This window comes from Opisthorchis viverrini, assembly GCF_000715545.1.
Source record: "Opisthorchis viverrini unplaced genomic scaffold opera_v5_552, whole genome shotgun sequence".
NCBI classification, from domain to species: domain Eukaryota; kingdom Metazoa; phylum Platyhelminthes; class Trematoda; order Opisthorchiida; family Opisthorchiidae; genus Opisthorchis; species Opisthorchis viverrini.
This window is the reverse complement of record NW_008752218.1, coordinates 144,243-196,571: the sequence shown is the minus strand read 5'-3', so window position 1 is coordinate 196,571 and position 52,329 is coordinate 144,243. Positions and strand designations below refer to the sequence as shown.

The 52,329-nt window shown below is 45.0% G+C and overlaps 1 protein-coding gene across 1 annotated transcript; it reads left to right on the top strand.

Annotated features, from left to right (window-relative positions):
- Positions 1-17,258: 17,258 nt before the first annotated feature.
- Positions 17,259-42,223, top strand: T265_11716 (hypothetical protein; the record flags this gene model as incomplete). The annotated part of the gene is made up of 7 exons (XM_009178446.1): positions 17,259-17,407; positions 22,372-22,948; positions 26,716-26,818; positions 31,112-31,453; positions 34,587-35,367; positions 38,779-39,036; positions 41,593-42,223. 7 exons carry the CDS (start codon positions 17,299-17,301, stop codon positions 41,796-41,798), a joined length of 2,376 nt encoding a protein of 791 aa, XP_009176710.1.
- Positions 42,224-52,329: the final 10,106 nt, after the last annotated feature.

The window sequence follows — 52,329 nt, the reverse complement described above, 5'->3', positions numbered from 1 at the left end:
GGGTTGGTTTTGTTTCACTCTATCCTCCCAACCAGCACCTCCAACTGTGGCCGACCCAGCCACCACGCTTATGCTGCTGCCAGGCTTCCTAGGTCCCAAGTTTCGCAGCACTAATTTGTCATTCACATAGCCCTCAAACCGAACTTAGGGTTATTTTTGACATTGTATAGACACGAGCGCCCTGAGTTGGTTCTCCTGGCTCCCGGCTAACCCAATGAACACCGGCTATAGTGATGCAGTGGCGACATATCCCCTGTATACTTCATCTGATGGCACGTCAACAGCCATTTTCTTCATGCGCACGTCCATGACCCTCACACTCAAAGTTCTCCATCCGCAAGTAGAAACAATTTGTTAACGTTGATTCGACCACCATCAACTGGAGTTCTTGGTCATGGTACGCTGAGCCTAACACAAGCACCTGGACAATTTGAAAATTCGATACACTTTTACCCGCTTTGTCCCGGAATTCAGTGGGCTTCCTCGTGGTGTACATTGGAAGCATTCGATTCGAAAAAATCCTTCAAGCTTTGTGTAGTTTCACTCCACATTTTCTGGTCGGAGTACGATTATTTTCCCCTAGTGCACACACTACACAGACATCCCACCTACGTTTTCCATGACTACGTCTACTGATCCGATTATTTAAACCGATGAATTTAAGCACCTGCTATATGCTTTGCTTCATGTTGGTCTATCTCTGGTCAATAAGCTACGCTTACTATTCCTCCCCGTTACTTTTGCTCGCTGCCAACGACATCAAATTAGTTTAGTAAGTCCGATAGACGCACGCTCGGGTAGCAAACCGGAAACCCACGACCTGGCAACGGCGGTGATTGCCTCATCCCGCAGATTAGGGGGTGAACATTTGAAAGCAACAGGGAGAACTCTCACTGGCTGTGTGACATATTGTGTAAGGGTATTATTAAGATACAATGCATAATGGGCATGAGCACGCCTCATGTCTGAGAGCATTTGTATCTGGAGGGAGATAAACATGGTTTGGCTGGAGACTGTTTAGTTTACAGTTGGGCAGAGATTGCATTCATCTCGCTGGAACTGTGTGCTTGGATGACGCGCAGATACGTGCTATTGTGTGTGTAGGATTGGGTTCTTTGGTGTAGATGAACGATTTCTCTAACACTAGTAATAATATTGCTATTTTGTGGGAAGCATTTCAAGAGGTGATTGACACTTTACTTTGTGGAGTGACAATGTAGGTTAATGACTGTCGATGCATAGGACTGGTTCCATAACAGTGATACAACTGAGTGGAAGCCACTTACGTAGCACCTAGTATGTCATTTGTGAACGAATTTGGGGTTGTGAACAAGCAGGTTGGTGTTGTGTATGCATGAAGACGTGAGAGGATGCAACGTCATTGAAGAGGGTAAATGTGGATAAGACAGCTCCTTAATCGGCATGATTTGAAAAAGTTTTTAAAGCTGGTTAGCTTCCCTTCGTAGAGCTAACAACTGGTGGTTACAGAAGTTCCGGCAGCTCTATATGGGACAGTCACATTTGTCGTCTGTCTTGCCCAAGGCAGGACATCTCATCTGGCCGCGGTGCTCCGACAAAGGTAAAATAGTTCAGGGCAAGCTAAATCAGATCGATGGACGGGGAGGGCGGCGGATTGGTTAAACCACTTTCATAGATTTCAGAAGACAGCACATATGGAACACATAGGCAAAAGCACAAGGTTTGTAAACAATCAGGCGTATAGGTGCCGCTGATGTTGTAAGGGAGGAGTGAGGGTGCGGTCGCATCAAACCTCGGAGCTTTTGACTGATGAAATAGCTGGCAAACCACGTGACACGTTGCGCGTCACTGATGGAAAGATTTGAAATTTTTAAGGAACAGCTTGATTGAGGTACAACGTTTTTGAGTCACCTGCACAAGCAGCGCTGAGGAACTAAATGACAGATTAGAGGGAGTTGATCTGATGTAAATAATTAAAGAGAGAATTTCCTACGACAGATGTATGTGAAAGTATACAGAAAACGACAAATAGAGTTGGAATCATTCTTTGGACCTAAACCCGAAGCATTCGATTGCTACGGAAGGCTTGTAACCGTCGTTAGGCCGGACAGCCAGCGCCTAAGACGCCCTTGATCCTAGTAGCCACACCAAGTGAGATTCTGTCAAAAGCTAAGAATAGGTCAAAGAAAGTACGGCAAACGATCGATTTGGACTTGGCAGCATTAGTGGGCTCGTTGAGCGGGGGTTTGATGAGCCAGGCAATGGCGGGATGGAACGTGTTGATAGGAGCATGTGGTTTTTCGGGAGGATGCGAGAAGGAATCACCCAGTGAACTATTTTCCCCCACAAGCCTGTGAGTTATAAGGCCGGGCGGATTTTGCGGTAATTAAGAATGATAATAATAATGGTTATTCCCAATTAGGGGCTCACATGCCATCAGACGTGATCATAATGTTACATTCGGAATAAAATCATGACCGGGAGGATTGACATTCTGCTCCTGGTTTGACGTGAAACGCGTGGCAGTTACGACTAGCTGAACGGGTTTCGTCAGGATAATACGAACGAAGGGCAGTGCTCCCTGATGATCTTTAAACCGTACGTCGTCGGATCCCGGGGATTTATTCCGGGTGTAAGGGGAGACTGAACGTTGAGTTCCGTTATCCGGCGCTTAAGTAATGAAACGACACATACACTGTTTTCGTTGGCGTGGCGGAGCCTTGTTTTTAGTTAGCATGTCGAATAAAACAGAATAAAAGAATGGCATGATGTTTGCCCGTAAGCCTACTATATGTTTGATAATGCTCTAACGTAAGCAGTTTAGCAGAAATTTTGTGTTGTGTACATCTTTACGCCGTAATGAGCTTCGGTTCGCGTGGTGCCGGCCTGGAAACAAACAGGAAACTTCTTCACTAATCCATACCACTTGGTTACGACTGGATCCAATTTTAGGGCAAGTTTGTACACTCGTGAAAGCATGTGTGGGATAGCAGCCTCGATATTGGCAGCTTAGCTCAGGTTTAGGGGAAATAGCATCCGTAAATGTAGGTCAGTTCAGCTTGGTAGCTGATTGGGTTGCTCAATGTGGCACCTTATATCCGCCAACGGCCTAGTGGGTATGCTGTAAAACAATTAGCACTTCACTGTGCAGAGTTTGTATTCGGTATATCAAAATCTAGTATCCATCTCCCTTCAAGCATACAACTTGTGGGTGGAGTTCAATTGTAAGAAGAAGCTTTTGATCAGACTATGAAAGGTACCCTCATTTTACAGAACCGAATTCATTTCATGAGACCTCCTCAACTGTCCCATTCCCGAAAAAATCATTAAAACAAAATATCTGAACAGCCGTCATATTTGCTGTAGCTTTTACAAAATAGTTCATAAATTGGATCAGAAATCTCAGTCTCGAGCTGTGAGAAATTTATCTGCCCGTGTCATATAAGGCCGGGCGGATTTTGCGGTAATTAAGAATGATAATAATAATGGTTATTCCCAATTAGGGGCTCACATGCCATCAGACGTGATCATAATGTTACATTCGGAATAAAATCATGACCGGGAGGATTGACATTCTGCTCCTGGTTTGACGTGAAACGCGTGGCAGTTACGACTAGCTGAACGGGTTTCGTCAGGATAATACGAACGAAGGGCAGTGCTCCCTGATGATCTTTAAACCGTACGTCGTCGGATCCCGGGGATTTATTCCGGGTGTAAGGGGAGACTGAACGTTGAGTTCCGTTATCCGGCGCTTAAGTAATGAAACGACACATACACTGTTTTCGTTGGCGTGGCGGAGCCTTGTTTTTAGTTAGCATGTCGAATAAAACAGAATAAAAGAATGGCATGATGTTTGCCCGTAAGCCTACTATATGTTTGATAATGCTCTAACGTAAGCAGTTTAGCAGAAATTTTGTGTTGTGTACATCTTTACGCCGTAATGAGCTTCGGTTCGCGTGGTGCCGGCCTGGAAACAAACAGGAAACTTCTTCACTAATCCATACCACTTGGTTACGACTGGATCCAATTTTAGGGCAAGTTTGTACACTCGTGAAAGCATGTGTGGGATAGCAGCCTCGATATTGGCAGCTTAGCTCAGGTTTAGGGGAAATAGCATCCGTAAATGTAGGTCAGTTCAGCTTGGTAGCTGATTGGGTTGCTCAATGTGGCATCTTATATCCGCCAACGGCCTAGTGGGTATGCTGTAAAACAATTAGCACTTTACTGTGCAGCGTTTGTATTCGGTATATCGAAATCTAGTATCCACCTCCCTTCAAGCGTACAACTTGTGAGTGGAGTTTAATTGTAAAAAGAAACTTTTGATCAGACTATGAAAGGTACCCTCATTTTACAGAACCGAATTCATTTCATGAGACCTCCTCAACTGTCCCATTCCCGAAAAAATCATTAAAACAAAATATCTGAACAGCCGTCATATTTGCTGTAGCTTTTACAAAATAGTTCATAAATTGGACCAGAAATCTCAGTCTCGAGCTGTGAGAAATTTATCTGCCCGTGTCATATTGCTAGGCTAAGAACGTCTGCTTGACGAATTCTCTAATGCCGTCGACATACTTAGCCAGGCATGTAGTAAAGGGAGAGGCCCTAACCCAAACCTTTGAAGGCGTCATGTTAACAAAGACAAGACGCGTCGCCAGTTTGTGCATCGCGCCAGAACTCAACTACTGATTGCATGTACACCCCCTGGCAAATCATGTACCGGCGTTCCACTGTCTGTGTGCCAGCTTGGGCCCCCTCAAAACATTAGGCCTCTCAACAGACAAGCATCAAGATAGCTTTCAGTTTGACTAGACTCAAAATATATATTGACTCACCACCATATACTAGACTGCATCCTACAACAAACCAGGTCCCAGTGGACGGAGTCAGGGCAGAATTCGAGGTAACCTCAAAAGTTGGAAAAACAGCGCCTCTTACAAAGATTTTACTAGGCCATCAAGAGTCAACTTACAAGATAAATGTAAAACATCATCTCAAGCTAGTGAAAACCAGCTCCAAGTGTCCCGCACCATACCTTAAACAAGTTAAACCTGAATCGATGCCCTCATGACCTGGGCCTAAGAACGGCTAATCCGTCGTCTCGTTAGTACATAAAAAGAAATCCCAATTCCAAAATTACTCAACGGAGCGCAAAAGATTATAAATTCGGAGCTTGTAAGTGACGATTTCAAACTTCATGGCATCCATGTCCGTCATTTCCGGAGAAACGGCTTCAAAGAACTTGCTGATCTGACTTCAGAAAAATCCCCGTAGAACACGCCGCACCCCACTGCAGCTTCTCCTCCTGAGTGCGTGCTCAAGGACAGAATCCAACTGAGTTTCGGTTGCGTTGCGAAAGTAATTACTATATTAGCCGCAAGCATTCACCTAGCCATGGATCCGAGTTGCTTGATGATTGCAATCCCCTAAAATGTAATTACTATCGTTACTACCCTGGCACCAAGGCCTAGCGCTGGACTGTTAGCACGGAGCTGCGTTCATAGTGGGAGAAATACGGTTCTACTTTTGAACGAAGACCTCAATACGTTGGCTTCCATTCGACCTCTTAAAATTACAGGCAGCTATGTCTAGTCAATGAAGCTAACGGAGGTCTTTATCTGGCTGTGAACTATTGGCAAATAGAGAGCTCAGCGTCTTCAGAGCGGCCAAAATATTAGGTACCTAACGTCATCTATTGGTTGGGCTGTTTTAATGAAGTGTATTTTCGGTGCTGCCTACCACTGTGATGAAGTAAGATTTCTGGTGCTGAAACCATCAGTTCGAGATAATAGTTCGGGGGCGAATACCACAAAAACTCGAACGATGGAAGTCACTGCTCTCCAGCCAAGTATTTGCATGATAAATTTTCCGTGGATTAGATAGCATAGGTATCCATGTGGCTAAGAGTGAGCGGAATGACTGTGAAGAAACGTCGACTTCACCGAGTATGGTGAAGAACGGTGCACAATGTCAGTGAATAATATTAATTTTCAACCTCAACCGGTTACCGACATACTGTCCGGCATGATAATAATAGTACAGCCAGACCCGAGAAACAACAAATGTCAGTTGCATGTGCTTAAACTTATTGGGAGTGGCGCAGTCGCATAAAATGGACAATGGCAACACAAAAGGCGTCCTGCCAACAGCGGCATGATGTGAACGAAACGAACCTCGGGGAGACTAGAAATAGGTCGGTTTTGGAGCAGTAGTGTTAATTTAGGAATAAGAAAAACTGGATTTCGGAATAATCAAAACGGCACTGCTATATAGTTTAAAACTTGCCAGTTTTGAACTTAAGTCGTAACAGTTACAAAGATAGGATCACCTCGGACTGTTGGGCTGTTAGCCCGATCCACAGGAAGCCAAATTGTGATGTCAAACTACGCTTTGATTACGAAGAAAAAAGAGAGGTGTCCTACTAAGGGAATTCGGACAAACTTGAAAACGGTTAAACTCATTGATCCTGAAAAATGTTGAAGTCATAGAGTGAATCACTCTCAAATCCAAGCAACCTAATGCTACCAGAGATCTTCTGGTGTAGACAGGTGCCTGTGTTGAGAGTGTATAAATTGTACCTTAGTGAATGTGCTTTCTTGTGGGATCCGTCTTCTGCACCCGCCTCTTCGGACTGTTAAGTAACTGCTGCCACAGAACCCCACAACTTATGTCACGCGGCTCGGCTAAAATGACGGTCCCCGGTGCATATTCCGTAACCCTTTTGCCGTGCTTTGAGTAAGGTTATTAAGTAAATGGCTAAAGTTGTATTTCTCCGTACGGCCTCGTTTCCAATCCGGGTCATTGGGATGCAGCATTTACCAATACACTTCATTTTTTGCCAAGCAGTCTGTCTCCGGTGTCTTCTCCAAAATCAAAAGGTCTCTGAATCTTTCAATTTTTACTCACCTGACTAGTAATAAACCCTCTACCACCATCATCAACGAACTGGGTATCTGTTAAGTCCACGTGGTGACTTCAACATGGAGACCATCAACAAACGTGATTTATTTCAAAGTCGACGCTTTCTCAGACCAATAAATGCTGTCCCTGAAACACTCACGCCAACCGCGAGCATAGCGAAGCAGATCAGCACTGGGAGTGTCAGAAAAATAGTACGATTTGTTGTGGACGGGTAAGCACTGTCAAATACTGTCACGATCAAACGCTACCTTCCAGTAACGCATCATGTCCGAACCTCCGGGTAGTCAAAACAAATTCGCAGCTGGGTTTTCTATGCTTTATTAATAGTATAAGACAAATTCTCAGTTTACAGACCACGGCCCATATTTCGACCAATCACTGCATCCCCTTGCAGTCTGTAGCCAGCTAGCGACAACCATATCTAATCGGCTTGGCGTGTGGTCAGTAAGAGCGACTCGGACCCGGCAACCCTGTTTGAAATTTCCGACCTCAGAACGGTTGAGCAATGTTATCGCCATGCTCTACATTTTGTGGATATCTTGCTTGTCCAATGCTGCATGCAACGGAGCTGTGTTAGATGGCCGGAATCCGTTAAATGGAGTTGGTTTGCTTGGTGCGATGTGTTTCGTACCGTACAGTCCAAGCAATATTCGACTTGGTGTTCACTCGTTTGGAGCTCACAGTGTTCTCGAATGTGCACCTGTTCTCCGTCCGGGTGCTGTGCACTTCTGTTAATCCCTCTTCTGTGACATTCTTGGATGTCAGCAGACTGTTCTGCTTCTTCACAGGGTTGGAGAAAAATGGTGGAGGTTACAGGAACTGTCTTTCAGGCTGTCCACTAGGCTCGTCTAAATGGAATAAAGTGAGGGGTTAAGGGCGTGAGGCTCCGATCAGAGCAATCTTCTTCGACTCTCGGAGCAACATCCCAACGCCTTCGGAGAGTCGAAGAAGATTGCTCTGATCGGAGCCCGCACAGATGAGGAGGCAGGCCCTTAATGAATTCCATGGAGGAGTTCCACTTCGCGGCCGCCTCAAGACTTCCGGCAGGCGCATTATTAAAAGTGCATATCTTGTGAATCGAAGGTGGGCTTCAAAACACTCCTAGGTTTGTTTTGGAATACCCTCTGAAAATTCCGAACGTGGTCCGTGTACCATTAATACACTGTGGCGAATTTATGTCGTACGTTCACTGCGTCCTAGATGCACCGGTTGCAGCCCCGAGTGCCTTCTTCAAAACACCGTTTGCATGAGCTCCAAAAGTTGTTTCTGCAACATTTTTCTGCCAGCCCTCTGGAGTGCAGTTACAGCGCATGCGGCTCTTATAGATATAGTGAATTCAAAATTGGTGTTTCCACCAAAGCAAAAGGCTTCCGGCGATTTATTGGGACCCGTATGCTGTTTTTTGCTCTTTGCACCTCACTTTGTACAGTAAGCTAGGATGAGAGGGCCAGGAACCTCACATTAGTGGTCCATCAACCTTCACACTGCTAAGATGTCGGTATTCGTTTGTAAGTTCCTGATACTCCTGAAGCCCTGATTCTGTTCGCTGTGATTAAGCAGCCCGGTTCGCATAGCCGCACCGCTTGCCAATAAGTAACGAAAATCAGTAACGAGATCAGTAACAGAAATCAGATACTCTGTTTGATCCTCATTTACGGTACTGAGGCCGAAAAACCGGCGTTATTTGTTGGTCATGCCGGTGTACGTCATGAACTCTTCAGCATTCCTCATGGTATTCTTGAGACGCTTATAGCGAGTACCAAATCAAAAAATTTTCTAGCCTAATGTTTGAATCAGAATATTGGTGGCATCTGCGAAGCTAGGTCACGAGGGAGTTTTGCGAGTGTGAAATTTTCAGACCGATTATGCTCACCTTCCATGTAGCATTAGATAAAGCAAATTTGATTTAAAATATATCTTCACTTTCCTGGACAAAGTTATGAGACTTTGTCCGAATTGAATCGAATGTCAAGCCGGAAGCAACATCTGTGGAATAGGATGGCGTCCCGAGGATTTTCTCATATTCACCTTGTATGGGCATTTTCAAAAGCTTTCCGCCGCTATTTTAAAATAAGCTAGATTCTTTGCTGCCGTGAGTTAAGTTTGTCACCGGGCATGAGTTCTACAGGTGGTAACACAACCTCTATGCCGGCACTTGGTTCGCGGCTCCACCAACTATAACAGGAGTATTTACATGGACGGAAGTTTTCACGAGATAACGCTAGAATCCTGATGAAGCGCTGAGCTAAGCAGGCTCGACACTGATTGGCTTGTGTTCGGTCATACCGACACATGCTTTGTATGGTCCGTAGCCGGTGCTCGACGCATCTGACCCACCGACGTGATGTTCGGTTATTGGGGGCGAACTAAAGGATGAGGCCTGCCCTTTCCCATTTCACTCTCTGCGTATCAGTTGTGCCAAATGCGACCACTTATGGAATTTGTGGCGTGCACTGAGCTCGAGCTCAGGCCGGCTCTGACCAGAGCCGAACGTGCATCGCTGGATTGGATTCTCCTGAACAGTCGTCTTTGCGCTTTCCAGTGAAACTCAACTAAACTCAGTGTTACTTGACATGGTATATATCCCAACAAATTGTAGTTTAAACGTTCAAAGAGTACTTCCAATCGATATCTTTTCCAGGCTCATTCGTTTAACAAGAAGCAAGGGCGTCATCTTCTTAGCGATATGGCAACTGTGGTGTCCCATTTCATGTCTTTGGAATCACATCTGCTTATGTGACTGGTCGATTTGGTGTTGATGTTCGGTACAACTTCTCGAGGAGTGGTTCTCCGTTGTCGAGCAAACCTGGATCCAGGTGTGTTCTGACCATCGACTGTTTCTGGCCCGCACGAATTTCCAACACAAACCGTCGTACCGCGTAGCGTGGTAGACAACAAGAAGAAGCCAACCATGACCCAGCTGCCACACCGGACAAACAGAACCATTTCGTGTCAATGAACTGATTGGGTCATCATCTTCATTGCGTGGCCCTGATTCCCATCATTTTCCTTATCCTCAGTGAAAGAGGCGGTAACAGTTAGAATCTGCACTTTGGTACGCAGTTTTTAGCTGAAAAAAACAACGGGAATGCAACCGCAAAGTGGCAGTTGGCCGCGGAAACTGTTGCTAAAAAAGCTCTACCCATTGGTTGAGGCGTCCTTTGTTGAAAATAGTCCCGCCAGTTTTATCCTTGATGGCTTCGCTCATGGCCAGTTGTAATAGGATGCTGTCGTCATCCTTCGCTTCCATTTTCTTAGCCTTCCGTGTATACCCAAGCATAGGGCGCCCAGGCCTAGACAACATGTCAAACAGAGCCCTCAACCAAAACCTTTGGCTAAAAGGCCCAACCGAAAAGCAGCATTGATTGAAGCTAAAGTGTGAAGTCATTCGGTTTCTACACAGCAAGCTGGCACACACTTCCAGCTCCACAGACTAAAGAACCAGTTCGCCTTTGTGCAACACTTTCAGTTGGAAAATATTATAAACGGATAGTTCAGTTGAGTCTCGCGTAAAGACCCAGCTGATGTGCAACTAATTGTTTTGTTGCAACCCGTTAGATGTGTTTATTACTTTCGTCATCCACAGCTCATCATAGTTCAAAGTTGATGCCTCGCTTCCGTGCAACTTAATATGTTTGAAAGCCCCATTTTGGAGAAAAGAATTGGAGTAGATGAGAAAGGTAATTAATACTGACCTACTATAATAATAATTCCAGTGTTCCAATACCTCTAGACACTCATTCGGACAATCTGGACCATTGAAGTCGATTAGCAGCCAAATTTTGCAGCGTCTCTCCAACCGTGTACAGGAGGAACCATGCGGACCCCATCCTAAAATACGATTGGCATTGACTGCTCAGACATTTTTTTAATTGATTTCGCTTCCCCGTGCGATGTCACTCGGAAATGGTTAAGAAAAACAGCACTCCCCGGCAAATGATTATTTGGCACGCAATACATGGCCCAACCACTGCAACTTTTGGTGCTGGGTACATTCGTCAGTAGCTCAGTAGTTAAGGCGGAAAGTCCGGGTTTGAATCCAATCTGTGTATGTCGACTGCTCCTGTCTAGGATCGGGCAACCGGGCATTATCCCAGCCTCCGTGCTTCCTTCTGTTGGCATCGCGAACAGATATCAAAAGGGCGTTACATCTGATCGATTATTCATCCATTCGTATTACGATCGTTGATTGGAGGATCTGTTGCATAGCTTTCTTGTTACGGAGTAACCTTTACGAGATGACTCAAGTGGATGGCGCGCGAATTTACTGACTGGAAAATCCGTGTTTCGAACCCGACCTCTGCCCCTCGACTTCCCCTGTCTAGGCTTGGTCAACCTGGCAATATCCCAGCCTTTGCGCTTCCTTCGGGTAGCATGGAAGCTAGGCATGGGAAGGGTGTTACAACTGAGCGATTTATTATTAATATTTCAACTTGCACCAACGAATGGTTATGAGAAACGGTCATCGAATACATGAAGACATTTCTGTTCCGCTGATCGAAGAGGCAAGGTCTCACATCCACACAACAAAACAGTCAATACTTTAGTCTGACACACTGAGATTCAGGGACATGCTGTTTTGCTACCATAAGAACCGCATAAAAGCAAACATAAACCGAGCTTCAGAGTTTCGTGCCCTAATTTCATCGGTCGCACCACAGTAGGAACCAATGCAGCTTCCAAGATGAGCAAAACGCTCCACAACTTCGAGTGCCTCTCTTTGCATTGTTAACGCCTTGTTATTTTACTACATGTCCGGAAGCAGAACGTTACACTTGGTGGGTGCAAAACGCATACCAAAGAACGGGATGACTTTGGTCAGTTTGTCAAAAACACCTGCGTCTTATTTGAACGTGGGGACGATGTCATCTGCATATTCCAGGTGAACCAGGATTCCGTTAGCACGTATTTGACAATCAGAGTTTCGAAGATTTTCTAGCAGCCGTCTCTCCATCTTGTCGATCACAAATTTTTATAGGAACGGAGAGGCTGGGCGTGCTCGTCGGACAATGCCCTGTGTATCATGTATCATGTATCATACTTGCAAACCTCTGGAGCACTTCTTGCCGAGCGATTCTGAAGGAGAACAACTCAGTCTAATGGTCCCTGGGATGCCGAAATTATGGGTCACTCATATTTATGGGGTTGTTATAGCAACTAAAGGAGCTTGAAGATTTAGCCAGTGGAATCCACTCCAACTTGGAGGAGAATAGATCATTCGAGCGCTAACTAAGGACTTTACTCTCATCCTCGAACAATGTGAGAGGTTATTCTGACCAGGAGCTCAGTGACGCTCCAGGGAACCTATGCAGTCAAAAACCTCCGAATCAGCATGGAGTCTCAAGTTCACCGTTCAGGGTTCTATTGCAGTTCCAGTACCCAATGGAATCGTGGTAGGTGGCAACGGGAATTATTGTTTCGAGTGATCGATCCAGCGTTCGAGGTGTCGTTCTTGACTAAAAATGCTCGTGCTACTTTGATCCTTGGTCGTCTGGCTCACTGGTGCTTCCCGGAACTCCATCGCATTGATCTTGGCTTTCTGGGCCTCTTCTGTTTCTTTAGACTTGCGTGTCCAGCAGGCTTCACGGTCGGTGCTTACTACAAGGTTCATTTATTGTCTGATAATTAGTTGGGCTAAGCTATGTTTGCGACCGGTGGGAACATTTCTCAGAGATCCACCTCTTTTCTTCCTTTTATCCGATGCGCTCTATGATCTGGCCTAAAATGGGCGTTCTCTCTAGGGCGGTTGTTGGGGGATGAAAAACTAGATGAAGAAAGATGAAATGTCAATATTGGAATGTTTTCTTACCAGCAGCGAGTAGGATAACTCGGCCGATGACATCACACAGAGGCCGGTGTGGTATGACATTATTTTTAGTAGTTTGAATCAGGTTTTCTCGTTGACGGTGATACTCCCAGGTCGCCCAAATTAACAGCACTGATTCAAGCCAGGTTGACTTTCCGACAACAGACGGCTGTGATGGCGCGCTCAGATCCTTGGAAAACCTAATTATGAAGGGCCTAGAGATTGACAGAGAGCGCTGATTGATCTCCAACTCCAGGAATATCAAGGATTTCTTTTCATGTTCACTGGACGGATGTGTCACGCAGAGCCTTGACTGATCAGAATGTCATCCATTCAGACTCGAGCATCTACAGCTCGACCTCGCTCGCTCCCTCGCAAAGATTCCGGAGTCTTTCTGGAACTTACAGATGACCCTGTAAATACAGTCGTAATAATCCTCCATAAAGGGCTCTCTCATGCTATCGCGCCTTTTGATATACCTTAGCGGGGGGAGCAGGAAGCAAAAGATCGACCTCTCAGCGAGACAAAACACTTTGAAAAGGACGGAACTTAAGTCCATTCACAAAGGCGTAATCCTGACTTTTTGGAAGAACAGTCCTGCTGGGCTTCATCAGCTGACCTGGAAGGATTTCCGGAACCCTAGTGATCTGTTTGCGTCAGTCCACCATCGTTGACGGAAGTCCAGTGTGCAGTTTCATTGCTCCGGCAGAAAAAGGCACCCAGTTGAAACAGTTTGCACTCTGCACTCTTAAAAATGGTGATACTGTCTTGTTTAACCTTATGGACCTGCCGCAAAATATCTGGAATCAGCAAAAAGTCCAAGGGGATGAAGCGCCTCGACGGTGATTATCCTATTCAAAAAAAGTGCGAGTACATCGTGCAAAAACCACCGGGTTATCGGCTTTGTAGACCTAGCAAAGTTTGATCCGTAATCGTCCTAGCCAGAATCGGAATAATCAAGCCGGGTTTCGTCCTGACCTGATTTGCACTGATCATATCACCACTTTCTGACAAGTGTTGAAGTTGCGCCACTCCTTCCGACGACCAGAAACGGTAGCTCTTCTCGTAACTTGCACTCTTCGCCATGCCCGACAAAGTGAACCATTCGATGAAAATGCACAGATCGGGTCATCGTCTTCAAGGTGTGACCCTCATTCCCTTTTCTTCCTTCTCGGCGAACGAAGCTGTAACAGCCGGAAACACTGCGCTTCGATGCACAGCTTGTGAGCCGACTGATTGACTGTTTCTTCCTTCTTGGGTGAGCAATGTTGACGCCTCTTGAGGATCTTGATTGCTTCTGGATGAATATCTGTTTTCAACGTATACATTTTAGCCATGAGCGATAAATGGATATGAATAATCGGGTCTCCTGCAGCATTTTCAGGATAGAGAAGTCTTAAGGTCTGCAAATAGCGTTGCGGCAATCTAAGACAACCACTACGCGGGAAACCAACCGCTCCTTTCTCCTGGTTGCTGCTACACACAATGTGGTTAAATGATGGTGAACGATTACCTTTTTCATTCTTCCAGTCAGTAAGTTCACGCTCTAACTATGGAGCTATCTCGAGCTTTTAGTCGCCCTTTGACGGAAGGGCGTTGACTTCTGTATAGAAGCAGGGTTTACTTATTCCTATATTTCAAGAAGGACGTCGTTCAATTCTAATTGGCTTCTGTGAATAACCCTTTTCCTGGGTTACCAATGGTCCTGAAATCCATAGTCGCCGATGAACTAACTAACTGTGAGGTGAAGTGACCTCGTCACGTGCCCGCGTTTCTGCCTTAGATCCCGTACTGTCAATAATGATGACAGATGCGAGCCTTGGGGTTAACTTTTGACTTCTCGAAAGTGCCAGGCACGGTTGGCCGCTGCACTTCACTGCAAAGTCCGCAGCGGTAGGAAGTTCGCTGAGAACTTTCAACCATGAGTACCTCCAGCACCGGCACGCGATCATCCGGATGGGTGATTTTTCCTCAAACATACACTATGGAGTCCTACAAGGTTCATCCTAGAGCCCTTACCTCTTGCTGATAATCATCGTCAGCCCAGCAATTACAGCAGAATCACAAGCGGTTTTTTGTTGATCTCAAAATCTAGCTACTAATTTAGAAGAAGTTAGACCCGTAACACTGCTGGAGGTGTAAATCTCTTACTCTCAGGATTGAGTAAATTTGAGGCCATTTCAATGCGACAATCCCATCACAACTCGTTTGCATATGTGTTTCTTATCCACTTTGGCTGCATATCTCCTCCTTACAAAGAATAACCATGCGCAGTGGGGCTGGTGTGATTTTTCCGTCACTGTCGTGACATTCTAGACATTTCCCTTCTATCCATTGACGCAAGTGCTACAATCTTCGATGCATGTTCTCATGAACCTGACCTTCATTCTTCTGAGTGGTATCAAAGCTGTGCATCCGCAGTGTTACGGCTGAGGATTGGCATTATGGGTTTGTGGAATTGTATTAGTGTTTGTACGTCTTGTTCAATCTTTTCAAGGTCTAAATGCTTCGGCACCTAACCCATTGGTCTGTCGCTAGCAGTTTGCAGCAGTCGTGATACAGACCGCTCACCTCAAAGAGTGTCCCCTGAGATTTTTTTTCAGGAAATTTGTACATTCCATTTCGATCGGTTCGGTTACTTTGCTACTTCGTCACCCGGAATACCACCATTTGCCTTCAATGTTAGCAGCTGAACCCACTAATTAAATAATGGTGTTTAAACTTTGTGATCTAGGCTCAGACAAAAAATCAATCAGTTGTTCAGCGGTAGTACCCTCTCGGTGCTTGATTGCCATACCGAAAGAAGGAGGCATTGAGGCTGAGATACTGACTGGTTGCCCAAGCCCAGACGCCGAAGGCAATGTGTTAGCCGGGAGAACCGCGCCAAATTTTAACGTACTGGAGAGGTGGCCGTATTTTTCATAGGTGAATACTCTCCCAGTTGTGATCGATGTCATGGTGTCATGGGGACTCCTGCTGGATTTCGAGAAACACTATAGGTGAATACTCTCCCAGTTGTGATCGAATTGAAGAACCATGTGACTGTGCTAGTGGTGTCATGGGAACTCCTGCTGTATTTCGAGAAACATCGGATAGTTGCATGTAACTGATCCGTAATCCGGCTCCCAGTATGTCAGCAGTTAACACATCGGTCTATCAAGGATTTGAGTTGCTGTCTGTCAGGCAGATGAAGGATAGAGGAGAACAAGCTAGCTGCAATGGTTTTGTGAACTACCAGCACGAAGGAGGTACGAAATCGTAATGCTACCAGGTTGATGAACCTGGACCAAAAATTATCTAAACTTCAGGATGGGTGCAAATCACAGATCACTTTGTCAGTAGCTTAAGGCTTAACGGTAGCTGCGCCAGGCCGAAATTATCGTATGTAATTCTCTCCACGTAGGAATCTTCCGACGGGAAACGCTTCCATCGAGTAGACAATTTCCTCGACAGATTAGCTTTTCTGTTGCATTCAGTCCTCTGAAAAAATACAATGAGAGGGCAGTTCTTCGTTTTCCACACGTTTTGTTTGCCTTCCAAAAGGGAACTACAAAAATACTATGAGCCATTCGTCCAGATTTTTCAGTCGAAAAATTGCGTTTAAAGATATCGCGAACACTGCCCAACACTGTAGTGTCTGTGGTCTCTTTTTTGACTTGGTTTAGCTCGATCTGACCCGGATGATAATACAGCTCAGGATCGTTCAGCTGTAGCACCCTTTCGGTGCCTAACTGCCATGCCACCCAAAGGTTGCACGAGGGCTGGGATACTGCCAGGTTGCCCAAGCCTAGACAGGGGAAGTCGAGTGGTAGAGGTCGGGTTCGAACCACGGACCCTCCGGCCAGTCTATTCGCGCTCTAACCACAGCCCAGGATACAAGCGTAGCACCATTCTGCGGAACATGTCTCCAACGTAATTGTTAGTGAAGTTAACCAGGGTGGATGACAGAACGAAACGGCACGTGATTACCATATGGCTACCTTGTTCCCATTGCTTTCGCTGTCAAATGAGGATAATTACCGTGATAATCTTGTCCTTTGCTTTAGGCAAGTGGTGCGGAAACTTCAGCTCTTATTAATTCAAACGAGACAATGACCACTTTGTTGGTTTTCACCACGCCGCAAGGGAATGTATATCAGGCGAGAAATATTCTAGTGAGGGCAACCGCAAATACTTGTATGCACGTGAACTTTCATCGTGGTAGTGCATAATGCGCCTCACGCTGTTCAAATTAGTCATCCCTCTCAAGAGAAAATCAGTTGAGAGGAATTTCCGCCATCTGTATAATATTTTCTGGAGATAATGAAAAACGTACTAGTTTCTAAGACTCCCACTGTCAACATATAGGCTTTCGTCTAGTGAGATTAGGCAACAACTAACTCAATCGCAACGGTAATAAGAATACAGATAGAGACCTTACAGCAAACAAAGATGTAGTGTCAAAAATTCAAACAAACGATTTGACGATAGCGCTATTGATCTGTCCATGCCTGCTGACCTCTTTATCCCCTGCCCCCTTACGTGTTATTCACTTTTCTCTGCACATTTTTAGCTGGACGCACTTCATTAAGTCGTATTGCTATAAACGTTTGATGGAATTGATTGAAGGGAGCCTGAAAGAACAAGTTGATCGTGTCTTGTCAGCTCGTTTCAGTTCTTCACACTCTGAATCCAGTGAAAACTTGTTGATCTGGTCGGCCGGTAAGTATTATTTTTCAGAGCTTGCATTGGCATTTGTGGATAACTTGCTGACGAAATCGCAGGTTAGAAGCTAGCCTTGGTTTTGGAATTTCCTGTGTGAGAGGCAGTGGTCGTTTGAAGAACTCTAACCGGAAGACGCAGCAAAACTTGGGGTGGGCATCAGTCCATTTCGTATTCGCTCTAGCCCTTAGTCATTCGTTTACTGCGTTTGTCAATTAGCCGAATAATACGCGTATTCTATTCACCGCCAATTACTTGCCAAGGGGAAATTATTCACCTACGTGGTGTATGTGAATATTCTGGACTTTTACTTCAAGCGTTATATAGTCCTTGTTTCGCTCATAACAACTCAGCACTCTGGGGTAGGGAAACTATGGATGTATCACTCCGGTGCAACTACGAATTGATGGTGTGTAGCATGAACGGTGCAACTACGAATTGATGGTGTTTAGCATGAAGCATCAATGTTTCACAATCCGTCCTGATGACAGTAAGGTTAAAAATCAAGTGGACTCCAAAGACAGTCGCACAAGCATCATATTCTGACCGTACAGCACCAAGAAATGACACAGTGGTTTGCTTCTCAATGATTTCTGATGCTTGTTTGATGGGGGAAAAGAGTTTGTTGGCCTTTCGGAGGGATTCGGTATCGCGCTTCTATTAATGATCTTTATACAGTAGTTCTGTAGCAGTACGCCATCCTCCCAAGAACTCATTTTTTTGGCCTGTTTATTTCCATTGAAATTTTACTCGTAGTTTATAGAAACCGAATATCCCAGCTCGATCCATTTTTAGCGTGTTTTGCGTTGCTCTTTGTTACTGCGTGGTCCGAATAGTTAAGCATCCTATGGAATCTTCCATCACACAATGGCCTCAACTCCTAAGTTTTATATCTGGTCGAATTATACCGGTCCTGCGATCATTTTTTACTGTTAGATTGTACGAGGTTCATTAGTTGGCCCGTCTTGCGTCGTCGTTGTCTCACATTTCGTATCGGGCGCTCACTTTATTGATTCCTGTGAATCAACGACCAACAGCGGTTATCTTCCCTATTTGTTTGGCTACTCATGAGTAGCGTCATTTACCCCTGTTTACCATCCATGTCGGTCTCTTGTCGCTTAAGGTTTGCTTACCCTCTAGTTACTAATGTCCAGGTTTGTCGCCTGTCTGCTCGCGCCCAAATTTTATGCCAGCTACACCTACTTTCGAATGCACGCTCTGACGGAATCGGGTCACCCGAGACTGAACATGGATCTTGCAGGACGGTTGGAGCTATCGGACAATACGCAGTTGGTGTTGAGTAGGTACCCAGCAGTATGAATGCTTTAGGTACCGTATTGGCAACTGGTTCAATGAACAGATGGGCAAACAAACCTTATGAAGTAGAATAAACAATTAACAGTGGCGCGGTCAGTAGGAGCAGAAAAAGGGATATTGGAGTTGCAGGGCTTTCTAATAGCAATTACCAGTAAGTGCCAAATGATACAAAAAAACGGATACGGTCATGTAGACAATGTAAATAGGCAGCATACATGGATAACGGCGCGGAGGGCAGTCAGTGTACTCGGGATGTACTTCCAAGTGTTTGGGAGCACACATCTCAATCTGATGTCCCGGTGAGTAGCATGCTCTAGACACAAGTCCAACCGCTTTTCGAAATACGGCATCCACCAGACAGCAGCGCTACTGCACAACGCAATAAGAAGTATCATGTTAGTGGGGAATCCTATTTACACTTAATCCAGTGTGTCGATCGCCCGCTCGATGTTTTCGCAGTAAAAAGCTATTGTTTTTCGTATCCTCTCCATCACTCTGATTTCGTGACCAACCACAAGATGAATGAAACCCAACTGGCACAGTTTTCTCGAAATGGCGATGCGCTTGGTTGTTGAATAAGATGTGATGTGCATTCGCAGTGGCATTCACAATGGTCACAACATCCACTTTTGATGTGGACCTTAATCCATTGTTGTGGCTGATGATAGTCACTGATGAATAATCGGATAAGAACGAGTTCTTCGAGCATTCGAATTCACAACGCCTGAGCGTAACAGCACACTTCCATGCACACTCGTCCAACCCAATTGAGATGTTGACAAACTTCCAGGGAATGCCATATTTGTGGTTTCTGCTACATTGCTTGTCCAAGTAGTAACGTGCCATCGGTTTCTTGATCATGTGTTCCGAGAAGTGATCAGTCATCAATGAGCTGAATGGAGGCCACAAGCGACAGTACCATAGCTGCAGGGGCTCATTAGATTACGAGGTAGACTTTTCGGAAAGCGGAGCACCGATAGCTAAATTAGGGACCCAAAGAGTTACTTATGGACCAATAGAAAATCAACGTCGACTGTTACTGACGGCGCATGACCAAGCAAACCTCGGCTGTTACAACATATATGGTGTACCGAGGAGGCGTAGATTTTAGCCGTGGCTGTCTATGATTGTTGTCATTGACAAGGGGACTTAAAAGCAGAGTCCCAGGTACCACCGACGCAGTTGGTCACAACTGACCATTGGTTACAAGCATAGAAAGTGACTGTGTTTGGTCCGAGAGGAAAAGACCTCATTGTAGTCATCATGGATCAATTCACGCGATGAACCGAGGCGATCATGGCTACTCAAACTGCTATAATGGTGACATCTGTTTCCATGAAAAGGGTCATCGCGCACTTTGGCACACCTGAAAATGGGACCAGCAATCAGGGTCGACGTTTTAACTTTGGTGGATCTCAAGAGATGCTGAAAAGTAGACACGCTTCCCTAGCATCCTTAGACCAACGGACCAACGTAGATGTTAAGTCACGCAAAAATCAAACCTGTGGTCACAATCTTATATGAAAAGAAAAGCTATCAGACGTACTTTTCAGTCACCGACTAACGTACAAAATCCATCCAGATTCCAACGTTTAGCCTGGCCTATGAGCGAGTTGTAAGAAATGCGTCCAACCGAAGCCGCTAAGAAGTTTCCCGAAAAACAAAGCAGGCGGTTAAGAAAAACCTTCGTAGCAAGCTTAGGGAAGTCGCACCAATGGAACAAAACCTTACAGGGCATCTAAACATAAGGGTGACTGGATTTCGTAGAAAGCTTGTGACGTGTTGATCGAAGATTACAGGAGAACTAAGACGAGGAAGTTCCGCAAGCAATGGGCGAATTTATCTACGGCACTAGTTATAGGGGACGGGCTTCAAACTGAACCAAGGACCGAGAGTTCAACGGAGAAAACATGGACGGCGGTGTGGATCCAAAGGAGGGGATCCACATGGAAGATCTAACAGATTAGTTTAGTTTGTCAGCTATAAACCATGTGCCAAGGGCACATTGGTTCCAGTTGCTACATTTTCTTTCGCGGGAGAATGACAGTGCATGGAATGTGTAGCCAGAAATTTGTGGTGACGACGGAGTCACTTAGTTTGCACTGTATATTGCTCTGAGGAGTCGAGAAACTAGGCTGCTGCGCATTGAAAGCGGTAACTTTGATACACGAACTCCACTGACTGCATAATTGAGGCAAGCCTGCTAGTGTTATTAACGATGAATCCGGGGAGGCGGCATCTGTTAACCCGACTGAGTTTACTACTCAGTGTTTCCATACTTCATTGCCAGACTCCCGATCAGTTCCTCTCAACCCAGGGGTGGACAAAGGGCTCTCTTACAGCTTAACTTATGAGACAGGAGGATTCGTTTCTGGGTGATGTGACGAAATATTGGTACCTCGGATGCTTGGCAGTCAACAGCCACCCGATCAACAACTAACAGAGTTCCTTTTACTAAATCCGTCCTGCTTACCTCAGCAGTGACTCTCCCGCGTTTCCACCGGGAGCGGCCAATGCTTTGGAGATACCGATGGTCAAGCACTGACAGCTTTCGTACATGCTATACTCACAGAGATCACGTTTCTGATCCATAAATCAGTATGGATTGCATGGCAGTATGTATCAGGATTGGTAGCGCTCACAGGGAATCGGACACCTGGTTCAGGGGTTCTGCTTCGGGTGCATTAGACACAAGCCATACTACAGCTCATTTGTCGGAATTTGTTGGGAGTGTTTGAGAAATATGTGCCCACAATCTGGTCTTCCGTTGAGTGGCAGGGCGCAAAGACAAACCCCAGAACCATGGGGAACATGGTATGGTAACCATTAGAACAAACCCCAGAACCATGGGGAACATGGTACCCATTAGGTGGTGGATGCACATCACCCGTTGCAACTGTGGCCGTCGCGTGAATAGGAGTCCACCCATATTTCAACCGGTTTCGCCAATTTTTCACTTGGTTAGTCAAAGTACACCGTTCACGGAAAATGCTGGGTGATTTAAGCCTGGTGACAAGTCTGCACCGCTGATGTTCTCTACTATAAGCAAAACACGGTCCGGATGATCGTTCTGGATAATCGTCCTTTATCGGTGCCTTCAATGAACTTGTTGAAAAATGAGACCATTTAGGAATTTTCCGAAGGTGAAAGTTTCATTTTCAAAAAACCTCGATATTATGGCTAGCTGCGTGACAGCTTTATTAAAACAAAATGACTTACCATTCGAGTGACAAACTTCTACAGGCGATTCTCCGGAGGAGTGCACCTGCCCCGTGTCGGTTTTTTGCGTCTGACTGACCGACCAGCTTGTTTGTCCTGACCACGGTTGAAAGAAAATAACCTCCGCAACCACACATCCTTGGTTAAGTGTTATACTATCCGTCGTTCTCCAAGGAGTTTGAGTTAGGCATTGCGGAGAATCGTTTGATAGTCGGATACTTTTCGAACCTCAGAGTCTAGAAGCCTACAGTTCAGTGTTGTGATCATGGGCTTACCCAAAAGTTATGCCGTTTCGGCAGACCGTCTTTTTTGTAAGGGACACAAAGGCATATCAGTGTGCAAAGTGTATCTCAGTCTTTCTCATCTTTATCTTGATGTTAAGGCCGAACGGAGGTTAACATTGTCTCCACCTGTTCTCTCTATACCAGACGACCTCAACTCAGATGACTCGTCGCAACGACCACCTCTTTCAGAATTCGAGCAACCACGCCAGATTTCGGCTTCTGACTCCAACCTTATTCCTTCCACATCAGCTGAACGTCCATCTCCGCGTGTTCGACGTCGCGTAAGACGCACTGTTGACCGCAGTAATATCAGCAATCATGAGGCTATCTCCTACTCTTTGTCATTGTCTTTCTCTTCCGGATCTCCTTCGGACTTCAGTAACACGCGATATGGGTGGCAACAGGAGGCTCCTCTCGCTAGGTTTGGTAATCCCTCTGAAGGGAGGGAAGTTCCCAATATGGAGGACTATATTGAACTGGACATGTGCTCTCGTTCAGTCGCTCAATCTGAGGAGGCCAGCAGCGGGAGCGAGGGAAACTGGATCGAAGATGAGTGCAATATCCTTCCAAACCACCGTCCGCATGCACACACACTTCAACCAAGAACCTTGTCGAACCCAACCTTACAGTCTTCTCTGTTCTTCAACACGTTGCCGAGTGCCAGTTCAAGCTGCTCCCGTCCGGCAGCTTGTCCTACTTATGAATCATGTCGACCTCTTCGGTAAGAAATTCAACTTGTCTATAAGTCTTGACCTAGTGTATGTATGTCTGCAAACGTTTTCCGACCTTGTTTGTAAGCATCTTCGGTAGGGGCTGTAGGCGACCCCCATGTCAACATAGCAATTTTCGCCAGGGCGTCTTACATTGACAGAAATTGTCTAGCGGCAGTCAGTTAGTATTTTACTGGTCTTCTCCTTTTCATAGCACATCCATTGATCGTGTTGTGTTGAAAAAGTTCGGGTGTATGGATCTGTACACGTGTGAAGGGCAGAAAATCCATGATAACACGATATCACTTCGTGTGGTCTCATGTTTAACGATGTTTTTATCGACATGTGTCGAACATCAGAATCCTTGTAGTCTGATGTTCGATCCTACTCACTGATTGAAGCGTACGCCAATTGTTTTGCTTTCCCGTTGAGGTTGTGATTGTTCGGTCCCCTCGAGCACAGTTTCAGACGAAGATTCTCATATTAGGGAGTTGATTAAGTAAACTTCTGTTAAGTTCTGTTAAGATTTTTCTGATGGATGTGGGAGTTACTGGTACATAAATGACGTTCCTGTCTATTTAGTGTATCCTCAGAAGTCATCCAACCCTGTAGGGTTTTGGTGTGGCGTGGATACTTTCATTCACCGTTGTTGTCGTATGATTATTGGTTCTGTCCCAACTGTAATAGGTGTTATTTGGCAAGTTGGTGTTTTATTGTTCACACTTTTAATATGGGTCTGTTCACTCTATCTGAAGACTTTCGTTTATTTGTATGCAGTGTTTACCAATAGTGTGCCTGATATCTGCCTATGTCACACACTCATCAAGATGGGCTACACATTCTTCTATTCATTCACTCATTCAATCACTCATTCATTCATTCAATCGATCAATTTGCCAGCTATAAACCGTGTCTCATAGGCACAATGGTTCCAGATGCTACAGTTTCGATTACCGGAAAGTGGAAGAGTGTGGGACATACAGCCAAGCCTTGGGGGTGATGACACATTTGGTTAGTTTTGGAAGGTGATAGGTTTGATGCCGCCATTGCCTGCGCGATTGAGCCGTTTCTGTCAGTGTCATTAACTATTGGTGAGTTGAGTCCCGGTATCCCCATCCATAAAAGCGGCAGTTGTCGACCCGAGTAAGTTTACTGGTTTACATTTTTATACTTCGTTGTCAGATCATACACTGTCCACCTCTCGGTCGCTTTCACCTAAAAGCCACGTATCCAATCCATAAAGCAGTATGGGTCATACTCCCGTAGTGTAAGCCCTGCATTTGACAGACAAACTGACGTCGCGTCGGTGCCATAGGTATCGGAGAATGGCAGAAGCTGCCCCGGCTCTCCCGATTCGAGAAGTAATCTCATTTCCAGTCAGTCCACCGGAACTCATACAACTGCCCAGATAAACCAATTCACCTACCTCGTCGTTTGGCTCGTATCCAAGCACGTGTGTGTAGCGATTCCGCAGAAGGTGATGCTGCTGCGAATGTAAGCTTTTCTGAGGCTTTCGATCGAAGTTATTGAATGTTCTTTCCTACTTTATACCTGAACTAACAATATTCTTAGGTTTCCTTTCCAAAGGAGGATGAGCAAGAGCTTCCTTCGGGTGGCATGGCAGCTAGCCACCGAAAGGGCGCTACAGCTGAACGAACAAGCAGGAGCTACTTAACAATGAATTGACCGTGACATCTCTCTTTTGGTGTGTATCAATTATCCCCATGCGTTTGAAGCATGTTACACCCGACGAGACCATACGTTTTCGACTAGTTATTTTCGATCGTGTAAAGGATCACGTGATCAGGATAAATAATTAAAGTATACGGAAAGCGTATGCACTAATGCGAGGATCCGAAAACCTCAACAATACGAGAATCCTGGTGTTTGCTTAATAGCCATTCGGACTATTTTCAGTGCTTAATCGCTCTGATCGCATAATACTAGATTCATCAATTTTGGTGTCATCGATTGGGCTACGCCAAGTGTTGTCTAGCGAGCTGTTTTGATCGGTTGACTGAATACCAGTTAATGTGGTACCCAGTATCACCTAAGCGCTTTTTGATCGACTAGCCGTCCATCGACCAATGCATATAAATTGTCACATGGATTCTCAGCCGGAGGTTTTAACACCTTTGAACCTTTGTTTCTGTCGGTATATTTCTACTTGGTACTAACTGTTCTATCTGAAACCGTAAGGCAGAAAAGGAACGTTTCTGAAAGTATGTGTTTGATAAACTGTCTCGGTTTTCTGTTTTTAGAAGCGAGTCTCTCGCTTTCAACCATTTTGTGGATAGTTGGTATCATCCGCAGTGACCTCACCATTGAACGTTTGATAGGATTTTGAGTGTACCCACTTTGTTATCTTACCTTTTATGCCCAGGCGAGACCCAAGAATTATGAATCATTCTATTCGGTTTCCATAATTACAAACTTTGGCTCTATCTTGTTTGCTTGCATATTTGACGCGTTTTTTATACTTTATATCGTGCTAGACAAGACAGCACTTGCCTCCTCTCGTCCGTTGATTTCATCTCGAGTTCCGTTGTGTAACCTATTTGCCGTTGTTAGTACTTAACCAGGGTCGTTGATCAATGCCATATTGAGGATGATACAATCAAGACAGGCAGGATGCAAGGAAACAACGAAATAGTTCAGCATTGTTTCTATGTTGAGATGCATGCACTGATGCGTACGATCGGTGTGGTGGGAGACGACGAACATTGAGAGGACTGCGCGAGATGCAGCTCCAAACCCGTCAGAACGCGACTCAGAACCGGGAGCCTTGTTATCCAAGTTTAATTCCACTGTTATCGGCTCAAGCCTGAAAGCGATCAGTCTTTGCTATACACTATTTTGATTTATGATTATCGTATAGTAGAGTTTGGCAACAGGATGAATGTATTAACGGTATTTTCCTCAGCTTAGTTCTCGGTCTGAGCCTCCCAAGCTAGTGTTCACGTCAAAACAACCACCAAAGGTACACAAGGTCTATTAACGCCCAAAACGAAGTCAGGAACAGTTGTACAGCGCTTCGTATATATAGCGTAAGCGGCTATAACTTTCTGGAATTTCTGAAGGTCTATTAAGGTCCAAAACGAAATCAGGAACAGTTGTACAGCGCTTTGTATATATAGCGTAAGCGGTTATAACTTTCTGGAATTTCTGACGCGTTCTGGATGCGCCATTGGCAACCGGCATTTGGCCAATACTGGGTCATGATTGGCTGTTGTGTCCAGATTGTTGACCAATCAGATCTCATCTTGATGCCGGACCGGCAAGCGTCCCGAATTCTGGGCCAACCTCGAGCGGGCCAGGCTTCTCGGCCGTAGCAGCGCCGTAGACGTGCGGCATAGTGGGATCCGCGTGGATTCCTGCCTAACAATTAAACAATGCATTGTAACCTAGGTTAAAAGGGTTGATGGATGCATATCGTTGACGGACTTTGGTGTACTCTCATGACCATGTTTTCAAAGTAAGGGTGTCTCGGCGTGATGTGATCGCTATAGTCTCCCGGTGAAGAGTAATATGGACAAAATAATGAATTTCATCCCACAATAAGAGGAGACTAATTGGAGCACACGGCCAGGCCTCAGTTCTAGTCAATGAACGAACGTGCTATCCACCTTACTTAACAAATCAGTAATCGATAATTCTATGTTTGACGACAGTGTGTTTAGTTTCATTCCCTTGCCTTGAAAATCAAGATAACTTCTCGATTTAAATTGTAGATGCTTTCTGTAGCATTGATGTGACGCTGAATTTTCTTCTGTTCCAGAAACCCTCCTTTTCAGGAATGGCCACCCCTAGTGCATCACGTGGAATCGGGTAACAAAGAAACGACGGAATGTTGTGGCATTCCTCCCCCTGACACGCCTATAGTAAGTTAGCTAGACGAACGTTGAAATTTTATGTTACCATCACGCGCAATGGTCCATTTCTATGAAAAACCTGCAGGGGATGGGAAGCTATTTTGTTTGCAGATTTTGTATTATGGTAGCCCACGAATTAGAGGGGAATCCTCTATCCGCAGCACATGAATCTCTGTAAATGCTGTACGCTTTCTGCAAATGCGCCGACGCGTCAGTTGCATACATTCTAATGTGGTTGGTCTTGGGGAGTATTTGTTTCTATCACTATTCTGACGAACTGTCACCGGTTGGGGTTTCCAACTGTCATGGAATGTCTTTCAGGCCCACGCGCACCTTGGGTAACTCGGTCTGTCTGCTACGTTCTGGTTGGCTGACGACTGTGTCACCCCCTAACCCATCATGTTTACACCTGATGAGGTCGGTGAGATCAAGCCTCTGGCCAGTTCAACTTTCACTTCAGTGAGCCACTACACTCTACGCATAAATATCTTACTGAGCGTTCAAAGACCATCATATAACCAAAGCCGCCGGATTACCCAAGCATGGGAAAAGCGTTCGTACTCCAGTGTGTTAGTATATCATATAACCAAAGCCGCCGGATTACCCAAGCATGGGAAAAGCGTTCGTACTCCAGTATGTTAGTATACATGAATTGGCCGCAAATCTCTCCACAGTAGGAGATAGACTATATAGATAGACCTATATAGACTATGCAATTTGATATGATCTCAGGTCCACAGTTGCATTCAGTTCTTATCCCTGTTTGCATAATATGAGTTACAGGAACTGCACAAACATATGTGCACCGGAGTAGTCAGATGTAACTTGTCATTTTAATACTACTCCTTTTTTGTGCATAGCGGAGCGTTTACTACGACTAGATGGACTCCCTTCTGTTGTTTATTCGACGGATGCTTGCAAGTCCGTTCCGTATTACCTAACCACTTACTGTTTTACTTACTGGACGCGAGTAGCCTTCCTATTGCATTGATTTTCCGTCCTGGGCAAATAACCTATTTAAGACTTTATGTGACCACATAACCACTGCCGAACTGTCTGGTTGTTGATAGGATCAACCGGAAGGCAACGTCACTCATCTGTTGGCTAATCGGTACTCGTCCTGGGCAAATAACCTATTTAAGACTTCTTGTGACCACATAACCACTGCCGAAGTGTCTGGTTATTGATAGGATCAACGGGAAGGCAACGTTACTCATCTGTTGGCCAATCGGTACCACAGGCGGAATTGGTTCTCAATGATCACTTACAAGTAGTAATGAGACAGGCCTTTTGTGGTTGAGCATGCAGCTTCTGAGGGATAGGTGATCGCGTGTGGTGCGGAACACAATCCACTCATTCACTCCAAGCTTCAAGGGGAATCTATGTGTGCCACTCTCCTTCCATGATATGATATTCCGGTCGATAAATTCGCGCTCTAACCACTTGAGCCACTTGAGCCATCAGGATCTTCCATAAGGCACTCTCATAGGACTCATAAAGTATCCGATAGGAGGCGAATGATGTCTTGAGGCGTGCACAATGTCATAGGTTCGACACCCTCTTGGGCTTTTTTGGCTGAGGTCGGTCCTAGTGGTCTCTGTGACCATACTTTTCCAAGCATTCGAATCCCTCGTGGAAGATAACTTCGGTGGTGAATATAGGTGATCAACAAAAGTGAAATCATTATCTTTATGGAACCCCGCATGCATTGTTTGCGGGGACAGAAAAGAGAAACTGGCAACGGTTACCGGCTGCAAAACCGATTTTCACATCACTTGCGGCTATCAGATACGTTTTCAACTGGATGGGATTCAAGTTTTTACGTGCTTTGGGGACCCCGGAAGCCGTCTATTTATCTGTGGTAGCAGACAATTGTTTCTCCTTTGTGGGGCAACATCAGTTGTACATGTTCGCACGCTATTGGGAATGCCCGAAGCTGTGCCCTTCCTGGAGGTACGTTCAAGACAAGTACAGAATCGATGCCAAGCAGAGGAGTACAGAACCACAGTTGGTGAAAGACCTGGTGTGTAGTGGTTTTGTACTTAGAATGAATGCTTTGGTCAGTGGAAGAACGTGTTGGTTGAAACTGCAGCAAGCATCAAAACACATTCCTACTATCAAGCTAACGAAGACACAACGAAGCAAATTCCTTTAGCGGCATGACAATAATCCAGCAATCTTCCTCAAGGAGGGGCGAGATTGACCAAGTGGTTAGAGCGCGAATTTACTGACCGAAAGGTCCGTGACTCGAACCCGACCTCTGGCCCCTCGAATTCCCCTGTCTAGGCTTGGGCAACCTGGCAGTATCCCAGCCCTCGTGCAACCTTCGGGTGGTATAGCAGTTAGACACCGTAGAGGTGCTACAACGGAACGGTTTTTTCTTCCTCAAGGACTTGTAAACGTTTTTTCCACCTTCGCCAGTTTCTCAAGTTTCCATAGCTTCTAAAAGGTATATCATACCCCTAGTTCTAACGGCTTTCCGAAAACCATCTCAGTTGTATTATGACTAGTCCGTCATATACATCCATCGTTTAAATTTACTTATGGGCACGTGTACTTCCCGAGTCATTCCACTTAGACTTTGGCACGGTACTTATATTTGGGTGAATTCGCCATTAGTTTGAAATTTTGTGCTGCGTCCAAACACCATGGATTCATATTATCAGATGTGGCTTTCCGAACCTTAGCAATCGTATCTCACCGAAAATAGTTGCTCAACAATTTCAAATTCCAAATTAAGTCATTCTGAGTGTATGACCCAGAGCAGATTAACTGTCATTTTTGATTACCTTCTAAATGATTCAAGTATGTAAGACTGAAGTACCTATGAGGGTACAGACAGTGGAAACTTACATATTCGGTATTACGTATATACCCTATAGGTCAGGCTTCCCGTGTTTGGGGTCATTTGATCACTAAACTCCTGTCCTTGCACTGAGCACTAAGTTGTTTGAGGTTAGTTTCTGAAGCCCTTGTTGTTTTACTCTTCATAATGGCCAGTGAAGACTAACGGCAATGGTTACCTATTCCTTTAGTTAATTAATCGAACAGCGGAACTTTTTTGCGTGAGGTGCGAAAAAAAGATGTTTTTGGTTTTGAACGTCCATAGCCATCAGAATCCGATAATCCTTTGCCCCCCATCCAAAACTTCAACTGCCTTCCCACCAAAGTCATCCGAGTTTAAGACAGCTGTTCCGGGCATGAAAAACCATCCGTCGTTAGTCGCGCTTTTGAGTTTTCGGTNGACAGCTGTTCCGGGCATGAAAAACCATCCGTCGTTAGTCGCGCTTTTGGAGTTTTCGGTGTTCTCCCTACACGACCTCAAAAACGCAGTATGTCTCTACGGGGGAACTTCTCACGGTCAGTATCAATCCGTTGGTGTCAAATAGTTGCTTCACGCACTGCATTTTGTCGTAAACTTAAGTCCCGCCGAGCATCAAGTCGATAAAATTGGGTTAATACGCCTTCATTTTTCCCTGAACACTGTCAGATTGCTGGTTATTCATGTTTCGCATGAAAAGCAGGCGCCACACAGCCATTTAAACTTTGTATACGCGTCGCTGCTACCCAGCATCAGTTAGGATTGCCATGCTTACTACTACGTCCAGCGTGATTCTTTTTCTTTGAGTCAATCTGATTAATGACCCAATTGATCGGAAGCTTGACAACCCTATGTTCGCTTTGCAAAAACCGATTAAGTGGGAAAGTCATTGGTTATGTGAGTGTGCTTCAACTTTGTGCTGTGAATAGCACCTTGTATACCAACCGTATTCAGCTGGTACTCAGGAAATAGTTGGAATACCATTTTCTGCGTGGTTTGCACTTTCATTCCCGGTTTATTGGCTGTGCTATTGTTCGAGGTGCCGTCTCTTTCAAGGTCATAAAAATCGAAACCCGCGAATTCCTCCCTCTTTTTGAAGGTTTTTTCTTCATAGATGTTCGCTCCAGAGATGGATTGCTATAAATCGACTGGTCTCACTGCTGGACAACGTACCAATAGACAAGCACTGCAACAGTTTTGTCCTCACACGAATTGGGGTTTTGCTTCGGCAGATGTATGTATGAGTATCGCTTTGAGGACTCACTGTAAAGAAACCGGATTCTGTTTTTCTCTCCTGCATGAGTTTTCATCAGGATCTAAGTTTGTTTAGGAATCAGTCTCCGTCGTCTCTTGTCGTATACCTGCATACTCACGTGATATTATCTCATATGTAACTCCGACACAGTGATCCTTTTCCAAAGCGAGCGCATCGCGAGGAGAAAGGCCTGTATTGATTTTAATTTTCTTTTACTTCCTTCTAGAATGATGTTACTGATATTCAGGCGATTCCCACTTCGTCAAGACGCTTTTGTTTTCATCGGAGTAGCGTGCAGTGCGAGAAATTCACGCCTCTATCACCGAAAGTCCCTGGACTCGTGTCTTCCAACGATACGCATGTGCTGCATTCATCTCCCGCGGCATTTCGCGACACTTCACCTTCGAGCAAATGTGGACAAAAAAGCGACTCCGCGCACTGCGGTGAGCGGCTGTCTCCAGTTAACGCAGAACGAACCATGGCCACTGAAAATGCTGCGGTCATGTTGGTACACACTTCAGATTTGGCTGTTGGAGAGTCGCTGACCTGTACCGTTGTGAATATCCTGGTGAGTGCTTGCGACAGGGTATCATATAACCGTCTCCTGCCGAGCCTTCATCCCGAGGTATAACGTACTTCACTTTGCTGTGCCTATCGCCTGTTTGAAAATGAGTAAGATCGAATAATTTCCCAGCCCACCGCCACCCACGGTCGGCTATTCGTACTGTCGGTTTTCAGTTTATTGATTTTTTGGTGTCACTGCCAGGTGACTGCGCTTAAGTCCATGACCTCAAACGAAAAAAGGAAAACCGCATCCGGATCAGTACCGATTTCCCTAATTATTTTTATGGATGCGAGGCAAATATAGGTACATATACCTATAACCCTTCAACTATCCAGGGTCGTACACCTCCTGCCTGTTTTCCGACCCTGTATAAAATTATCTACAACTGTTTGTTGAGCCGTGCTCGAGGCGCTACCTTCTGGTCAGTTATCTGCAACTCAAACCGACAAAAAATGGTGTTCGTTAAATTCAAACTGCTCCAACATTTCAGACCGTTTTCACCGGACTGCATCTGACAAGCAGACTTAGTGAGGTTGTGTTGACCGTATTTGGAGTTAAGGCACGAACTGTCAGCCAGAATTCTTCAGGTTTCAATCCAACGTCTCAGTTTGTGTCCGGGTTGGGACACACCTCGACCTCATCCGTGCTGAACTTTTCCAAATGTTTTTTTGTTTAGTTTTCAAACTAAAATGGAATTTTGGGAAGACCTGTCCGAGCAGTAAAATGACATGTCTATCGTAGAGAAGGAATACTATAACAAATTTTGAGGTAATCTGAGGATATTGCTGTGAAGTCTGGAAGCATGCATAACCTGACATTTCGTACTTTGACACTCAGGCAACTGTTTCACGTTCCGGTGCAGGTAGTTCGTTTGTGAATAGGCAATTGGTGAGTTGCCGGTAGATAACCTCTACAATGGAATCTGGTGGCAGTTCGATGTCCACATTTCTGTGGACACTAATAGTTTAACAGCGCTCACTATGTTTCAAAAACACAGTCCGAAATTGTCACTTTTCGTGGATTTGCAGTTTCCAGTGAATTGTATATAGTTCGCGCCAACAGCTGGTTTTCAACAGTTGAAAAAGCAACCAGTTTTTGTTTTGACATTGTACAAAAATTTCGACATCCTCCGTCTGACATCCGATTCAATGAAACTTTCGGAAGAGAGAAAAATATTTGCGAACTACCTGATAACAGAACACCTGAACAATATATTGCCGTCGTCTTTGTCACGTTAAACAGAACATTGAGAGAAAAACGGTGGTTCGCAAATTAAGTTGGTTTTAACGGTAAACAAAACTGAATGTCAGCTGTAACAGTAACGTAGTTTGCACAACAATTTCTTGTTTAAGTATGAAGTAAGGTTGGTAGCAACTCGGGGTTTAGACCGACTTGGTGAGCTCCAACAATCCCGAAACCGTCCATTGGGCCACCAACGAGCTTTCTGCAACCTTATGAGTAGCGTCTCTTCAAGAAAACTACTTACATGTCTCATATGTGATCTCAATTGAAATTTTTGGTATCCCCTGTGCACCACTTTCAGTTAGGTATTATCGTACGTGAAAGATTCTTCAGTCACTCAGTTTGGTTTCTCGTTAACAGCAAATTACTTTGCAAATGATCGTTTTTTTCACTCTTGTTACCTTCGCCCGTACCACATGGATGTTGTGAGGATCCTGAATTGTCGTATTGACGTAACACATTACTCATGAGGTTTCTGAAAACTCTTCGACAGCTCACGATTGCTTTCAGTCTCCCATCCACTTTGAACACCTTAGGAGATTTGAACAAGGGCGTTGTAGAATAAATCTTTTAATGCCCCCCAAAAGTATATAATAATGACACTACACGCACTTTAGGTCATTTATGGGAGTTTAAAACAGCGTGACCAAGCAGTTAAACCAAGACTGAGCTCAGAAAGCAGTTTCAATCATCATTTAGTCAATCAGTCAAATTATCAATATTTTCCTAAGAAACTTCAGTCCGTCTGGCCACATAGGTCGAGTTTTTTGGGCAGTGTTCATGGGTCGTTTTAGACCGCTTCTCCTAAAAATACCTAGGTGATACTATAAAACCGACTGTCATATTGGTTAGGTGTTGTTTTAGGCTTCGGTAATTGATGTGAGATGCGTGGCAGTATAGTTTTGCATATTTGGTCGCAGAAGAGTGTACAAAATAAACTCATTCCGTAAATATGGTTCTTTCGAAAATCATTAGCATTACATATCCCGTGTATCTTGAGGGGAATCTGCCGTTACGAAGTACTGGAGCGGAGCCCATTTAGTAACAGCCACTGATCGTCAATTGGCTCTCAAACACTTCTCACTCTTCGGTCCACTTCATGTGATCCGAGATAATATGACTCCGTGGGTTGGTCAGGAATCCCTTGCGACCCGTGACATTTTATTTCCTAAATCATGTTTTAGTTCTTAAATTTGAACTTCTTTTTCTCGATACCACTCACCAGTGTGCCTTTCGCCAGTCTTTAAGGCAGATCGTTCTCAACGGAGTGTTAGTGGACAGTACCCCTCAAGGAGGCGATAAAGTTCGTCACGGTTTGACTGCCACATATTTCATTATTTACTCTTAAATCACTTTCTCAGTGGAAGGTGGTCGGAGTGAATTTCAAAAAAAGAACGTTAAAGGGAGGAAAGTCAAATAGCCCTGCTTTGCGGAGCCTCTGACGGACGGCCTTTGGCGTAAGAGTTTTCCTCCACTCTTAAGCAGCAACTAGGTAATCATTGGTGTGCGTCACTCAGGCCCAGGTACGGTAATCCATAAAACTTGCACTGTGCCGACTAACCCTCAGGATGTGTATGCAACTTTGCTACGCCACTATTACCGCTTCACGGCGACTTTCTCCTGGAGAAGGATAACTCGGTTCTAAATATATCCCAGATCGCCGCTACACTAGTAACCAGCCACCCATGTTATAAAAGTAGTGGGCATCTCTGCCAAAGATTCAGGATGCTAATCGCTTCCAGGGTTCGAAGAACGTGTATTATTGATGTCTCCTGACAACGCTTTAAGTTTTGGATAAATGAAAACTCAAAGGCGTTTTCACTACTTACGAAAATCTGCTGTGTACCGTACCGTTCTTGTCAGTACCACATCTCTTCGTTTTTCTCTTTTTCAGAAAGTGTTACGACTCCTTGACCGGTGTGGTCTGGAAGACTTGTGTACAAGTCTCTACGGAATACGTAGAGTGTGTGGGAGTGGCGATTCTTGTTCGCCTGTCTGTTCGAATTCGGAACAGTCCGACGCTGCGTTTACCCGTTCATCCTCCTTCACGTCTGCCGCACTCATTTCCCCAAAACGCTCAACGTTTCCTCGGGACAGTTTTAAAAACACTTTCCCCTGTTCCACCACTCCCCATCCATCGAATTCCCGGTGCGAAACTAGCGGCTGCATGGTAAACTACATACTGAACTGCAGTCAACGTGGATCCTCCCTTATTCCTATTGATAATTGTGTCCCACTCTCCCTTACGCCCGAGGTTTATTTCAGTGGACCGTCAAAACTCTCAGAGAATGCTTCTACCTCACTGAACGGCACTGATTGGCGACGGGGCTGCTCCGACAATCTGGTTACTTTGCTGTCTTCTAGTTCCAGCTCTGGTCCGAAACATTCACGCAGCACAATCAGTCGACTGTTGACTGGCCGTTTCCTGCCGGGCATAAATGGATGGCTTGCTGTGTGGCCTCGCATCAGTCGTCAACCGGATAGAAAACTCACCAGCGATCGCGGTAAGGATCTTGTGGATTGGCTTTCCGCATGGATTCATCGCGGTGCAGCAGTCGTATTGGCCCAGGTCACACGACCTTCATCCCCTTCTGACTGCAAACCATCCGGTTCTGTGAATTCCGTATCCGAGTTGGTTTGGAGTCATCGACTCGTTTATGGAATCACACAGAATGGTAAGTTATGTTGTCCTAGTTTGACGGCGTCGACTCTCTCGTTTACCGCGTTCTCCCCACGAGTTTCTCGATCCACCATTCAGCTTCAGTAAGTAGCCGGATTAGTCCAGACCAGAATCTAGGATTTTTCTGTACATAAACGGCCGTGAGCCACCGATTTTGATATAATTAAACTTTATTCTGTGAGCAGTAAAATTACTGGTCGATTACCTGACATTAGGCATCGCCTCCGATATGTTTTCGCATACTGCATCTTAGCTGATATACCCGCAACAGCATAGTTGACTCGTGTTCCCATTGACTCAGGCGTTAAGTAAGTCAGTGTCTTCAGTCGTTGGGCCCCTAACTTGTGCGCGTTTGAAACAGCTACTCCTCTCGAACAACTTTTCAATCGATGACATGAGGCATCATTATTATGGCAGTGGGGATAGCAGTGGCCACTTCTGAAATTTCAACCTCTGATTCAATATGTTCCTATTTACCAAATGGGATGTGAGATACCTTCAAAATAACAGTTTCTGCCTGCGAAGTTGGAGTGAAAATCCTTCGGTTGATCGAAAATAGAGACTTGAACAGAATGTGTGAGACTACGAATACTCGCTAGGTTTTGTCTGTCATGAGGGATGATTTCTTCATAATTTTCTCCCTCCCCCACCATTTCGGCCACCTGTGATGTAGAAAAATTCGTTTGACTTTTTGGAAGTCCTAATGGCGAAGAAGTAGCGACTGTACTCCAGCTGAAGCTCACCTATAATGTTCCTTCTGTAACGTTCGTACGTTCCATAATTATTTATCAGGAATACTCGCAAAGGAAGTCCATTCGACGGATCTTAATTGCAGACAGTTGGATGTGGTTATCCCTAAAGTTCTATAGAATTACTCCTTCGCCGATCTCTGTTTCCTCTCCTTATGTAACACCCTTACTGAAAACTTTGTAAACTCTAAGAATGCTCTCAGTAAAGCTGATTAGGTCATTTTTTGGTGGAATTACAAGCCCAATCATTCTAATTACTTTTCGAAATTTCCCAACAGAACCCTCGAATGGACTGGCACATTTAGGCGGGCCCGTATGTCAGCAGAACCTCATATTCCCTTAATGAACCTTTCTTAAGATTCGATATCAGCAGGTCTTGATAAGAGTTATTATCCAAAGTACTGGTTGTGTTACGCGGGTTGCGGATTGTTTGAATGAACAAAATGCTGAACAAATGCTGACTCATTTGCCGTGAATGGAGGATCAACATTACCAGGCTTTTCTTTCCTCATGTGCGTACATATGTATACATGCTTCATAGAATTGATTCCCATTTAAGCAACACATTTCGACCCAACAGTTGCCACAACAGTTTAAGGAAACCACTAAGCGATGCCCATCAAAAAATTAAAATGTATCCATGTAAGTGGCGTACCATATTTAGGAGCTGTATGGAAACACGCCCAATAGTCACAAGTGATCCTTGGCCAAATCACATCATTTATCTCACTCAGTTCTTGTTTTTTGATTTTTTGATATCCGATATCTAGACACTGCCATATTTTTGTTACGTTCAATGTATGACTTATAAGCAGTATCTCTTCGAGAGAAAAAAAATTGGCAGCCTCAATAAACCCAGAAGGTTGTCACTGATCTGCACACATTTGCATACCAATTGGGTTGGGAAGAGAGACTCACTTGGAACCCAGCTGGATTTATCGTTTAGGATGTTTCTGAATAACTGAGTGTGCTGCACCAAGCCATGTAGACCCATGTTCCAGTTGGTGCGATATACGAGATATCGCGATGCATGTGTAGACGTAATACACTCCCCATAAACGAGTCTCTTGCAAAACCAAATTTGTTTCCAAATGAATTTCTTTCGCTAAGTTCGTGCAATTTGGGTTCAATTAGAAGACGAGGGGATGGAAAGTCCGGGACTACGTCTACCTGATGAGCCACATAAAGCACGAAACCGGTCCTGGGCTGTCGAAGAGTTTTCAGCAACCTTATTACTTGCTCATCGAATTGCGGAAGTCTGAGATTACAGAGAGCCTATTTTGGTCACAAACTTCAATGATATTCCTTGATGGGCAAGCTTGTCAAGGAGAACAGACTGGTTAATCGAGACGAATGCGCCTAAGAGATCCAGGAATACTAAAATTGTGGGTCGTTTGTACGTATGACGTTGTTCTGGAACCTGACGTAGTGTGAAAGGTTGGTCAACGCAACCCCTACCAGGTCGGAATCCTGCATGCTACTCTCAAGTGTTTCACTTGCCACCATAAGGGGATGTATCACAAGTGATGCCAACAGCAAGTGTTTCACTTGCCACCATAAGGGGATGAATCACAAGTGATGCCAATAGCCTCGTTACGACGGTGGTCAAGCTGATCCCCTTTGATTGCCACACTCACGAGCTCCCTTTTTTGAAAATGGGCACTGTCACCTACTCTCCCCAGTTGTATGGGACAGTCTTCTTTTTCCGCATACAGGCAAACAGATCACAAACGCGCTGACTGAAGACTTCACCCCTATCTTTGAACAATGTGGGTGGGAGGTCATCCGGACCAGAAGTTCGGTGGTTCTTGAGAGTACACATGCGGCTATGAACATTCGATAGCTTTGTGGGTTCTACTTTCACCATCTAGGGTTCCATGTTACTTGTGGGTTCCTGATGTGTGGCAGCTGGTGGCCCTGATATCCATTGTTCGAAGTATTTGGCCCACCGGTCGAGGCGTTCCTCTCTATTCAAGATGGTCACTCCCTTCTGATCCTTGATAGTTTCGCTAAAAGGAGGTTTCCGGGGACCGATCGCGCGGATCAACTGGAACGGTCTTCGAGCACTACCGGTTTTCTGGACCCCTTACATTTCCTTGGCTTCCCGTGTCCCGCAGACATCATGGTCGGCTCTCACGATCATTTTCACGCGACGCCAAATAATTCCTCGCATCAAGTTATGTTAGGGACAGGCTGGGATATTTTTCCGAGATTTAAGCACTGTTCGGTCTGATATCCAGTGCTTGAGTTGTCCTGGTGGCGCCTGCCACCGGCAAAACTCCCAACATTGTGCAAACAGGTAGTCATCTCGTCACAGTATGAACCCACATCTGATGGTGGAGCAGAAGACGATTCTGGTAAGTTCGTCTTACATCCGGATCTGCCACTCTCTCAGTTTCCAAGCTATTTGTCCGCATGTTATGGAGCCCCGGAAAGCCAGGGAGAAGCGATTCCGGAAAAGCGCGTGGTGGTGAACACTGGTAGTAGTGGCCGATGGGTTCAATGTTTAGAGGCGACTGACTTTTCCCAGATAATGGGGGACTTTTCTGGAGATGTGGTTACCATAGGGGGCTGCATTCTTTTTCAGTAGGTACCTGATTTCATAGGGCCACTTTGTGATATTTGAACTGCCACTTCATATCCCTCGGTTTTCTCAGCTAATATACTCATGACAAACCCCATCGAAGCGGTATCCATTGATTACTTGCTCGAAGAGTTGTCACGCCAACCGACTGTACGTTTGGAGAAAAGACGACTGATCCAGCTGTGGTCCCATCATCTGCATAATCACTCCGACTCTGTAAATTCCGGCACTACTTCATGTGATACAACCGGGAGGAATACTCCATGTTCCGGCGACTTCTCCTTTTTAGCCCGTCAGCCTGACCCACGCTGGAATCACTTAAATGTGTTGGGTAAGTACTTCATTTCCCTACATCTGTTGGTGACCTCGCTAAAAGTTCACTGTGAAGTTGTGTGTCGGTGTATGAAGGCTTCGTGATTCCTCAAGTGAGACTTCCGTGTTCCTTGTATCCAAAACTCAGGTTACTCGAGCCACTTTGATTAAAATCTTCAAGCTAAAGGTTACCGTCCCTCTTTATGATGTGCTGCAAAGCTATGGTTGGTATTCGAACAATCATTCTACGTGGCATTTTTTTGTTTCTGCTCGAAATCGACGGTTGAATTAGTGTCAGCAGTTTGACTATTCACGCATACTCATATTTTCAACCGGATTCAGGGTGTGCACTAACGATATACCATCGTGTTACATCTTGACTTTTGTTAGAATCTTATTTACGAGACAGAATTTCATAGTACAGTCGAATCTGGATGGCTCCATGTTCTAGTTACTCGATAAACCTATTAGCTTGTATGGACTAGAGCAAGCGACAGGATTACTGTGATCTACCGCACAAGAGTCCGCCACTAACCCGATTCTTCCATGTGCGGTTGGGTTTTGTCTAAACCGCACCTAATGCTACCGAAACTGATCACCCCGGATATATATATATATTAAACCAATCAAACGTGAGTAAATGGGACGACCACAGTACATATCAAAAGCGATTGGTCCCCATAGATTGTTCAGACTCGCTTGAAACTGACTAAATACTTTCAGGTTTACGATACCGCTTGGAATTTCTTGATTTCTTACAACCATTTGTTTTTGCATGTCCTCAAAATTCCGTTTAAGGTCATGACTCTGTTTACAGATAGTGAAGGAATGGAAGCTCTTGTATTCTAAGGCCGCGATTCGCGACCGTATTACTTTTATGGAGGCATAGCACTGAGCATAACTTGTGTACCGTGTGTCAAAAGCGATTGGTCCCCATAGATTGTTCAGACTCGCTTGAAACTGACTAAATACTTTCAGGTTTACGATACCGCTTGGAATTTCTTGATTTCTTACAACCATTTGTTTTTGCATGTCCTCAAAATTCCGTTTAAGGTCATGACTCTGTTTACAGATAGTGAAGGAATGGAAGCTCTTGTATTCTAAGGCCGCGATTCGCGACCGTATTACTTTTATGGAGGCATAGCACTGAGCATAACTTGTTGCGTGTACCGTGTGCGTTCCAACTGAACAAATAGCAAAATACATTCATTTGCAAGTTACTCTGATGTTAACGGGAGATTCACCTGAATCCTCAACTAAATGTGCTACATAAAGGCTGCCTCATCATTCGGGGTATCAAATTGTATTTTATTGCTGATAACTATTCGACAACCTAGCGCGAGTTTCCCCCGCCACGCTTAAACACAAATGCAACTAGCTTTGCTTCTCGACATGTTTGTGAAAAATATGTATGGATGGAATTTATGGAATGCTCTAAAAGTAATTTTCTAGTATCTTGATAGAAACTTAAGCCCATCCATAGTCAGATTAAGGTGTCCCAAAATGTGAGCTTTCAGGCCAGTATTTCGACACTCCCTGGCTCACTAACTTGACATTGGGTCATCTTGAAATTGCAATGCCAACACCGAGATTGCTGTCACGTCATCTCGATGATTTTAGCGAGGCATCTTTTGAAAGCAAAAAAATGTTGAAGTCTCATCATCGGAACAGGAAAATTATAACATTTTACTTCAAAACGATTAAAAAGAGGGGTCTTCTAAGATTTGGCGTTTAGAAGTGGAGACAAACGAATATTTCCACAAAAGGACATTTAACTCTCAACTAAAACCAAGTTATTCACTCTTGATAAACTTTCCTCTCTTGCTTGTTTACCCAAACACTCATCACTCCGTAACGAATATCCCTGGGGGAGAGCAGTGGTTTTTGTTTTATGGGGAACAAGATTTCTCGCAACTTAAGTCCTTAGCATGTTTTACACTTTATCTTGCATCCATTTTTGTTCAGTTGCTTGTTTTACTCCAACACACTAAATAAAGTATCGTCCAGTCACAAGTGTCGAGTCAGATTGTTCTTTCTCCCTATCAGAGACCTTATGGATGGACATAACCGCTTTACAAAGAGAATTTTTCGCTAGATGTCTCATTTCCAGCAATGACACATGCAGAAGCGTAGATGGAAGTAAACGCGTTGTACGAGCCAGAAAAGTTTTTTTAAACAACCGTTTATTGCCAAAGCAATACTCATGGTCATTTTTCTGCTTAAACCGACGTCCCCGATTAAGATCTTTTGTCTCACTGTTCAGGCCTCCAGTTTGAACACCTTTCTCCAATGTTCAAATAGCTCCAACTGGTTCCCCTCCTTCAACTGTTACAATGACATTTGTTAGGTTTTATAGCTGAACGATGGTTCTCAATTAACTGTAATCCTCTAGTTCCACCGCTGTTTGTGTGCGTCTTTGCCGCACGTGGGAAATCAACCCTCTCACTGTCATGGCCAGCACAAATTGGTTTTTGCCCACTGCAACAGCTTCTAAAGTACCCTCTTCTTTTTCTCTTGTGTCCCCTGCTTTTGTCGTTATTCATCATACTTCTATTTGATTCGACCTCCTTTCCAGGTCAAGTTCTCCAGACATTACGCGGCGTGGAGACCACATCCTCACAGCCTTCAAACAGCAATAACTCGCTTTATCTGGAACATTCCTGTCTCTCCCCAACCATTGTTATCCCCTCCGTTCAGTTCCCCGGATTCAGCGTCTTTGTGGCCAGATCCAACTGGGAACTAGTCCACGCATTGTGTGATCCCTGCCATGGGCTTCAATGAACCCAGTCCTGTTTTCCATGCATTCCTCACCCAAAGCGGACTACTGTCGAATATTTTCTCCGGAAACTACCACACACGTCCATAAACATGAACATATCATGTGTCTTTGGTTTGGCCTCTTTCATCGGTCTCCACTTGTCTGAGCGCTTCTCTCACTGACCTACGCCCGGATCGCTTTGATCTCATTAGTGTGCAGTTTACCAACGTCATTCATCTTACAGCTACGTTTTGTGGTCAACCATTAAGGTATGCTCATAGCGAATCGGTGAATTTTGTTGGCCGGCTACGATTTTGTTTATAATTTGATGACTATCTGGTGGACGACAGAAATCTGGATCAGTTTTCTTTCTTCTGTGTGCACTCGTTCGCTTAGGATTTTCTTAATGGTCATGCCACTGACGTCAATACAAACATCTATGATTCTGAACGGCTGTTTGTGATATTCGGAGGTTCTTATCAGGTATGATTGTGCGCCCCCTAGGGTTGATATGAGTTCATGGTCCCTTGGCTTGACAGAGTAACCAGGTCTTTCTTGGTTAAGCACACTTTCGTATTCAGGAAATTTTCGTCAAATGCGTTTTGAGCAAACTATAGTCAGCGCGCACATTCATGAAAGCAACACCACCAGTACAGTGGAAGATTCTATCTCGAAGTTTCCAGGATGAAATCGTTGTACGTTGTTGTACGGAAAGACGTGGACATGTTTTGGAGGTCATGTTGACCAGAGTAAAATTGAATAGTCCATGGTATGTTCAGGTTGCATTTCGCCACTCACCAAGGGCCATCCCCTTCTTAGCAGCCATGGGCTCTGAACAGCAGCTACTGATTCATGACCAAGGTTTTGCCAGCAATCAAGGAATGTTCCTGCTCTTATGAAATCCAGTTCTCATGTCATTGTATTTTGGATCACGAGATTTCGTACAAAGTGACCATATGAAGACAATCAGGAAACCTTTAGCGTATAATTGCCGTGCAACTCCGAGGAAGCATGAGGGCATTGGTACTGCTTAGTTCTAGACAGGAACAATCAAGAATCCACGGTTGAGTTCAAACCACAGGCCTTCTGGTGAAAAATTCCGCGTCCCAGCCGCTAGGCTATCTCGAGTTGCTATAGATTGACCTGTCCACAGGATTGAAACCAAGAACACCTTGTAATGCCAGAATCCTTCATGCCAACGCGATGCCAGTGTACTGCGAACAGATGGCATCACCTGGACTGCTGAAGAAACCATTGCAGACAAACTGCCATACCCATCAAACTGAACACTGGTTATTTATACAGTCTAAACCACCAACATCTTCCCTGTAGCAAACACAAGTGAGTTGCACGTGATGTCTATCGTCACATGAGAGATTCTCCATATTTTTACCAAATAGTTGATCACCAGTACCTACGTGGCATGACAGGACTTGACAGACTACAGCGTGTCCACAGTGAATAAATACGTAATAGTGATGAATCAGAATCGATAAGCCAGGAAAAAATATAAATCGGGACATGAAGAGAAGTATGCATGACACATCCGGCCAATATCTTCCAAACGGCTCGTTGTTTCCCACTCAAAATCCTCTGGCGAAATTTTCGCGTGGAACAGGCTATGATATAGCAGCAAGAAATGGAGGCACCAGTTAGGTGGGATACTTATGACTTCCCAGATGAGATCTACTTGCCTCTACGTACCCATGACTGAAAGCGATACGTAACCTATCCTGACATTGAGCATGCCGTCACTCCCTAGCGAAACTACAGGCATAGGTTTGTCGTTGTGCGCTGAGATTTTGCTGCGTAAGGCTCATCAGGGATACCAACGTGGATGAAATGTTTCAGTAACACCGTGCCCAGATGCGTTGATTCCACTACTGATCGAGTGCGTATATACACTCGTCTTTTCCCTGTGGAAATTGGGCTGTTAGCGTTTGCTTCTTGTTATTCTTCTGCTAATATTTATTAATGTGTTGCAATATTGACAGTTCGGGTGAGTTTATTGGTTATTGATCAGGTGACTGTTGATCTGTTCACCGATCTTGACAATTGACTTGCAAACGATTCTCGTCACCATAAGAGGGGACATCATTAGTGCACGGTTGTTTTCCAAGCCTCTGGATGGATGGACCCACCCAACTGCGCACTGAGGATGTCTCCTCTTATGGTGACGAAACGTTTGCGAGTCGATTACCAAGTTCGGTGAACAGCCACCTGATCAACGACCATTTACTACTCTACTACGACGTTGTTTTCGAAGTTGCGTATGGCTCAACGTTATATTTAATTACTGTCCTCGCTTCAGTGCCTTAGTGCCGGAAAAAGACTCGCCAACAAACAATACTACAGCTGAATTGCAAACAAGCGAGTGCAATAGTTACAACGGCCCCGCGCTATTTAAAGGGGATTTTTTAACATTGATCTAGGCTGTCTGATCGGCATTTAATGAACACTCATCGACATCGACTGTACTTCTGTGAGGTGCCTAAACACATCGTAGTCAGTCGTGCTTCTGTAGCTTGCCTGAACACTAACCGGCTTTCGCTGAATTGATTGAGTGATTGACTGGCCTGAATGGTTGCCGGCTTTCCTAGTAAAATTTTGGTGGAGTTTTAGGGCCTCAGTGGGTTCCGGGTATTCTAGGGTTGTTTTCAGGAATCTGACTTTACTGACATTGTCAATAACGATTGTCTCCACCATTCTACAATAGCTTGCTGTGGGAGGGGCAACAGATTGTGGTTCTTAATCTAAACAGCAGAATTAGGAATATAATGTGGTGCAAGCCAAAACATGAATGGTAGTGACAATTTGTGATCAGATGTGATTTCATCCAATTCACTCGGTATGCTTTAACCGTTGAGAACTCATCTGCGCGTTGACCTGCGTCTTCAAATTGGGCATCCCACTCTTGGGAAACGTAGATTTGGCCGTATACATTCAGATATAATGGATTTCTTGCTATTTTCCAATGAAAATCAAATCGTATATTCCCCAGGGAGAACGTATTTTTGTGGAGATTCCGTCCTGTAAGTGAAGCCAATCTATGCTGAAAAGCCGAGAAGTGCTTCTAGACTTTTCAGCATAGTTTGGCTTCACTTGCAGGATGAAATCTCCACAAAAAACAAAAGAACGTATTCTCTCAGAAATAGGAAATCCAACAGAATTTGGGCGAATACTGTTTGCCATGAACGCCCTCAGGGCATGCCTTTGCCTACAGGGATTCTGCTGGCTGGGCCACTGTGTAGATAAAATGAGAAACCGGTTACACGATTACTCAACTGCGATACTTCCAGTGGGTATTGGCCGTACAACTCGAAGTATGAGGACTGAGATCCTGCCAGGTTTCTCGAGTCTAGGTAAAAATAAATGAAAAGCCAGGATTTGATATAAGCACCCTCATGGACTCTGTTGATGGGGAACACTTTCAGACTCTGAGCAAGACGATGCAACTAGGAGAAGTTCCCCTGAATATGGGTGGTGAAAATTGGTCGAGCACCAACATTTAAAAGTGGTTTTTTTCGCACACATATATGTATTTGGCGATTCTCCTTACTCAAAAACCCAATCAAATTTGCATCCAACGGGATAACCTCCACAGTCACGCACTTGTTTTGGAAATATCTTAAGATGCCAAACTCAACCCATGAAGGCAATATCTGCAGCAAATTTGATTTGTTAATCTGAACTGGATTGCATATCACTTCAAGTTTCGCTGTCAGTGTTAATCGGACTTATGATCACTATATATCCAAAACCGACTCGCGGTAGAATCATAAAAATTGAAGGATATCGATGCTTAAATTGAATCCAGTACGTTGACATTCCATCTAGGGCAGACGTTTCTGTGCGGATACCGTGCAACCATGGTAATTACTTCCAGAGTTCTGGTGTAAAGACTCCCCGGTGTCCACTCACCAGTTCCATCAAAACGTTTCTTCTTCGAACATAGGTACCACGCATGATTCGCGTCGATTTGTTCTGGTCACCGAGCCTGTCATCATTCAGGCAAAATTTCCATCATTTTATTATGCAATGTGACAAAGTGTGGTTCGTTGTCCCACGATGGTTGTCCATCTTGCATAGTAATAGGCTCGTTTTTGACAGACCTTCAGTTTCCCGGTCTTTGGGACCTTCGTGTGAATAACTCAGGGAAGTATTCGGTCCTCAACATGGAAAATGCCCCAAACTGACCAATAGAGATGCACGATAACTGCAGACATACCATCAAACAAGCTTGCATTTCCCTAATACCATTTGGGTGCCGTCGGTACTGTTCACCTTCCAGGATAAAGCCAACGTGACCCATCCTGGGATTTACCGGTGACACTAGACGATACAGCGGCTGGCCGATGTCAGTGGTGTAGATGTACTGTCAGTGTTGTAGGTGCAGACACTTTGGATGATATTTTTAGGCCCTCCTCTATGGCTCACTTCTCTTCCTTGTTATGCCATATTCAAATAAATTGAAATGGTTTTACGGGAGCGGGGAACTGGTGTTCTCTCCTGGACTGCAGTAATGAAGATAAATAGAGTCACACCGAAACATTCTCCGATGCATTGAAAACCGATGTGGGAAACTGTCTAAGCTTACATGATTCACGATATAGTACCAAAACTCGGCAGAGGGTTACAACCGGTCAGCGAGAAGTACAAATTTGTAAGCTCAATACATCAATCATCCGGAAGCTATAAGTTGACGTTGCCCAAACTTTTGTCGCGCATCAAACAGATCGATATTCTGTCATGTTAAAGACTGACAGCTTTCTTGAACTCCCCATTCATCCTCAAAGTCTTACTATTCCCAATGGTGTGCTGCTATGACAACACGAAAGAGCACATTATATGCGGTACTTTTCCTCCATTTCTCTGGAACGTCGGCCCGGATACATTTGAAAATACCTCCCTTTTCACCTATAGCTATCGATTCATCATGAAAATGAAGAAGACTCTTATCGTGCAGAATTTCAAATAACTCAAATATTTGTGAATGGCCGGAAAGGATTCCTTTAACTCACCCACCCATAAATTCAATCGGCCAGTGGTTTCCTCTTGAAACTTTTAACCTTAGGGTTGTTGGAGATACAGGAAAGCGACAAACGAAGGGGTACTGTTCAACTAGTTATAGCTTGGGGAGGGATGTTCTCTCGTCGAGGAAGAGTCTCAAATATTGCCAATACTGCAACAATATACCGAAGTTAGTGCATTAATTTTGTGACCTCCTTATGTACCATTTGGAACATATCGACTCCGCCATTTTGTTACCACGGATGTAGCTACTTGGTATAGGCTGTTAAAGCCTCTTTAGGGAGACGTCATTCGACAAGCCGTCACAGACTCTGTTTGGATCTGAATTTTTGCACGGTTTTATTTATCGTGCCCTTGTTCCGCTATGAGCACTTTACCAAGAAATGGTCAACTGTGAAGTCGGAACTGTCTGAACCGGATACCGAAGTTAGTGCATTAATTTTGTGACCTCCTTATGTACCATTTGGAACATATCGACTCCGCCATTTTGTTACCACGGATGTAGCCACTTGGTATAGGCTGTTAAAGCCTCTTTAGGGAGACGGCATTCGACAAGCCGTCACAGACTCTGTTTGGATCTGAATTTTTGCACGGTTTTATTTATCGTGCCCTTGTTCCGCTATGAGCACTTTACCAAGAAATGGTCAACTGTGAAGTCGGAACTGTCTGAACCGGCGTTCATTTCAGCCATCCATGGTTAATCAATGATGAGTGGCGACAATGATGTGGATGGCATGGCGTCTTCAGTCGATATTCTCATTCAGGATTCTGTGTTGTAGCTACCTCAAGAGGGTGGAGTCTTGGTCTAACTTCCTCTGTTCACGCTTGGAAAGACTGGACGTCAACCAAACAAGGCGTAATTCAGCAGCTACACCGCTCCAGGAAAAGCACATTAGGAAAGACCATTTTCGTTTGATACTTGAAAGTGGCCTCTCCGAGACTGACGGGTTCGTAGCTTTGTCCTTCAAAGAACCTATGAAGGAGTTCAATTAGATCAATTTCTTGAGTGATGTTCCTGGAATGTTAGTTTAATAAAATCTTAACTATATAGTCATCCTGCAGAGAATAATTAAACGTTATCTTTTCTGGTACGTGGTATTTCCGGTGAACATGAACATTGGAAGAATTGACGACAGCAACCACCCGTTGGTTACACACCCAAAACCTCGGAAAACCGCAGTGCCACTCTGTATTACCTATTCGGAGCCCAAATAACCCCCTGGGCAGCCAACGTTTTTTAATATGCTTCACAGGTTTACACGCAACATCGAGGCTTTGACCATGCATCCTGGTTCTGGCTTTCTCTTGTCGGATATCCGCTGCCATATTACTGAAAGACAGGCGGGGCGCCACTGCTCCTCAAAATTTCGGAATCGGACGTTAAGCCCGTCAGATCAAGGACTCAGATAAAAATGTTTCCCCAAGCGTTCTGAACTGGGTACTAGATGCAACGTGAACAATCGTTGGAGGAAGTTTATTCCACGCACAAATCGCATGAAACGAGAAAATTATTTCCCAATAAAGGTGTGCTCTCGGGGCTTGAAGATCAACTCACCATGTCCCTGCCGTATGTTAGCTGGGTCAACGGTGAAAAACCTGCTGTCCAAACCTTGTTGAAGTAATGGGTCTCTTTGGAGGCGGCGATGCCCTGGAAAAAGGCAATCAGGCACCACGAGACACGTTTCATAATCAAAGAGTTTATGGTCAGCAGCCATTCTCAAGGCCGCCCGTCGGATATGCTCAATGAGGGTTACGTCGTTCTTGCGTCCTGAGTAGACATACATAGTGCCCACGTACATATCGCGTTTTTGCATTGGCAGTTCTGTAAGATACAGGTTCTCCATGCCAGCTCGTGCCCTTTGGTTCTTGTGGTAAATTTTTTGTAGAAAGGATCTCCATGCCAGCTCGTGCCCTTTGGTTCTTATGGTAAATTTTTTGTAGAAAAGCTGGGACCTCGTTTAGAAAGGACGCCAAATAATTTGAGGTGGCTTTTGGTCCGTTCGCCTACGTGGTGGAACACGGCGCCAGTCGCGGGAATATTTTTTGTGTAATTGTCTTTGATATTTTCTCCATGGGAGCTGGTGCGACTTTTAAGTTTTTCGAGGAGATATCGATTTTTAAGACGTCTGAACGGCAGAAAATTCGAATCTCCGCTCGCGGTTAGTGCGGGCCCTTCATCTCGCGGGGACGTCGTTTTCACTCGTGGCCTAAAATTTCGCTGATTGTTGCTTGTAGCTCGAGTAATGTCAACTTTCGGAAGCCTGGATTGGCTGTTGCCCAAGTTTTGCCGGTGAACACGCGTACATTTCTTTTCGATGGCGTTCAGGTGCGGTATTATCGTAAACGTATTTCTGAGAGACAATTAAGTCGCTTTTGCAGTGGATGACAGAATCGATGAACATTCCTTCTTGTGGCACTCACAAGGGGTTCGTTCTAGACGGACTGGAATCCAGTAAACGGCTTTTGGATCGGGACTAGTCCTCTTGGCTCATTCGGCCGCGGTCGATTTACTTTTGTGTTTGTATGACCCTTCAACCGTTTTTGATCAGCTTGGAAAACTCCGTGCACATGGAATGTTTCGGTACACCATTGTCGGACTTGTGGCTTTGGCTTACGGCGTCAATAGTGCGGATTGAATCTACCATCAGAATGGCCATTTTTGATGGCGTTTAGCTGGAGGCTCGCTGTTTCTCAATTTCATTGGTTGTGGGGCTATCGCAGCGGTACACGATGACGAGGTCAACGCCTGATGCTGACCTGTCGGTGGAATTTGTAAGTGGTTCTGCGCAGCTGAGCGAATCTCGGTTTAGCTTGTGACCTGGGTGTGAAGTTGATCGCCGTCCATTTATCGTCCACCAAGGAAATAAGAGAAGATGAATCCACGTGTGTTTGGTTCTGCGTCCTCCTGATGCCCGATTCACCCCGAGCATCGCCTTCATTAGTGGACAAGAAGTGTGCAACCGTTGAGTAGGAGCTGCCATACGGGTCGCGGTCAGTTGTATTGGCGTGGTTTTAAGAACTAGCTTGCCCCTAATTGCCGCCAGTTTGGTCATAGTTTGGGGTCAGCTGATCTGTCTTCAAGCGGAAAATTGTTCCACGTCCCCTCAATAGGACCACTGTGACCAAATTTTCACGCCTGCCATCCTCGGATATATGCTTGATTTTTTGGAATTCCATTCGAATATTGACAACTCGCTTTAAGGTTTTATATGCGGCGGTGGAGGAGGAAAGTGTTTTTAGAGTCACAAATGTTCGCTTGCCTCCCTGTTCGTGTAACCATTCCTCTCGAAGTTATGCGTATTCAGGCCACATATATAGACCACATATATACAGCCCACCAAGGAGTGCCGTGCTTGTTCTGAAAGAGGACCCTCATATGGTCATCCCGGATACCCTCATGTACCTGCCCACCAGGGGCGCCGTGCTGGTTTCTATCTCAGCGTCATAGAGCTGGATCACAATCTTTGCAGTCAGAAATCTGTTTTAAATGGAATATCAGCAGTGATTCTCAGACTTCGAGGTGGGGGTTCGGGTTCATTGTTGACAACCATCTCTCTACACGTGGAGTGCATAGCATCCAAAGGTAGACTCGGCAGGCGCAGACAGCGGTAAACAGAGTTAGATAATCGGGATATGTCATTCTACGAACCAGTACACTTAAAGTGCCACCAGACCTGGCAGGCATGACGCATCATTTTACGTCCTACAATTGATGGACATCCATTTCGTTCACACCTGTTGTGTTCCACAGGTAGCTCAGCGGATAACAACATACCATATTCTGACTCATTATTGTGATTAAGTGGGTTCACCGGAAAAACGGATTGCAATCTGACAGTGAGTTTCATGCACATGCATGTAGATTTTGTGGCTGTCCCATGAAAGACTACTCCCGTTTACAGTATCCAATAGTACACCATGAGTCAGAACAACAAACCAGTTGTAGTAATAGCATTTTCCTCAGTTTAGTTCTCGGTCTGAACCTTCTAAGCTACCGTTCACGTCAAACCAACCAGTAGAGGTACATAAAGTGTATTGCGCGGTACGTTCGAAATCGGTTTCGTTTTTCCATCGTGCAAATCTGTGAAATATTTTTTTTCGTTTTTCAGTCTACTCACAGAGTACACACGAGTAATTGTTGGATTTTATTACTCTAACAAAACATCTGAGAGACGACCCTTGATATTTTGCGCGCGCTTCCTATTTTACATCTAGTTCTAAATATGACATCAATTTATACCGATTGCCCTCTGCAGCCATTGATAGACCACAACAGATTTGGGCGAAATGGCTGCCCGTCGAACGTCAAACGCGGTATGCAATGCCACACCTGCCAGGCCTGGTGGCACTTTAAATGCACGGGTTTACAGGACGACCAGATAAGCCGACTAGCTAACTCTCCTGACCCGTTTGTCTGCGCCTGCTGCCTCTACGTTAAGGGTGCAAATCATACCGCCGCCAAGAGGAGAGCCCCCAAAAACGGTACCCAATCTCCTTTGCAGATTCCGAAAGACCGATGTCAGTGTCCCGCTTTGATCGGGATACGCGACGCGAAATTGGGGCGTCTTTCAAAGGCAATGGAGGACTCAGACACCGAAAGTTCAGCAACTTGGACGAAAGTTGACTAGGAAATTTCTTCGCTGAACGAGTACCTTGAGATATCCATACCGGGTCCTCTGGCTGCGAAGAAATTAACACAATTATCTGACGCGGCTATAATGACCGCCACAGCGTCTTTAGTACACAGGCGCCTAAGGGAAAGCAGATTGATAAACTGGGGGTCATTCTCTGGAAGAATCACGCCAGCGAAGCTGGCACAGTCAATCTTTATCAGAGTCTTTACCAAGCTTGGTCAATCGCTCCACGCAGAATGGTTACGCCAAAAGGGAAGCAAGTGAACTCTTGGACTTCTCGTCACATTTCTTCCTAAGCTGACGCACAGAAGAACTTCGATCGGGCTGGCAGCACTGAGAAGGCCAACCCAATGATCAGACCTTTATCTGAGGATCGCCCTCTGGACGCGCGAAAGCTTGGTCATAACAGGTCAGGGGTGGAGGCACGAAACAGGCTTCCGCTGGGCACCAATTCAGCCGACCGTAAACTCATGACCAAGCCCATTGTGGCCATATCCCATTGTGCTCCCAAAAGCAGGCCGACAAAACCAGCTGCGTCTCCGGATAGCAGTTTTTATTCGACCATCACAGGCCTCTCGCCCACCGAAGGCATTGGGAGGAGGCAAATTTCACATGCAAGCAGTGCCCAAGGTGCGCGGAGCTATCAACGCTTATCTCCGTGACAGAAAGCACATCCGCAGCCATGCACTCCTCAACAGAGCCACAGCCTCTGAACTGTACTGAGTCAGATGTGCGGGCACAAGCAGCGAGGCCAATCTCCAGCTCCACTCCGTCAAAAGAGACCTCTCTACTTCTGGACACAACCGTCGCCAAGGACCCCGACAACCTAAGCCATAAACATGACTACAGCCATCCGAAAAAGCCCTCGTACATCCAGTTCGCCACGCTG